The sequence below is a fragment of the Centropristis striata genome, chromosome 16 (assembly GCF_030273125.1).
Source record: "Centropristis striata isolate RG_2023a ecotype Rhode Island chromosome 16, C.striata_1.0, whole genome shotgun sequence".
NCBI classification, from domain to species: domain Eukaryota; kingdom Metazoa; phylum Chordata; class Actinopteri; order Perciformes; family Serranidae; genus Centropristis; species Centropristis striata.
The window spans coordinates 26,039,186-26,111,274 of NC_081532.1; the positions used below are offsets into that span (position 1 = coordinate 26,039,186).

Consider the following 72,089-nt stretch of genomic DNA (forward strand, 5'->3'; position numbering starts at 1 on the left):
CCCCTCCAACGTCTCAAGGACTGTGGATTGGCAGACATAGACTTTGAGGGCTGTGAGGTAGCAGATGAGTGTAAACAGCGGCTGGCTAACCTTGTGCTTACTTACAAGGATGTCTTCTCCAAAGATAAGCTGGACTGTGGGGAAGCAAAGGGTTTTGTCCATCGAATCCACCTCACCGATGATCGTCCCTTCCAGCTGCCCTATCGCCGTGTCCCTCCAGCACACTATCACAAACTGAGAGAGGTGCTGTCTGAGATGGAGATGAAAGGCATCATCAGTAAGTCAGTCAGTGAGTATGCCTCCCCACTGGTCCTGGTGTGGAAGAAGTCAGGAGAAATGAGGATCTGCACCGACTTTCGCTGGCTTAATGCCAAGACAGTCAAGGATGCACACCCGCTGCCTCACCAGGCTGACTGCCTTGCTGCCCTTGGGGGGAATGCCTTTTTCAGCACCATGGATCTTACATCGGGCTTCTACAACATCCCCCTTCATGAGTCTGACAGACGATACACAGCCTTTACAACACCCTTAGGCTTGTATGAGTATAATAGGCTTCCCCAGGGGCTATGCAACAGTCCTGCATCCTTTATGCGGATGATGATGAGTGTCTTCGGAGACCTGAACTTCTCTAGCCTCCTCTGCTACCTGGATGACCTGCTCGTTTTTGCTCCATCAGAGGAGGAAGCCCTAAGTCGGCTGGAGACCGTCTTCTCCCGTCTCCGAGCCAACAACCTGAAGCTATCTCAAAAGAAGTGCCACTTCCTTCGCAGGTCTGTGCGGTTCCTGGGCCATGTGGTGGACAGCCATGGGGTCTTAGTCGACAGGGAGAAAGTGGAGGTCATCTCGGCTTTCAGGAAGGAAGACCTAATGGACGTTGACGGCTGCACTCCATCTCAGCGAAAGGTCAAGTCTTTCCTTGGGATGGCACTGTACTACCAGCATTTCATTCCTGGCTGCTCTTCTATCGCAAAGCCTCTTTATGCTCTGACTGCGGGGAAGAAGAGGAGCATTAAAGGAGCCTCTGGTCGGCGGAGAGCCGGTACCTTCCGAAAACTGACTCCTCAGGATTGGACTCCTGCCTGCGATGATGCGTTTGAGCTTTTGAAGTGTGCTCTCCTCAACAGTGTAGTGCTGGCACACCCAGACTTTGATAGGCCTTTCATCCTCTCCACCGATGCCTCCCTTGATGGTCTGGGTGCTGTCCTGTCCCAGGTGCCTGCTGATGAGGAAATAGCAAGGCCCATCGCATTTGCAAGCAAGTCTCTCAGTCGCAGCCAACTCAACTATCCTGCTCACAGACTTGAGTTCTTGGCCCTCAAGTGGGCGGTCTGTGATAAGTTCAGCCATTGGCTCAAGGGCCACAGATTCACAGTTTGGTCGGACAACAATCCTCTCACATATATCCTGACCAAGCCCAAGCTTGATGCCTGTGAGCAGCGGTGGGTCTCAAAGCTGGCTCCATATTCATTTGAGATCAAACATATTCCCGGCAGGTTGAATGTGGTTGCGGATGCTCTCAGCAGGGAACCATTTGTGAAGCCTCTGAGGCAGCGGTTGCTGCATGAGCCTTACTCTAAGCTGCTGGACCAGGTCTGTAATGTCAGTGATGGATGTGTGCAGGACTCCTTCCGCCTCACTTGCCAGCCTCAGGCACTGGGGTCCCCACCTCCTTCCACTACACTTGATGTCTCAATGTCTGAGGATGAAGTCTCCTCCATCCTGTCCTCTTTTGACGAGTGGGATTCTGTCCCCAGGCAGCGTGCAGCATCTCTTGCCAACCATCTCACCTCCTTGGAACCCCCTGGCCAGGATGCATTGCCATCTTTGTCTCTTGCAGACCTGCAGTCTCACCAACAACAAGACCCAGTCATCTCAAGGGCTGCTCACTATGTGGACAGGAAACGTAGGCCCTCCAGGCGTGAACGCTGCAATGAAAGTAATCAAGCTCTGAGAGTCCTTAAGCAGTGGGATAAACTGACACTCATGAACGGCATCCTCTATAGGGTCACAAAGGACCCCCTGACGAAGCAGAAAAGATTCCAGTTCATTGTACCTGAGACCCTGAAGGAAGAGGCATTGTCTGGTGTTCATGACCATGCTGGTCATCAGGGTCAGCCCCGCACGCTTTCCCTGGCTCGTCAGCGGTTCTTCTGGTGTGATATGGAAGGAGATGTTCGTGATCATGTGAGGAACTGCCACAGATGTATTCTTAGCAAGACCCCTGAGCCTTCGGCAAGAGCCCCAATGGAGAGCATTAAGACATCTGCCCCTCTGGAGCTTGTGAGTGTTGACTTTTGGTCTGCTGAAGACAGTAACAACAAGTCTGTGGATGTTCTCGTCATCACTGATCACTTCACTAAGCTGGCACATGCTTTTCCCTGTCAGGATCAGACTGCCAAGAGAGTGGCTAAGAAACTGTGGGAAAACTTTTTCTGTGTTTATGGCTTCCCTCAGCGCCTCCATTCCGACCAAGGAGCCACATTTGAAAGTGAGCTGGTTGCTGAGCTGCTGGAGTTGTCGGGGGTCAACAATTCCCATACCTCACCTTACCATCCAATGGGTAATGGCGGCACAGAAAGGTTTAATCGCACCCTGGGTAACATGTTGAGATCTCTGCCCCCACGTTCAAAACAGAAATGGCCGCAAATGATCCAGACTATGACCTTTGTTTACAACTGTACCGTTCATGAGACCACCGGGTTTGCGCCTTTCTATTTGATGTTTGGGAGGGTCCCCAGGCTACCAGTTGATCTTCTCTTTAAGAATGTGCTGCATGATGGGACTGTCTGTGACTATAATGCTTATGTGACCTCCCTTTTGGACGACCTGCACTGTGCCATGGCACTGGCTCAGAAGAACTGCACCGCTGAGCAGAAACATCAGTGTGACCAGTACAACAAACGGGTCAAAGGTCAACCTCTGTCTCTTGGTGACAAGGTGCTATTGGCAAACAAAGGTGTCAAGGGGAAGCATAAGCTTTCTGACAAGTGGATGCCTGTTGTTTACACAGTGGTAGCCTCAAAACCTGCCTTGCACATCTATAGGATCAGGGATCGCGAAGGAAGGGAGCGTGTTGTCCATCGGAACCTGCTGCTTCAGGTTAGCTTCCTGCCCCTCGATGAGGCTTTGGACGATGAAACTGCCCATGTGTCCATACCTGCTGCTAGCTTGGCCAATGCTCCTGTCACAACTGAATGGCATGATAATGAGGCGTCTGTGTCAGAGACTGCGCCTGAAACACCTGAGCCGTCCCTTGCTGGTTCCCTCTCGAGCGCTGCTGACTGTGATGATAGCCGCACTGCCTCATGGGTCTGTGAGCAGTCCTCCATTAATGGATCAGCTGGTTCAGAGTGTCCCCTGTCTCCCTCTGTGGTTGTTTCCCTTGCATCTGATGGTCCTGCCACCCCCGCAGATTCCTCAATCACACTCCCCGCTTCCCTGCCACGGCCCCTGACTGCCCATTCAGATCCACTTCAGGCTCCAACTGCTGGTGGACTTTTCACTTCTCGGTTTGGCAGAGCTATTAGACCAGTGTGTCGTTTGATTGAGTCCATGGTACAACTAGAGTCTTTTCTGGGGGTTGAACCGAGCCCCACTGCTGTTATTCATGTGTGAACAGTAAATGTAGTTGAAGTAACATGCTAGTAGCATGTGTATTTTTTAATTTTTTTGTATTTTTTTTTTTAGCAGAGAACATGTTTGGGTCACTCTGTGTACTGTGCTGATTTGCTGCTGTATGATGGTATTTCTTTTAATGTGTCCACATGGTGTGGCCGTAATATGTGTGGTGTATAAGGCATCTCACTTTGTCTATGGAGTGTTATGAGTTCTTGCTAGGCGCCGAGCAGTGCTCTAATTCTCTTATCCTTTAAGTAGGAAGCTCATGTTGCTGGTCCATTGCACTTTGTTTTGGTTGTGTCTTCTTTACGGCCAATGTGTTTTTGTGATTGTGGATTGTTTTGCTATCCAGAATTTTGTGTAATTCTAGGGGGGAGAGTGTAACAAGGCTAATATATAATATAAAATTGTACAGAAATATTGCAAATAAGATAGTTATTTAGTTTTCATTTCTTGTATTATAATTTCCCAAAATCTGTATATATAGTTCTTACCTGACATGTTATCCTCTTTAGTCTGCTTGTGCTTGTGTTTCATTAAGCTCCTGTAATCCACGTCATTTTTGTGTGTCCGTTTACTGTATATATAGTGGATCCTCGCGCGTACCTCTGCCCGTTTGTAACTGTTGATGGCAGAGGTAAGCTGCGTTTCTTTCCTGTGTATGTCCGTTAATTGACCGTTATGCTTAAATGTTGTTTTAAATGTCAAAATCTGTAATATACTTTTGTACATTTACTTAGGAGCTGAATGAGGGAAGGACTAACTGGAGATTGTTTATTTTAATTGTATCTGTCAGGTATGTTTTGTTCATTTAATACGCCCGTTTGTAACTGTTGATGGCAGAGGAGCTGAATGAGGGAAGGACTAACTGGAGATTGTTTATTTTAATTGTATCTGTCAGGCTGTGAGAATAAACGGAGATCGCCTCCAAAAGGAAAACTGGTCTGAGCGTCAACTTTACACAACGCAGAGTAGCCTCCACCGGTTACACTTATATGGGACAGATTCTGAATTGCATTTCACTTTGGGCCTCCTGGTGCACCATAATAACCTATGCTAATAACTCTGCTACTGTTACTCTGCTGGCTCTGTTAACAACAAATGTACATGGCCATCGGTAGAAAGGAAAGTGTTGTGAAATATACACCCCAAAGCTGTGGGGGAAACTCCATGGATCCAGAGGCAGGAGTTAATCTATAATTCTGCTTATATATGGCACATGTGAAGTTGTTAATTAGAGCCAGGTTAACTTCTGAGAGCTGCTGCTCACGCGTTTACAAGGTTACAGACAACTGAATTGGCGTTTTTAGTGGTAATCAGCCCATAAGCTTAGAAGGTTATCAGCCCACTGAAAGGGCAACACCATTATGTTTACTTAAACAATACAACAATGGCACAGTGAGACAGCCTGTGGCGCCCCGGTGGCTCACACTGGTAGAGCGCTTACCATTAAGGCTGAGTCCTTCCTACGGCGGACCCGGGTTGGAATCCAGTCTGAGGTCCCTTTGCCGCATGTCCTCCCCTCTGTCTCCCCCTTTCTATCTATCACTTTCAATAAAGCAAAAATGCCCAAAAAATTATCTTTAAAAAAAAAAAAAGAATGAGACAGCCTGATGGCTGTAGGAGAGAAGGATCTTTTGTATCTCTCCGTCCTGCCTCCCCAGCAGACTGCAGCATAAAACAACACACTACCACCACAGACTGATAAAACATCTGCAGCATCGCACTACAGATGTCCAGAGATCTGCGCTTCAAGAAGAAAAAGAGGCGGCTCTGCCCCTTTTTGTAGAGAGCGTCTGTGTTTAGGGACCAGTCCAACTTATTATTCAGGAATACACCTAGATACTAATAACTTGGCACCACCTCCGTGTCCACCCCACAGGTATTCACTGGCTGAAGGGAGGTAGTTCTTTTTATCAGATCCCTATATTCATATTCCTGTCCATTCCTGATACACGCCACACTAGCAGTGTCGTCGGAGTACTTCTGGATGTGGCAGGACTCCACTGTGTACAGTGTGAACAGGAATGGAGCCAGAACAGTGCCTTGTGGAGCCCCTGTTCTGCTCATAAATGTCCCAGAAACACAGTTCCCCAACATGACATACTGTGGTCTTTATGCTTTATATGCCATTTCCTTTGCCTCCCCCTTCGCTGTCACACTCAGTAAAGTCACATCCTCCTTTCCGTTGTTCATAATTACTTACAGCCGGGAGAGGATTCCACTTCACATCACATGTTAATATAGCTGCCCAATTAATGGGCTGATAACGACCTTCTGCTGGCCGACCAGCAAGTGACTACTTGCCCATACTTATGGGCAAATAACCACTGATAATACCCATTCAGTCTTCTGATAACATTTTGAACCAGCTGTGCTGCTCCAGACTCGCTCAGCGAAACTGTTTTTTTTTTTCATACAAATGAATGATTATCCACATTACCACTGAAGTGCTAACATTTACTCTAACTTTGAAGGAATGACTGAGCCACCATGTGAGGCTGTAACACCACTAAATAACCCTCCACTATGCAATCCATCCATTATTTCATCCATAAATTATTCCTTTATTTCTCACGTTCAACAGTTAATCAATGCAAGAAGATACAGAGACAAGCTGGGACAACATTTTACCACTGATTTCCCTGTGCACGCATTTTCACCTCACTACCAAGGCAGTGCAGAGAGGCAGTCTATCTCAGGTGAAGTGTCATTAAGGCTGGTACCCATTTTTCATAATCCAGTGGAGCTCCAGAGATCAATACTTATGTGTGGAGTAGATTGTGTGTGTGTGTGTGTGTGTGTGTGTGTGTGTGTGTGTGTGTGTTGAATGGAGCCTGCTAGTGGCTCTCTAATGCAATTTAATGCAAGCTGACCACAGTAATGACTAGGAGAAATGGAAGCCAAACATTCCAGGGAATCAGAGGCTCTTTTATCCAAATACTATGAATTAAGGAGGAAAACACACTTCATTTAGTCCACAACTGCTGTTGATTTAAAACCATTTACAACATTATACCGTCTAGATCCCTTCCTTTGGGAAAGTGCATCATGTTGGTTAGGGTACTTTGTGTTTTTTCTTCAACTATGAAATCCTGAAACAATTACCATAAGTAATTAAGTAAGCCCGACGGACAATGGCACATTTAAAAAAACATTTCTCTGTAAAATATGCAATTAGGAAGGCAATTTCTTCCTTTCTGTTTTTCATGTGGCTCTCCTGTTATTTTGATTCAATAATGCACCCCTGCCCTAAACACAAAACTGGATGTGATCAATGTCTCTGATGTCTATGATATTTATTTTATTTATTTATTGGTTTTGTTTGACAGGGACCATGCATAGAATAGCTTCTATACCAGGGTTAGCTAAATAGCTAATTTTCACCTGTAGTCCCTGGGCAGGATGTTCAAGCACAGTAAAAACACAGACAAGATAAAAAGACAACAGGATTAACATTACAAGTAAAAGAAAAAAAAAAAAAAAAACTACGTGAAAAACAAAGATCAATGATCACAAGCTTGATTGTCTTTCAGCCATGTCTTCAAAGACTTTTTAAAACTTTTAAAACTTAAAGAGTCTCTGATATGGAGTGGGATTGAATTCCATTTTCTAGTTGCTTGATATGAAAATGCTGATTGGCCAAAAGTGGTCTTTTTAAATGTAGTGTAACAGTCACCTCTCATTGTAGCCCTAGATACCCTAACATTGTCTCTACAGAATGACACACATTGCTTAAGTGGTGGTGGTGCAAGATCATGGGTCAATTTGTACATCAGGCACATGTCAGAGAACAAAATAAAACTGTCAAATGTTAACAGGCTATGTTTTTTTATAATAGTACAGTGGTGATAATTTCTTGGTTTTTTATCAAACACTTTCACAGCCTGCTTGTATAGAGAGTACAAGGGTTTCAGAGTGGTCACCCCTGCCTGAGACCAGCTTGTAGCACAATAAGACAAATGGCAGAAAATCATTGAATGCATAAACAGTTTAGCAGCATGTAAGGGTAATTGATGTCTAATATGTCTAAAAGTAATCAAACTCGCTCTAACATTTCTGGATATCTTCTTAATATGCTTTTTAAAATTTAGATTGGAATCAATGATTATGCCCAGGTATTTGTAATTGTCAACAATTTTAATCACCTCTCCTTTGACCAAGATGTCAGGTTGTTGCCGTGCATTTCTTTTTTTAGAGAAATACATAGCAACAGTTTTCCTTACATTGAGAGTCAGACAGCTACTAGTTAGCCAATCTGACACTTTATTTAGGACTGCAGTAAGTTTTAAAGCAGCCTGTTCTCTATTTTTGGCATGCGTATAAATTGCTGTATCGTCCGCATACATTTGGATATTGACATCTGGGCAAATCAGAGGCAGGTCATTAATATATAAGCTAAATAAAATTGGTCCTAAAATTGATCCCTGTGGGACTCCAATAGAGCTGTTGGCAAAGGAAGAGCATACATCATTAATTCTGGTGCACTGCTTCCTTGAATCTAAATAAGTCTCCATCCATGTCAGAGCTTTAGTGGAAAAATTAAACTTGGATAACTTTGACAACAGAACATTGTGATTTACGGTGTCAAAAGCTTTTCTGAAATCAAGGAAAACAGCACCAACAACACCCCCATTATCAAGGCTGGATTTAATTTGTTCAATAAAGTAACAGTTTGCGGTCTCAGTTGAATGGTTCTTTCTAAAACCAAATTGCATAGGGTGCAGTGGAAAATGGCCCTGATTTAAATGGTCCATCAACTGGTCGCACACTATCCTTTCACTCACTTTAGAAATGACAGGGAGTATACTGATAGGTCTGTAGTTGGTAACATCAGTTAGATCACCAGCCTTGTAAACAGGTGTTATTGCTGCTGTCTTCCAGGCCATAGGAAAAAAACTATGTTTGAAGGACAGGTTGACCAGATGTGTAATTGGAGTGGAGAGGATATATTTATACTTCTTCACAAATGCACAGTCACAATCAAAAACATCTTTAGCCTTTGAGTTCTTAAGGTGGTCTATGGTTTAACTATAGAGGATTCTGTAACCTCAGATATGTTAAAAAGTGGGAGATTATAATTTGGTGGTGTAATGCACTTCTCTCTGGGTCCAAATCCTTTTGCTAAGTCTTGCACAGAATCAATAAAATAAGTATTAAACTCAGAACAGATTTTGACTTTCTCTTGTGTTAATGTACCCTGTACTTGTAGCTCAAGCCCCTTATCTCTGTTACTATTGTGATCCTTTTTAAGGACCATATTCATGTTTTTCCAAGTTTGCCTGCTATTTCCTTCAGAGTCCTTAATAATGTTAATAAAAAAGTTTGCTTTTGATTTTCTCAGTTCTTTTACAACTTTGTTACGTAATTGTTGAAAGGTTCTCCTATCATGGGCTAGCCCAGACTTAACTGCAGTTTTTAATGCAAAGTCCCTCTGCCTCATTAAGGCCCATACTTGTTCACTGAGCCAGGGCAAGTTTTCCTTTTTCCTAGAGTAAGTGATATTTTTACTGAATTCACTTTTAACTTTGTTAATCATTGTCATTAAGCTCTCAGAGGCGTCATCAACATTATCTGTGGCAAGCAACTCACTCCAAGAAAGTTTTCTGAATTGGTTTTCAAAATCATTGATAAGCCGTTTTGGTATGATGTTAAAGACCTTTTTACTTTCCTGTTGATACTTAAACCTTTGCTTAGTTAGTTTCCTAGAGATCAGTGTCAAATTATGATCTGATATCCCAGTCAGAAAATTAAAAGTTTTAATTATTCTCTCTGCCTTATTACTAAATATTAGATCAATCTGAGTTTGGGACGATGAAGTGATCCTAGTGGGGCCTTGGACTAATTGTGTTAGGTCAAATTGGTTTGTAATATCTTTGAGTTTTTTTCTTTTTGATTTCTCCATCCAGTTTATGTTAAAATCACCAAGTAAAATTAGTTCTTTGTTTCTGTCAAATTCTTTCAAAATATTTCTCAAGTATTCATAAAACTTGCAATTAGATGAAGGTGGTCTATATATACAAATAACAGTAAAAGACATGTTGGCAGATAGGACCATTCGTACTGCTATACATTCCATATCCATACAGTTCAGGTCAACTTCTTTGCATTTAATGTGGTTTTTGACATGCATCAATAGCCCGCCTCCTCTACCAGTCTTTCTATCTTTTCTAAAAACATTATACCCAGGTACAATATATGCTGTGTCAGGTGATGAGTCCGTAAGCCATGATTCGGACAAGCAAAGAAAATCTATATTTGAGTCCATGAGCAGTTTTTCGAGTTGCTCCGTTTTAGAAGCGACACTTCGGATGTTTAAATGCCCCCCGAGTAGTCCTTTCGCAGAACTTTCGCATGGTTTGTTGTTTGAAGTAGCAGAAAGTTGCAATGTTTGTGATTAGGGATTTTACTACACACCGGGAGCACTCCAGTCACATTTGTCAGTGTGACAGGCTTCGAGGAAGATGGATTATTGTCACTTCGCTGGGGCAACTCGAAGTTAGTCAGATCAACAGTACCTTGTTTGATGGACGCAGCGCGCCATGGATCACCATTAACGTTACAGCTGGAGTTGGGCCCTGGGTTTTGGTGGACATCGCCAGCCAGCAGGAGTATGATAACGAGGTAGCTAACCGATCTCCTGAGGCGTTTGAATGGCCTCTCTCTCTCTGTGGATTGTAGTTGCTTTGCAGGAGCAGTCGCTTTTCCGTCGTTCAGTATCGTGGAGTAGGAGAAGAGCAGACTCCGCGTATCACAGGTAAAAACATTGTTTTCATTATGTTGCGGTAGGTATGCTGTTGCCCAACAACAACGTACCGATAAAACCAGGAGGGTAACGATGTAGCTTATGACTATGAATGCCTGGATCAAGTCTGCGATCATTGCCCTTCGTGCAACGTTAGTTTTAAAACAAAAACCGAGCTTATTGTTTGACTGGGGAACAGCGGAGGCAGCACCTGTAGCACCTGCCTTGCTACCTATGCGCACCGCCATTGTTCAAAATCGCCATTGACCAAATTCTCTCACTGGCTGCCTTTAACATTCCATCCACATCACTTAATCCGCATCAGCAGAAGTTTGCTCAGTTGCTGTGATAATCCTGTTGATGAATTTGGATGTAAAATCCTCAAATGTACGTCACTTTGGATAAAATTGTCTGCTAAATGACATTGTAGAATTGTGAAATGTTTCAAATATGTATGTCACTGTTGGATTGGCAAACTGCTTTTTTTTTTTTAAGGTTTGGGTTGTCTTTAACATGTTTTGTACCTGAAGACAAGAGTCTAATCTCCATTCACACAGTCACTCAGATTGTGAGGACGGCCAGCTCTAGGCAAATTTAAATAAGTGCCACACTCTTTTTTATTTCTTAATGATGGATTTAACTGAACTCTGTGGGTTGTCCAGTGAGTTGAATTTTTTTGTAGCCATCTCCTGACTTCTAGTTTTCAATGATCTTTTCTCTGAGTTGCTAGGAGTGTTCTTTTGTCTTCATGTTGCAGTTGTAGCAGGAATAGTGATGAACCAGAGATTGGACCTCCCAGACACACATGTTTTTATACTATAATCACTTGACACACATCAACTGTACTCAGGTGATCTCCATTTTACTAACTGAGACACTGCTGCATTAACTAGCTGGATCTCTGTTGAATTGGTTCAGTTACTTTAAAGGGGATGAATACTTATGCAATCATTTATTTTACCTTCTATATTTTTTAATAAATTGACACTATTTTCTAAAAATCTGTTTTCCCTTTGATATTAAAGATGTTTTTTTTGCAAATTATTTTTTAAAAAGGCCAAATTATATTGACCATGCCCATGGGTGAAACGTCCAAGGGGGGTGAATACTTTTGCAAGCCACTGTAGGGTGAATTCGGGTCATGTGGGACACTTTTGCAATTTTGACTTTGTTATATTTTTCTAAATTTAAAAATATTTTATGTGATTTCAGTCACATGACACCCATGGTAGACCAATAGTAAATGTTTTGATGACTATATTTACTTTAAGCAGGAAATAAAACAGCCAAACCTTAAGTGTCCCACATTACCAAGTGTCCCACATTCACTATTTTTTTTTAAATGTTTGTAGATTTTACAGTGAAAAACTGCTAAACCATGACAGTAAAAGGCCGTAAAATGATAAATGGGTTAATTCAGTTTCAGTAACAATGAAACACCGTAAATGCCAAAACAGTATTTTTTACATTTAAAAAAAAAAAAATTACCCCACTGTAAAAATACTGTAATATATGTACAAGCCATCATTTTTGCATTTATATTACACACCATATCTCTAACATAAATATACTGTAATATTTAATGGTCAAATCTTTAATTCATGCTGCATTTATAAAGTATTTTCAATTTGTCAATTATATGCCAGAACAGCATTTCTTTTGATGGAAAAGCGTTATATTTTTTACGGTAAAATATGGAATAAAATCTTAAACAGGAAATCAACAGTGCTAATATAATTTTACCGTAATATTACAAAAATTTGCACCACATTTATGACAGTAAAGTTCTGGCAACCACAGCTGAGGTTTTTTTTACTGTAAAAACAACAGTTTTTTTTTTTTTTTACTGTGTTGTCTGAAAGCTGGGGATCTGAAGATTAATTTGAAATGCAGCTCAGCACTGTGTGTCAAGTTGTTTTGATCACACCTGATGGGCTCGTTGAATCCACAAGAGCCTCAGCTTTCCAGGCATACCCTGGGGGGGTTTGTGTTTTTGCCCTGTAAAGAGGTATGTAGGGGAGACTTGTGGAAACCCATAGAACCCAATTCAGTCATATTTTGTGACTTTGAAAATGGCCAATGGATTGGTACCAAGCATTGCTAATGTCTAATACTGCTGCGGATGGGTTTACATTGGATCTAATGGAAATACAGATATTAAGCGCTAAATTTGGCTGAATTATATAAAGTATATCACTTAAATTTAAATAAATTGCCGAAGCCAATTGCATTTACAGTTGCAAAATCCCTTGTAACTCTCTAACTTGCTTGAAGAACCACTCTGCTCCACAAAGCAGACAAAATGCCTATTAAAACCTGAGCATAGAAATGAAAAAGGCTATTGCCTTTTTTAAAATCTAAACACACAAAACAAGTACTGAAAAAATAGAAATTAAATACAGCAATCAAGTAAATGTGCTTTGTTAATGCCAACTACTGACATCTGGACAAAAAAAACGAAATGTTTTTGGTATTGAGTAAAGATAATAATAAATAAGCAACATAATAAAAATAAATATAATACAATGTGCAAAACAGCATCATCCAACAGTTTAACTGTCTCTGTGAACTAATCACCATCATCCATCTAACTGTAACTTTTTATTCGTTTTTATTCGTTTTTTCAGGGTAGATTGGCATTGAAGAAGACCAATTATATATATATATATATATATATATATATATATATATATTATATTATATTATATTAGTGTATATAGTGGTATGATCCTTGTCAGTCCTCACATGATTGGTTCACACAGCATGCAGGTGACACCTGTAGTCAGCATCTGCAGTACCCACAGGTACTTTTTCTAATGAGAAAAGTAAGAAAAAACAAACAAAAAAAACCCCTCCCATCGTTGACTTATCAGAGCCGGCTCTTTGAAGCGGCTCGTTTGCGACCGACACATCACTACAAGGAGGTTTGTTTCACTATACAAGCTAAATTCAAGACATGAGAATGGACGTTTTCCCGGTTTCACCATGTAGTGTCACATTTTTCAATACCATATATCCAAAATATTCTGGTTTCTAAAACATAGTGTATAACAAGGCAGAACCTAGACCTCACATGTTTCTTCTAGGTTCACATTACGGGAAGCTCCAGGTTAGCTCATTAAGTTGTAGTAGCAAAGGTCTATTTGACGCTGTAGAGAGTGCTGACAGCTTGGTCATTAAATACTACTTGAATTCTTAATCTACATACAAAATAACCCTATAATCCACAACAGCTGCTAGCCACTGCTTTGACTTGTCATGTGAAGTCCACCAGCTGCACACAGTTCACTGCTGAGGCTGCTTCCATGTAGTTTTGTGTTAAGTAAGTGCACTCTCTTTGGGGAGGGAATGGTCCTTGGAGGATGATAAGTGCAAGCTAAAAAGTCACAAACAAAACTCTGCTACTCTTGCTGAACTCTGCGACATCAGTACACTTTTAACTGCTGCTGTAACTGAGTCAGTGATTGTCATTGTGGGACACAACATGGATAATTAGAGATATGTTTTTAATCAAATTTGTAATGAGGTAAATAAATAATCAAGAACAAGATTTTCTCAACAACAGTTCAGTTGAATGTATATACAGTACACCTTTTGTGCAAAACACGGATTCAAAAGACACTGTAAGCTGTTAACTTCAAGGCACATATAAACTGTTTTACCGTAAAATGATTTTTGCTGAACAAAAGGAAAAGAGTTTCTTCTTGTTTCTTAATGAGTTAAACATACAATAGATGGCAGATGTGCTTTTTTGCTGCTCACTCTGTGACACCCACCATCAAACACAGCTAGCACTAATAATATGACCCCTTAACTGTGATATCAATCTAGAAAAGCAGGTGAAAGCACTGCCGCCTGCCACTTTCTGTGAATATTTAATGTGTGACCTTTACATTTTCTTTTGAAGCAGAGAAAAACCCATTTGCATAAATATATGCCCTCTTTCCATTGCATGAATACAACCATTTGCACCTCTTTAGACTGTTGTGGCAATTAAAAAAATGTGCCAAATTATTGTGATGATTTGATTAAAACAGTCACGGGGAAAGTGTGTTGGATTGCATGGTTTTCAAAAAACGATGCCCTCTGGTGGTGAGTGTGTCTGATTTGTGCCTCTTTTTTCCTCCTTCTCTCTCACAGCTGGTTTCAGTACTGGTATGATGTAGTTCAGCTACAGTGTGGATTTCAATATGTGTTGTGGTTACAGCATACAATGACTTAAAAACCAAAAACGATCGTGCTGGTCTGTGTGCACAGAACTCAAACAGCAGAACCCCAGAAACCAATAACTTATATATCCAATGTTTTATATATAAAAAAAATAATAACGTCCATTTAGTTGTATAAATTACATTTCTTGAAGACACAGGGGTTTCAAATAATATTAACACTGTACAGTGTCCAGTAAAGCATGGATAGTTGTCTGTAAAAATGCTCCTGATGCTCTCCGAAACCATTATGTGCCACAAAAGTCTGCATCCTGAACATTGTTCTTGCAGTAAACTGTGCTGTTGTTCTCCAGGGGGCAGTCTCGGAAGCCAATGCCCCCATTAGGGGTGTAAATAGGCTGAATGCGGAAGTCTCCCTTGAGGAGCTGTTCATTGTTAAGTGAGACTATCTGGAAGCTAGTTTCAGTCATTTCCAGGATGGAATTATCTTTCTTGGTGCCTGCCTCGCAATAGTCATCTTTTCTCCGACCCCGGTTGTATTTCCACTGGGTGGAAGACTTGGATCGGCTCTTCTTGTGCATGTGCCCGCAGAAGATGCTGAGGAGTGCCACCAGCACCACAATCACCGCCCCGCCAATCAGCCCAGCTAGCAAGAAAGGTGACCTGGGTTCCTGCTGTGTGGCCTGCTCAGGGCCGGATGGTTTTTTGTTGTTGTCAGGGCTGAAAGAGGCAGCTGTGGTCATTGCCTCGGTGCACACAGTGTCATCTTTGGGGCGGTAATTATTGAATGCATCCAAGGGAATGACACAGATCCTGTAGGTGGACTTTGGCTCAAGATTAGCCAGTCTGATCCCCCGATGATCCCCACCCACTATCCTCTCCCTGACGGTGTCCCCTGTCAGACTGGGGCCCATCCTGGCCCAGGTCACCTTGTAGGCAGTGACTGGAAAAGCAGCCACCCAGCTGACATGGATAGCCGAGCCATTCAATATGGCAAACGTGACCTGCAAAGTGTCCCTCCTGGGGTCAAGAGGTTGCTTAGTCCTCAACCCCTCCTCTCTGGTTGAAAAGACAGGGTAAAGGGTCGGTAACGTGGGGAAGGGTTGTCTGGAGGAAGAGGAAACAAAGCGAGTGACCAGGGGGGATTCTGGGGAAGATGACAGGGATGGGATTGGAGCAGAGTCTGCTGGTTTAGTGGACAGGGGTGCCGTCACTGTGCTCTGTGGGCACTGGACCAGCTCAGCACTCAGCTCTCTGATCACCATACCCCGGAACTTTTCAGGTTTATGGCACATGAAGCCTCGCACATTGAGTGAGGCTGGCAGAGATTTAAGCCAGGACACCACCCATTTGATGCTGCAGTCACACAGCCAAAGATTGTTTCGAACAGTGAGTTGCCTGAGACTGACAAGGCCGTCAAAGACCCCCTTTGTCAATGACTGCAGCTGGTTGTTAGAAATATCCAACCTCTCCAGCTTGTGCAACCCTGTGAATGCCCTGGCAGGGATCCCATTTATTTGATTTTCCTGAAAGTTCAATTTGACAAGAACGTCCCCTGGGAGGAACGGGGGAGGGTATGTGAGTGAATTGCGAGCAAGGGACAACTCCCTGAGGGTGACCAGGTCCTGAAAAGTCCCTGGTGCAATCCCTTCATCTGTCAACAGGTTACCATCCAACAGGAGCCGCTGCAGGTGGGTGACATTCCTAAATGCTTCTTCTGCGATAACCGCAATCCGGTTCTCGTCCAATCGCAACTCTTTTAAATCATCTGGAAGACCAATAGGCACACTACTCAGGTGGTTTTTGGTGAGAAAAAGCATCTTCAGGCTTACCGCCTCACGGAAGGCCCCTTCCTCCACCCCTACAGTAGAAATGGAGTTATCATCCAAATGCAGCTCCTCCAGCCAGAGAAGCTGAGCCAAAGCTGCTCTGGAGATCGTCTGAATGTTGTTCTCCTGTAGATGGAGAACCCTTACATTTTTGGGCAGGTTAATGGGGAACTCATCCAGCTGGTTGCCGTAGAGAAACACAGTCTGCACAGACGCCACGTGATGGAGCTCCAATGGAAAACCAGCATTATTTATTTGGTTGTTGTGGAGGTAAAGGGTCTTATAACCCTCACCGATTCCCAGAGGCACTGAGGTCAGGCTCCGCTCGTTGCAGTAAACAAAGGTGCGATCACAGCGACACTCTTCGGGACAGTTGGAGGCCCGAGAGAACTGGAGGTGAAGGCCTAACAGTATAGGTATCCATGGCCTTAGAAAGGAGACCCAGTCTTTACTCCATAAACGCCACTGTATCTCCATTTCAACTGGATTAGAAAAGATGTAGACACAAAATCAGAGAAAAAATTATAAAGACATTAGGATTAGAAAAATCCAACAGTCATTGGATTTTGGCTTTTTGCCTAATAATACCACCATGTCCAGTCTGGTGCTGAAAAAAGGTCTTGAGTAATCCCTCGGCAATTAGTTGTCCAAAGCTTCCCAACGTAAGAGCAATGGTCTCATCAAGCAATATGATTCCATCACCAACCACTGTCTATAATTGAGCCGGGGGAAATTAATAAAGTTCATCACATTTTTCTCCTCTCGTCTCTTTTTAGAGCTCTCTTCACGGCACTTGATGCTGACAGAGGGATGTACAACACAGTGGAGGGTTTTCATTGGAGGTCCTCTTCCTCGCTTCCCTTCCTTTCACGTCACACACTGCTGGTTCCACAACGATAAAGCTTCTCTCTCACTTGACATTTGGATCCAGAAACCTGTTGCAAAATAGTAATAATAGGTAAATTAGTCTTTCTTCTCCTCAAAATGCAGGCTTTCCACAAAGGACCAAAGGATTTATTTTCTCTTTCTCTTCAATCCCACAGATGCAAAGCATTGTAAATTGGGAGAACAGAGCAGTGTGCATACAAATGACTTGCAGCGTTGTTACATATTCGTCAGACACACTGCTAGTGGGAAATTATATTTGAAAAGATTCTGAGGGCAGGGAAATGGTGGGAAAATACATTTAAAAAGTCTATAGGAAGATTAGTAATGTGAGCCTTGATCTAAACTGAAAACATACACTAAGCGGCTTCAGACTTCTTTTTTCTTTTACAGTTGATAACCATGAATGTGAACAAACTGACAAAAACAGCATTTAAAAAAACAAAAAACAGACTATATTGAAAGGAGCAAATTGGAGGTAGACCGATATATAGGCCGGCCGATACATCGGGCCGATATTTGCCTTTTTTACTTGTATCTGCATCGGCCGATACGTGCGTGCGTTCACCGATCAATTAGCCCATTTTACTGACCAACAGCAGGCAAGGCTCGGTGCAACATCTGCCATTCTCTGGTGAGCTGCTGCTGATACCGGAAAAAAGAAAAACATCAAATATGTGGATCATCTGAGGCACCACCACCTCCAGGCCTAAAACAACATACACATTGTTTGCTATACAACTGTTAATATGTTTTGTTTGTTTTGTTAAACCTCTGAAGTCCAGGAGATTTTGGTTCAAATTTGACAACTTCCTATGCATTAATGTCTGTCTCTGTTTAGCATCTTTCAGTCTGTCCTTACATCACATGCATGGCTCCTTTTTCTCCACACAAACATGGCTAACAGTCAGATTTTAAGTATAAAGCTGCCAGGAACCGAATATACAAACAAAAGACACAGGTGTCTATGGAAATGGAACATTTATTTAAATGTACCATTTGCCCACACAAAAACAGCAGAAAAAATAATAATCAGTTCTTTTTGCATGTAAAGTAAAAATAGTAATCGTTTTCATTGTAGCAAGAAAATTCACAATTTAAAAATGGTCTAGAAACATAAATGGCACACTGTGAAAGCTCCTATGATTGCACTTTCAACTGGCTTTCTCAGCTTGTCTACATATCATATATAAATAAATAAAAGTTATTACTGTAAATAAAATGTGTATTTTCAATAAATCGATGGACTCCAGAGGGTTAATAAATGTTTCCTTTTTTTGTTTAAATTGAGACTTGTGTAACATTTGTTGTCATTGTGTTGTTTTTATCATGTAAATGGAGGGAGAAAAGGCAATATCGGCTTCAAGAATCGGCCCAAAAAAATCGGCAGCACATATCGGAGAACCGTTAAGACTGATGTCAAAATAATCGGTATCTGCATCGGCCTTAAAAAACTGTATATCGGTCGACCACTAGTGCAAAAGCTTTACGTGAGTTGAGTTTTTGAAGCCATTGTAGGATAGTATCTTGCCCCAGAGCACAAGAAAAGACTCATTGTTGGGGTGAAATATCAAGAGATTAAATAAAGTGTTGGTGTCAGCTGATGTGGCAGATACAGTATTACCACAAGACTTGCTACAAAACCCAATATCTGCTCTTAATTCTTGCTAAATTAGACGCTGCATTCCTCCCTTCCCTTGATTCATGAAGTTTTACCGGCTGGAGGAGAGGACTGCTGGATGGTGATGAACGCAGCCTGTCAGCAGAGATAAGATGAGACAAATTTCTTGCACAGAAACAAAACTAAGATCGATGTGGGCGTCTCACAATGAGGAAAGGTGCTGCTGTGCGCACAAGGTCATAAGATTTAAATAAAGTGGAGGGACTTCCTACAGCATCAGTATTTATTGGCTCATGAACAAAAGCCTCAATATTTAGGTGAATTAAAGAAAAAAGATGATTAAAACTTAGGGCTGGGCAATATATCGATATAAAAAATATATCGATATATGTTTAAATGTGATATGGAATTAGACCATATCACATATATCAATATAGTTCAACTTTTTTTTCTTTCTTTATATATAAATGCTGACCTTACAAGAGTTTGTCACATTCAGTTATTTTGTAATGTTTGTTGTTCTTTTCTCATATAAATATATTTATTTCAGAAAAAGATTGGCCTGTTTTATTTCGTAGGCTCTTTATTTAAGATTTTTTATTTATTTAAATGTGCACTCTATGGAGCTTTGATCAAAAAAAAAAAAAAAAAAAAAGGTACTCCTGTTGTTATACAGTATTTATGTTCACTTAAATACTTAAATAAACAGTTTCAATAAAACTACTTGTAACATGTCATATTTGGCTTTGACTTTGACTGAACATTTGCTCTCTTCTGCTCTCGCACTTTGCAATAAAAATATCTGAATATATATCGTATATCGATATTCAGCCTGAATATATCGGGATATGACTTTTGGTCCATATCGCCCAGCCCTACTAAAGCTCTACTGCTACTACTGCACACATATGTTTACAATGCAATACAGTTAGCAAGTGATGATAATGTATTATTAGTGGTTGTTAGCTGGGTAGTGATGATTAATAAAATGGCACCAGGCAGCAGCAGCCAATTGACAGATTGTATTGAAATGTGGCCAAGGCAGGTCAACAGTTTTGTAATGTTTGTTTGGGGTCAAACAAGGAATCAAACAGAGACCAATTATGGTGTCCCAAACTCACCATTTTTTTTTTTAAATAGCAGGGTATTCGGCATCAATCCTATGACATATATTCATGTGCCTGCAAAACACTAGCCTAGAATAAAGAAGACTGCTGTTGTTGTTTTGCACCTCTGGCCAAGTGGAGAATTAGTGACTAGTTCATTTAGTGGCTTTAAGAGTCCACCTGAGGTTATAATCCACGAGTTTTGTTGCTGTTTTTTTCCTTTTCTGCTTTTAACACCTATTAAAAACGAATGGAGTGATGTAGACTATTAATGACAAAAAGTGTAGCCCATAAAATGATTATTATGAAGTTATTCCTAAACTGGTACAAGTTTGTCTGTTTCTTGCTGTCTGAAACTGTTTATTCTGACAGGAGTAAGTTTATATGGAAAGGCAATTTCCTGTAGGGTGATTGGGACAATAACACAATACCATGCCTTTTCCATGTGTTTATATGATTAATAATGACTCTTTCTGATAATCTTGTGTTGAAATTATAAAATAAAATAGAATTATTTAGGCCCTTCAGTTCTTAAAAAAACATTTAAACTGCATTAAACAAACTTATAGTGCTATTAAAACAACAAGAACAGCATAGATCAGTGAACTGATGGTGTGTGTTTTTTGGAATAAGAAATATATTCTCGGTTCACAAAAAGAAACTTAATTAACAGGGATCCTGCATTAAATTCCCGTTTTCTTACCTTCAGGAGAGCAGTAAGTCTCTGAGCTGCTCATCCAGTCCGTCAGCTCGTCTCTCCGCAGAGCGCTGCGCTCACACCGGGCACAAAGTCCGCATTATGCCCGCTGCTCCGCTACCAGCTCCGCCGCGGCTCAGGACTGGTCTTAGTGGTTTTTTTGATGGTGGAGAACTGGAGCATTCTGCTGAATGAGCGAAGCAGCCAGGAAGAGAGAAAGTTGAGGTGAGCAGCGGTCTGCTCCGCGTCTCCCCGCCTCCCTCAAACACACCACGGCAGCCTGAGAGTCCCGGCCGGCCGGCCGCGCTCCTCCGGAGAAGCCGCTCAAGTTGCTCCGCTGCCCTCAGAGGAGGAGAAGAAGACATGAAGCACAGAGGAGGAGAGAGAGAGAAGATCTCAACCTGAGCGACCCCGCTCCACCGATAGCAAACCTCAATATCAATATCCCATAGTCTGAGGATCCTTCCAGAGATGGTCCGGTCCTCCTGGAGCCCAGACACACACACACACACACACACACACACACACACACACACACTCTCTCTCTCACTCTCTCTCTCTCTCTCTCTCTCTCTCTCTCTCTCTCTCTCTCTCTCTTTTCATGGAGGTGTGTTAATACCGTTTTTCCAGTCTAGTTAACCAATTAAAATGTATTGAATCTAACAACATAAGAACCTACGTCATTGTGCATTCCCATGTATCGTAACGTTTCATATGTACATGCTTGTGCAAACTTACAACATGGAAGGTATAGAATAGATCAACCCCTCAGGGTCGCCAGCAAAAAGCGGCTGTGCCCCCCCCCCACTCTGTTCCTTAACCCTTTGATGCAAAGTGACCTGACTGAGTTTTTATTTCCTATATATTTGCAATAAATTAATTTCATCATTCAGTATTCCAGGTTTTCCTCAAACCACTTGTTTTTGATCATCATACATCCTAATTTTTTTGTTTTCATTTCAATTCAATTTTTGAATAAAACCCTGTTTTGTATCACTACGCTTCTAATGCACAACATGAGTCAAAAATTTCATTATGGGGTATTGTGGGGAGGAAAAATGTATTCAATGAATAAGGCTGTAACATAACAACATGTGGAAAAAGTGAAGCACTGTGAATACCTTCCAGATACACTGACAAAATGATACATAAACATGTTAAATATATTAAATATATGAGTTTGGCCCCTCTTACAGCTAAAGTAACTATTTGAAACTAATTATTATTATTATTATTATTATTATTATTATAATAATTATTATTATTATTATAATTATTATTATAGTATTAGGTAATTTCCTTTTAAATCAAGTTTGGATGAATGGGTCATTTTTTGACCCATGTGTGTAAAATTGATGTAATAAATTTAAAGACTATTTTCTTCATAAAGTATGAAAGGAAAAAGATAGATATTCAAAGAATACTTGGGCTATTCAATCATAAAATAAAATTGATTTAAAAAGATAGAGCAAAGAAACACACAGCCAGCCTGAAATAACATGGGAAATGAATGCGGGTCATTTTAGACCCATGTTGTGCATCAAAGGGTTAAAAAGCCAAGCAGAAATTGTCTGCTAAATATCCTTTGTAGTTTGTCACTGTTTAGGATTAGCAATGTAAGTCAAGTGAAATGATAAAGGTAGTGGAATTAGATAATGACACAAGGCCTCTCTATAACAGCTATTCTCAACCCCAATTGGGGTCGCGAGATGATTTCTGGGGGTCACCAAATCATTTTGGAAGTCAGCTCTGTCTCCACTGTGTTAATGTGTTTTAGTCTTTTTGGTCATTTAATGTCTGTTTTTGGTCCTTTTGTGTAATTTTGTGTTTCCTTTGGTCATTTTGTGTCTTTTTTTGGTCATTTTGTGTCTTTTTTTGGTCATTTTATGTCCTTTTTTTGGTCATTTTGTGTCTTTTCTGGTCATTTTGTGTCTTTTTTTGGTCATTGTGTGTCTTTTTTTGGTCATTTTATGTCTTGTTTCGTCAATTTGTGTCTTATTTTTGGTCATTTTGTGTCTTTTTTGGTCATTTTGTTTGCTTTTTTGGGTCATTTTGTGTCTTTTTTTAGACATTTTGTGTCTTTTTTTTTGGTCATTTTGTGGTCAACTTGTGTCTTGTTTGGTCATTTTGTGTCCTTTTTTTGGTCTTTTTTTTTGGAGTTTGTATGATCTGAACTGTGCGTGTGAGATTGTGTTCAGTGAGCGGGGGTCGCGGACAACATGCATGTTAAATTTGGGGTCGCGTCTCAAAAAGGTTGAGAACTATTGCTCTATAAGACCAGGGGCCTCATGTATCAACGCTGCGTACGCAAAAAAATCGCCGATCGCCGACCGTTTCCCCTTTGGTTCAACATGGAGATGTTAATGCTGCAGGTGTACAGCGATCCATGACCACAGATCCCTCTCTCCGGAGAAAAAACGTGTGTTGGAAATCCTTCAGAATAAGTCAGGTGTGGTGCATATTTGATCCCGTATGTGATGTTTAATTGGGACAACAAATTGAGTGTGGCTTATAAACTGATGCGTAAAAATGATTTTGGCACGCCTTACCGTTTACCAACCAGAGCTTAGTACAACTTGTCTCAACAGATCTACCTTGTCTGAGACGTGCATTTGAGTCCCTCTTGTGTGCCCCGGTGTGACACCCTCTAGTGCCACCTCCAGGTCGAACTAGAAGAGGCAAAAGCTCTGCAAAGACTACGGCTGTATCCCAAAGTCAAGGATCTTTCCTTGGTAGGATCCTTCTTTCAGAGTCAGGTCCTCCAGAGACGAAGCCAGAGTTCTTCCTTTCACTGTAATAACATATGGTAATAATGCACAAATAGAACAGCCTTCAGTGTGCAGGTGTGCGTTATTGTGTTATTGTGACATCTTGTTGCTGATCCCACACCTGAGGCACTAAAAAGCTCATTTCCTGCCTCCACCACGGAGATCACCACGTCCACCTCGCTGCAGTGGCAGTAAGTTGATTTGTCGTTGTTTTGTCGATAATCATCGGGCATGCCAGCGATTTATAGTCATTTGCATGTCATTTGCGTATTCATTTTGGGGAGGGGCCGGGGCGTGGCTGGTGGCTCGTGCATGTGCGCTCAGTTCCACGCTGGTTGGGATGTATGAAGGAAAGGTGCTGAACCTGGCGTAAGAACAGTTTGATACATGTGGAGGTGAGTTTGCGTACGTACTTCTCTAGTTTTGGGAGTACGCCATCTTTCAGTATGGAAGCTACGCACTCTTTGATACATGAGGCCCCAGGTGTTAAGATGAGGAGGAAAACACCTAATGACATAAATGATGTGGATCTTGGTATATTTAAAGCAACTATAACAAAGCTGAGCATGGGCCCCTGGGGCGCTAGTGATACACACTGCCATGCCCAGCCCATCGGCACTATAAACTAATTTTATGTATGTTAATAAGTTAGCAAATGCTTTTCAGATGGTCCAAAGATGATCCAAATGATGCTTTTGTGTTTAAAAAATACACATCTGTTTTGGTTCTGTCCACATGTTGTGGTTTGATATGAAATTCATTACAATGAATAATCACAAGTTATAGTTATGGTGAATTAAAAAGCATATCCTCACTTATTTGTATCACTTGGCTGGAAAATACATGTTTAATGTTCAGACTGTCAGACATTTGTGGCTAATTTACGTTCTAACAATCTAATGTTAGGGCAAAATTGCAACAACAAAAAAACCTCTATTGATTAGCATGAGTGATTGAATTGCATTCAAACCAAAAATCACATTCATCAGTCATCACATTCCACAGATTTTGTTTCATGACTTATTATATAATTTCATACTAATGAAGGACTTTTTTATGCCGCACTCAGAAATCCAGCAGGACAAAATAGAGATGTATCAGGCATCGGGAGTGTGTCTATGTTCCCCTCTTTGTGTGAGACTGGGGAACATAGGACCCTTTTTCCCAAAAAGGGTCCTATGTTCCCCGGTCTGTTACTTTTCCCACCCTTACTGCCAAATTCCATGGCAAATAGTCCTATGTATGTAGGCCTACGGGCTGTTTGATACGCATATGCAAATAGGCCTAGACGAGGAAAGACTAGGTCAGGGGTGGCAAACCTGCAGGTCTTGAGCTAACCCTAAACCTAACCCTTACCCCACAACAGTGGGAGCATAGGACCCCTTTTCAGAAAAAGGGTCCTATGCTTCCCGGTATGTATTGCTACAGGGGAACATAGGACCCTTTTTGGGAAAAATGGGGAACATAGGACCTTTTTTCTAAAAAAGGGTCCTATGTTCTGTCAGGGAACATAGGGATGACCCCACGGCATCTACATCTACCGTTGCTGCTTTGCCAGATGAGACCGACTTTTCCACCTTCAGACACACACACACACACACACACACACACACACGGAAAGTTTGTCTTCAGTTTACACTTTACACCAAGCTGAATTCATAGTCACGTAAAGCATCACTGTATCACTTTAATACCATGTTACAACAACTGCTAACCTTCAGCCATGCTCTCAGTAGATCACTTTCTCTCTCACACACACACACACACATACACACACACACACACACACACACACACACACACACACACACACACACACACAGTCATTGGTTATTCATGTCCTCTATTCAACTGGCTCTGAATGCTCTCTGCCAAACACCACATCTGCTGCTCCCTCTTGCCACTCCAATCTATTAAATTAAAATTCAGGCTAAATGTGTCTGCAGCTCACCATGGTGTCTGTGTCTGTGGCTAGCATGACAATGTTTTTTGTTTTTTTTGTGCCATGTCACTGTAATCCAGCTGCTTGTGTGTGTAAAGTGGCAGTGACCTGGACAGCTGCTGGGAGGGTTTATGAAGTAATGGATTACCTGGATATGTGACCAGATTACAGGGCTGTGTTTACAAAGCAGTAAATTAATCAACCAATCTACTTGTTTAAGTGTTTACCAAAACACAATTAAATTAAGTCATTTTTGTATCAAAATGACAATAAGTACTTGTTTTAGTACTTACTAAATACTAGTGAAGGAGTGCTCAATCCCCCAAACATTTTTGCAGTGTTAACATGTTGTCATTTTATATCAGCAACATTAAAACAACACGGCTAGCTAAAATTAGGCATTGCTACATTTTGTTTCAGTTTATCTTAAATTAACACTGGTCAAATGTATAATTCTATTCCGAATGATATCAGCATGCAACTAACTAACTACTGTGTGTACTTTTTGTTTTTGCTACACCAGGCATTGTACAGTTGATTGTGTTTAATAATTATGGAATTTTCAGAGACTGGATTTTTAAATGTGAATAAATGTGGACAGCTACTCTTTGTTGACAGAGTGGCTGATTGACTACAAATGATAGAAATGGAGACTGTGGACATCAGCCACGCTTTACAGGATTCCCCTTCCATCTGCCTTTAGCTTTAAAGTAACAATGTCAACAGACAAGTTCATGACAAGAACAATGCCAAGGGTACATTAGTGACATTGTCATAGAAGACAATGTTGAAAGAAAATTTTCTAAATAAATAAGAAGACCTGCCGCCGGGCGATTGGGAAGACATCATGATTTATCGTCTATATGCACCACTGGCTACAGTTCATTACTGCAGCTAGTTCTTTTGCTCTTATAAATACTTAATTTTTAGTAACTTTATTCCTGCTGCAAATCAATAGTTTTGTTAGCCTGGCTAAGGCCAGACTATATCACAAATGAGATATAGTCTGCAGACCACCTATTCATTTCTCCGTAGAGGAGGCGTGGTTTACGATCGTCCAGAGCCGTTTTTTGGGCGCTACGAATGTCTATCATAAGAGTCGTACGTAGCTCTTAGCCAATCGTATCAATCCCATTAGCTTAGCCACTAGCGGGGCTAGTTGGTAGATTAGGCTTTTGCCAAATCCTGTTGGAAGCGAGGCTAAAACATCCTTTTTGGTGGTGATAAAGGAGTGTAAAGCCAAACAATGTTCTTCTTTTAAAATAAACTTTGGTTGTAAACTATCTAGAACACTGTCTACAGCTAGATCCAAAGAGAGCTTGGCGTCTGCTGCAGCCATGTTGGATTCGTAAGCAAACTACAAGCTTCCGTCTGTCCAATAGTACGCGTCATCGTCTCGCCGTCCTTCCCCGTTCTGTGATTGGATACCAAGAGCAGGGCTAAGAAACGGCCATGGACATCCTGCTGGCTTGCAGTTTGAAACAAAATCGAGCATGCAAGGCAGCATGGGTAGACCCAGCCAATAGTTTTATGTTATTAGAATGTAAATTGCAGTTTAATAAATATAATGAGCATATTAGTGTCATTATGTGTAACGACCTTGACACAAAACTGGTGGACTCAAATGCATTACTCACAGGCAGTAAAAGGTATAACAAAAATCTTTACTTGGTAAAAATGCAAACAAACAAAAATACATACATGGAGAATCAAAGTACAAATAAAGAAAAGTGCTCACTTGGAGACTCAATTAGCTAACACAGAACTTAAATCAGACCTGACAACATGAAATAACCTGGCTGGGACGTTGATAAGACAAAGCGTACATGGACAGGACGAACTGGCAACAAGACAATCAGAGACAAGGACTTATTTATACATGAAGTAGGGGAAAACAGGTGAAACCAATCAGGACAATCACAATGGCTGGAAATTTGCACAAAGAGAGGAAGTCAGGGTCTGAAACAAGAGGGAGAAGGTAAATACAAAATAAAACAGGAAGTGCACAACGAGACTAGACATGACTGACTTTAACTTAACAGAAAGTTTTCATGACAACGAAGGACTAAACATGAAACTAAACTAAGGCATGACAAAACATGAAACACTTAACATGAACATGGACAAAATGAACATATTGACGAGGCACAACATTATGTGAGTTTTATATTTTGTGCAATTGATTAAAAGTGGAACAATACAATCTGAATCAGGTGAATAGTGATGATGAATAGGATTACTAAATGCTAAAAAGTAGTGAGAGTGGTGCTGAGGATACTAACGCATTATGATATAAATATTAAGATGTGAGCAGCTACTTTAGCAGCGAGTTTTACCATTCCTAAAGAGAAAGAAAAAGAAGAAAATATTAAGAAAAGGAAATATTTTTAATGCGAGGGAGGGCTTTACCTACCTTGGAATTAAGATTACCCGCCCCCCAAATTAATACAGTCGTTAAAGCTATCTTTGACCCGTTGATGAGAGAGGTACAAGATCTGCTTGAAAAATGGACAACAATGCCAATATCAATGATTGGCCGGATCAACATAATTAAGATGACTGTCTTGCCGAAATTCTTATATTTGTTTCAGTCACTCCCATTGCCACTGCCAAAATCATTTTTTAAAGAAATTAATACTGCATTTTGTAGGTTTATCTGGAATAATAGAAAACCCAGACTAAGACTCAGATTATTGTATCTGCCTTATGATAGGGGTGGATTACAGATGCCCAGTTTACAGTATTATTTCTGGGCCGCTCAGCTGCGTAGTACTATGTTTTATTTTGTCACACACTCTCCTCCAGCATGGGTTCATATTGAACAAGCATCAGTATCTAAGCTGCCAATAAGCCTATATTTATATTCAGCAGATTTAAAAACTTTAAAGAAAAAAACAACAAATCCCTTCCTTAAAAACTCTGTTGATATATGGTTTAAGGCTCATAGACATATTGGTGATACTCCCCCCATCTCTCAATTTTCACCTATTTGGGATAATGCGCAGTTCGCCCTGGCAGGGCAGATGGTGGTTTTCAGGCTTGGGCTGACAGGGGGGTGCAAAAAATTGGAGACTTATATGTTCAGGGCACTTTACTAACATTTAAAGACCTTTGTTTGAAATATTCAATTCCAAAAAAACACTTCTTTAAATACTTACAATTGAAGCACTTCATCTCATCAAAGCAGCACCAGGCTACACACGAGCCACCACTGTCCTGCCTTGAGGGCATTGTGTTAAAACACATGAATGGGAAACAACAAATTTCTACATTATATAAAACACTTGTATCACATGATGAGGAATCTAGTCATGATAGAAGGAGGGCATGGAGTTTAGATATTAAGGAAGATATTGAAGAGGCTGAGTGGACATCAGTATGTTTGAAAGCTCAATCGCAAACCATTAATACTCGAATGAAATTGCTACAACACAAGTGGTTAATGAGGACATACATAACCCCTGAGAAACTCAACAAATGGTCACCTGACATTCCAGATACATGTGTGAAATGTATGGCTGAGAAAGGTGCTTTAATTCATTGTGTATGGGAATGTCCTAAGCTGGTAAATTTTTGGAAAAGGGTAGTCCACACTCCAGGAGGCCAGGAGGATGGTTGCATTATCTTGGAGAGAGACTGAAGTATCTTCTACACAATCTTGGATTAGAGAAATGGCAATGTGTGTTACATTAGAAAAGCTAACCTATGTAATTAGGGGTAAAGTGCAAGAATTTGAAGAGGTGTGGACACCCTTAATGGACTTTCTCAAGCAACAGTAGATTATATTTATCTGTAAGCATAATGAGTGTAACAATTTTTTTATTTAAAAAAATATATATTATTATTTGTTGTAATTGTTATTTTATATTCACACACTTTTTTATTTTATTTTAATTTTTATTCATTTTATTTAATTTATTTTTTGTGTATGTGTGTTCAGCGGGGTCTGCCTGCTTTTCATTATGTGGCTAGTGTGGTGAGTGTTGATGTGTTTTGTATGTTCTTATTGAAAATTAATAAAAACATTGTTCAAAAAGAAAAGGAAATATCCTGACTGATGCAATTCATAATGTGGGTAACATTATCAAATGTCAACCTCACTGTTCACCTGATGTGCAGATGGTTTGTTACACAGAATCACGTGAGAAGCCGTCATTGAAAACTGTTTGGAAAAGGGCAGAAACTTTTAAAACTGATTGGCAGGTGATTGGATGAAGCATCTGTCTATCACTAGTTCTACAGCCAGTCAAGAGGAGAGAAAACACCTTCCATGCTGTTCTCTGCTCTGCTTTCAAGAAAGAAATATTCTCCAACTCTGATAGAAGTGATGCTCCTGCAGCATCTATGCTGCTCTCTTGAGGAGCAGCCATTGTTGTTTTGGTTGCCTCTCCATAGGTCCGTCCAATGTCGTCTTAGTCCCTCCCACCAAGGACACAAGGAAACCAGGCAAGGAGAGAAGAAAAGTTTTAGGACACATGAGACGTCCTTTCCTCTGATTCGTCCCATAAAGCGATGTCCGTTTCTAATGATGGCGGCAGTGGATTACAGCTGGATCAGCTGTCAGTCGGCTTCAACAGCTGTTTGTGTCTGCACAGATACACACACACACACACACACACACACACACACAAACAATAATAATAATAATAATAATAATAATAATAATAATAATACGTGTCTCTGCTTAACAAACAGCTGCACATGAATAACAACCTGCATTCTGTATTTATACTGTGAACTGTGTCCTGCTCATTGCGGCACTGGAATGGTATCTATTGATTGATTGATTGATTGATTGATTGATTGATTGATTGATTGATTGATTGATTGCATCTGTATACACAGTGGCTTGCAAAAGTATTCATCCCCCTTGGATATTTCACCCTTTTGTTGCTTTTACACATGAAATCATGGTTGATATAATTTGGCCTTTTTAAAACGAATTTGCAAAAAAAACCTATTTAATGTCAAAGTGAAAACAGATTTTTACTAAATAGTTTCATTTAATTACAAATATATAAGGTAAAGTAAATGATTGCATAAGTATTCATACCCTTTAAAGTAACTGACCTAATTCAACAGAGTTCCTGCTAGTTGATGCCAGCAGTGATCTCCACTCTGCTGCATCAACTAGCAGGAACTTTGTTGAATTAGGTCAGTTACTTTAAAGGGTATGAATACTTATGCAATCATTTATTTTACCTTATACATTTCTAATTAATTCTTAATCTTAATCTGTTTTCACTTTGATATTAAAGTGTATGTCTGTTCACTGATTTGTACAAGTTTTCCTTTTTTCTTCGGCGAGGTACTTTAAAAAAATTGATAGTTTGAGTTGGAAAAAGCAGAACGTGCAGCACTGGAGGGAGGGTAACATTAGCTCTTTTCAAATGGTATGCATTAGCAAGCAGCGTGGTTAAAAAAAAAAAAAACACTGTGCTTTCGCACCTAAATTTGTCAAAAAAAGACGGATGCTGAGTCTGAGTATGTCTGTTCAGATGTTAGGTTTCAAGCTGCCCATGTAGTACCCTCCCCTAACTTTTTCGCTCTGTGCTGGATGATAAATGCCGATAAAAGTCAATTAATTTGGTCAGTGAGAGAAGTTAATTTCTACAGTGGACAGAAAAATTTGTTTACCAAGCAGACTTGTATAAAGACGTAATTGTTTGATTAAATTTGTGGAAATGTAAATTATGTGAGTTTTCTAGTTGCTTTAAAATACAGTTATTGAGACATTACAGGCTCTACCAAGGCCAGTATTCTACTGTTTCCCCTTTGCCTTGCCTGTATACTAGTTGAATGTGTGCACATTTAGTATTTTTAATTCACTGAAGATTAATTTGGAAATGTACAATCATCTAAGGGGACATTTAAGAAAGAAGGAAATGGTGCCATGTCCATTTACAGCTTGTACGTTTAAAACAAATGTTTACTCCTCATACAATGTACACAAATGCAGAAAACATCAGAATGCATCAGACTATGATGGAGCAGTTGTAGTGCAAAATGTTCGAGATGTTTCCCAGGATAGTGACATTGAACATGACTCTGTGGGGCAATCACATGATGATGCAGGCACTAGCACTAAGGGATTAGTAGAGCAGTTATAGTACAATCTGGTTGCTTTCTTTTTGAAGAACTATTCTCCATGCATCACAGGGGACAATACAAGAAATTATTGAGCACATTGATCAGTTGTTTTGTTGTTGTTGCACTGTCGTAACCTGTTGTCAGATAATCTGTAGTCTGAAAATACTGGAAAAACATGACTGGTCTTTCACTGACACACACTGTAACAAAAAAAAACCCTGTTGTATTTACGGTAAAAACAAACAGCAGCTGTGGTTGCCAGAACTTTACCATAATAAATACGGTGCAATTTTTTCTAATATTACGGTAATATGATATTAGCACTGTTGATTTCACATTTAAGATTGCCATTTTATTCTATTTTGTACAGTAAAAAAAAAAGTTGTTCCATCAAATGAAATGCTGCTCTGTCATATAACTGACTAGAAAATACTTTATAAATGCTGCATAAATTAAAGATTTTACCATTAAATATTACAGTATATTAGTTATGATATATGGTGTTTAGTACATTTAACAGTGAGAAAAAGTACTTTTACAAAAAATAAATGCCAAAATTACAATGATGGTTTGTAAATATATTACAGTGTATTTTGTTGCAAACACGGTGCCAGTATTTTACAGCGGAGTAATGTATTTTTTTTTAAAAACAACTGTAAAAAATATTTATTTAACCCATTTATCATTTTACGGTCTTTTACTGTCATGGTTTAGCAGTTTTTCACCGTAAAATCTACAGACATTTTTTACAGTGCACTTGTGAGATTGTCCAGGCAGTTTCAGAGAGTAATGTTTTGCATAAATCTGTTACCTCTGAACGACCACAATCAACAGCTAAGAGGAGAAAATCTTATTGTGAGGAGAATTTTCCGCATGTTAAACCTGTAGAATACCTAATTCAGTCATCACAGTGCACCTACATGCATGTGCCTATTCTCCCATCTATACAACAGTTCAAAAACCTTATGTACTTGAGAAAGTCAAAGAAACAACATTTTACTCTATCCCTTTTTATGTGTGTAAGTTTTATCTCCCTCCTTTCTTTTGCTGAACCTGAAGTCTGTAACAAGATGTCTTTCCTCACCCCACCTCGCTTCTCTGTGAATCTTTTCTTTATTCGAAATCAGATTGCATCATTCCTTACATTTGAGCTACCATGCCTTTTAAGATTCTTTCTCGGGCGACTCCTGGGCTCATATTGTTTTCATCATTTTCCTCAGCAGGCATCAAAGGGGCTTCCCTGCTGAGATCTTAAACAGTCAGTGAAGATCACTCTCAGTCAAAGCTTCCATTTACACTCACTGACTTTTTATTCTCTTTACAATTTTTGGGTGGAAAATCAACTCCGTTTACTTTAGCATTAGGTTCACCTCTGTGTATGGATATTTATATTTAACTGTTAGCTGACAGTTTAGCATCATATGGAAAGCATTAGAGTATACATTGAAGCACTCTAAACAGGCCTAGTGGACAAAGTACATGTGTGCTTTTCTTTAATATCTGTGTCATGTTGATCAACAAAGCCAGTTCCTCAATTTTCAGACCCAAATCAGAATTTAATTTGATGCTTAAAGTTTCTCATTGTCTCATGACTGTCAGTATTGCATGTCTCACATTTTTCCACCTAGATACGGTATCCCCGACTCACACGAAGATACCAGATTCACCTAAATTAGTCTCCTAAAGTTACTAAATTATCAATTTGGATCTCTGGAATTAACTTAATAATTATAATCAAATTACTGTATTAACATTTATCAAAGGTTGAAGGAATTTGAATTATTTTCATAGAAGAGGTCGGCATCTCACGCTGGTAAGATGATGTTGAGGATCCGTTTTTCCAGGTATTCATAATTATTGGAGTGAGTGCTTCTGGTCGATAGTGGTTTGGTTCTGAAGGGCGGGCTTCCTTCGGTACAGGTATGATGGTGGATGTTTTCCAGAAGGTTAGTATTGCTGCTGTCCTGTAGGACTCCCAAGCATGTTGTGGAGGATGGCACAGAGCTGAATAAGTGAATGACTCTCCATCATCAAGCAACAGCAAGACAGGAAGAGAATGAGGGAAGGTGGAAGTATGAGAAGAGGCTAGTTAGCATATAGCGATCTGCTGGTCTGGAGTGGAGGATCTGGCCAGAAGACAGCCTGTGGGCCGGAGCTCAGACTAGCTTGATCTTGCATCCAGCAGAGCCTTAGCGGTTGGCCACAACCCATCAACAGAAGGAGAGAAAAGGGGAAGAAAGTCAAACTAGAGGCGGGACATATGGAGACTCTGAGGGAAGAGTGGGGAAAGAACTGGAGGAGTTATAATATATTATTTCACTCTGCTTCAATAACTGTCCCTATTTCTGCTCGCATCAGCCATTGACAACATACAAATAAACAAAATTAGATTTTCTTCTGCACTATGACGTGATGTGAGTGGGGAGGCTGGTGCTCATCAGTGGTGAAGAGGTGTTGTGGAGAATGACGGCTTCCTCAATATGATAAAAAACAGCCCTGATACACCATACCTTCCAAGAAAACACATCACCGACATCAATTTGTCCAGGAGGTTCACAGAAGTCAAAGCAAGGGTGCTGGACTTCCTCAGCTCAGTGGAGAGAGTCGATTTGACATGCTTGACGCTTAGAACCCTTAAACATTGAGGGCTACTGAATCACAGCCACACAGGAACACAGAAACATTGCATCACTGAGAGAGGCTGTTGGATGCAAAAGATAACATTGTCGTTACAGACAATGTTTCCAATATGACTGTCACTGACTTGCAGACATGACCCATATACAGTGTTTTGCACATAGTCTGAATTTTTCATTGCAGAAGGCATTCAAATTTCCAACAATTCTTCGACAACTTAGAACAGGGGTCTGAAAACTCAAATTACCTGGGGGCCGCTGGAGGCAGTATCAAAATGACCCAAAAAAGATACACAAAATTACTTTTAAAAAAAAAATACAAAATGATCGAAAAAAAACTAAATTACTTAAATACACAAAATGACCAAAAAAAGACATAAAATGACCAAAAAAGAAAAAAAATGACAGAAAAAAAAATAAATTACTCAAAAAATGACCAAAAAAAGACACAGAATTACCAAAAAAGAAATAATATTAATAAAAATATTTAAAAAAGACACTAAATGACCCAAAAATACACAAAATTACTAAAAAAAAAGACACAAAATTATTTGAAAAAGACACAAAATTATTTAAAAAAGACACAAAATTATTAAAATCGTAATTCATATAAAACTCACATTAAACTTTCATATCAAGGTGGGGGCCACAAAATATTGTCACAAGGGCCGCAATTTGCCGGCGGGCTGCGAGTTTGAGACCCCTGACTTAGAAGTATCAGACATGTTACAACCTTTTTCAGACGCAGCACCATAGCTAGCCACCAGCTAAAGAACAAACAAGAGCTGCTGCAGCTACCAAAACACAGACTGACACAGATGTTGTCACAAGTTGGAGATGATAGAAAGGTTTTTTGAACAGCAACCAGCTGTCTGTGCGAGTTTAGAAAGAGTGAAAAAGAAATCATGTTGAGCGAAGCTGACATAACGTGTACAGAGGAAGTGCTCAAGGAACTTAAATCAATGAAAGATGCCACCTTGGTGATGTCAGAGGAGAGTATGCCAACGCCAACAAGAGATATACCAATTAGAGGGAGACACTGTACATAACATCAGCTGTTGATCCTCAATTCAAGGATCCACCCTTTCTCTCTGAATGGAAGGGCAGTGAGACCTACTTGAGATTGACAGATGCTTTGGTGGCTGCCATTAAGAAGCAAGAGAATGTAAGTAAATAAATTATTACATTAGACCAACTGTTTGTTATACTATCTAGAGTTTCCTGTGCATTCCTGGAACAAGTGTCTCTGCGGAGAGTTTTTTTTACACTGCAGGAGTATGGGCTAAAATTTGTCTCATTAATACCTGTAAATGCACAGAGGGTGATCTACAAATAGTCCTTGATTTGCACACGTGTTTTGCTATCCACAAATACAAATTTCTAAACTGTAACTTGTATTTTTGTGTATTTGTAAATATATTGTGTATTTGTAAATACCCAATTTTCCATTTGTAAAAATAAAAAAAGACATTTGTAAAACTGAAAATTCTGTTTGTGAAGTGTGACTCTGCATTTGTGAATCATCAATCACACACACTGTAATGATCACCTTCTCAATACTGTCACTTTAAATTACTTTTGTTTCTTTTGGTTACCAAGGTAACGTAAGGTCAGAGTTTAGGCTGACTGTACTTTTTCCCGAGCTGGACAGAAATCCTCTGTAACCATCTTTACGTTGTTTTTCTTTTTTTTTACCTTCAAGTCTGGCATATAAATGGTGTTTGAGCTTCCCCTGCATAAAATAAACGTGCAGTGTGACGGTAAAGACTTGTTTTCTGTTTTTATTACAACTTTAACAACCCGTGGAGACCCCCCGGACCTCTACAACACGCATCTCTTTCCTCAAAGATGCATTTTTGAGACGTCCTTGACAAGATCCACAAACAAATAGCTTGTGATTCACAAATGGCCCACCACAGGATTTGTAACTTGTGTGTTGGTTTTTACAAATTAATGTGAATTTGTAAAAAATTTTTTTTTTAAAAAGGCATTTGTGAAACTGAAAATTCTGCTTGTGAAGTGTGATTCAGCATTTGTGGATCGTCAAAAATACGTCATTGAGGAAAGAGGTGCGTGTGTGTGATTGAGACATTCTTGTTGAGAGAATCCACAAACACACAGCTGGTGATTCACAAATGTCCCGCCCTCCTCAACAGTATATGGCAGTGTTGGGGCGATTGTTTGGACTCTGCTTAAGGTGGACTTACTATCGATTTTGCGGTAAAGCCATGGTTCATAAGTAAAACTATTTTTCCTTGCCCTACATTACATTAGCATTGTGAAAATAAAATGAAAACAATAACAACACTATCGTGACTGTGCCCGTTTGGTTAAACGTTTAATTTCCCTGTGCGGCCAGCAGAGCTATAGTCTACAGAAAACAGCCGTACATAGCTCCCCTGCTGCTCCAGGTGTGTCAGTGTAGCATGGAGGGCTGTAGCCACGGCATCTTCTGTGGAGCAGTTTTTCGAAGCACTTCATTACCACAGGGGTGAGTGCACCTGGCCGGTAGTCATTAAGACTGGTAATGTGGGATTTCTTGGGCTGTGGGACTATGATTGAGGATTTCAGGCAGGGAGGGAGCGTGGACTGGGACAGACACTTGTTGAAGATCCTGGTAAAGACTCCAGCCAGCTGGTCTGCGGAGTCCTTCAGCAGCCGTCCAGGTACGCCGCCGGGTCCAGTCGCCTTCCTCAGGTTGACGGTCCACATCGTGTGCCTCACCTCACTCTCCTCAACTGTGAAGAAGGTGGCGCTTTGGATCTCAGGGTGGTGTGCAGCTGCTTCTGGTGGCTCCACCTCAAAGCAGGCAAAGAAAAGATTAAACTTTTCTGCCAGCGATGCACCATCTTCAGCAACTCCGAGGTTAGTCTTGTAGTTGGTGAGCTGCTGGACTCCCTGCCACACCTGCCTGCTGTCGTTGCTGTCCAGGTGGTCCTCAATCCTCCTCCTGTAGTCCAACTTGGCGTTCCTGATGCCTCTCTTCAGGTTGGTTCGGGCCATGCTGTTGAGAGCCCTGTCCACAGACCTGAAGGTGTTGTTCCTTTTCTTCAGTAGCTGCTGGATCTCCTGATTCATCCAGGGCTACCGGTTGGGATATACACCGATGCGTCTGTCCACCGTTACTGTGTCCTTGCAATATTTAATTGCAATGCATTCATTTTACAGAATTTGCAGCGGCCACACTTATGAAATTTTACAGGCCAGTGTGCAACCTGGTTGGTGCGAACTACATCTGAAACTCCGACACAAACTCTCTTGGGCAGTGGTGGAGGAGGTGAGGCGTCAAGTGATGGGTGGCGTCTTTGTGCCTGCCAAAGAATGAGACTCGTGGCAACCTCTGGAAGCTCTTTTCTTTCATTGGCTTTGGGACACTAAATACATCCTTTATTTAACCAGGTAATCTTGTTGAGATTAAAAAAAAAAAAATCTCTTTTCCAAGAGAGACCTGGCCAAGAAAAGCAAGTTCGAACATTTAAACACAGTTATCATAACAATCAAATACAAATACAGCCATCACAACAACACTAGGTAGTTTATAGTCATGGTGGTAGATCAACCATGCATTAACAAGGCCTAACATGATAGTTTGCCAGAACAGGTAGAGGTACCGCCTCCATGAACTCATGTGGTACTTGGATTTTGTAACACATGAATCAAGGAGGTCTACCTCACCCATGAAAGTGTTGTACTTCTTTAAAACGTGTGGCCTACGTATACGTCACAGCGATATTTTTGTAACTTGTTTTATATTAATTTGTTCAGGAAATTTGGTCAGAACAGGTTAAATGTAATAAAGGACACCTTTTTAACGGATTAGAATTGTTAAATGGGTTTTAACTTAGCCAAGTAACAAAAAATAAGCTTTTTGAAATTAACTACTTTTTTAGATTTCTGTTTCCAGGCACACCCACATTCTGGAGAAGTCACTTCTTCTCACAGTCACATGACTGTCACATGACCACCACACCAGGGTGTTGAGTAGGGACTTAGGGACTTAATGAGTTTAGGTCAAGCATAAAGCTGAATATGGGAGATTCTAGAACATTTAAAATGTTTGTGGGTTCTTATGGTTTGTAGCAAAATACACTGCCAGAGAACAGCTCCAGGTCTTGCTCTTCAAAAATGTCCCAGTTGGTCGTACTGAAACAGTCCTGCAGCTGCTAAGTGGCACCGTCAGGCCAAGTTTTCACAGTATTTGTGGTGGTGAGAGCAGTTTTCCTGAAAGGGGCATATGCAGGGAATAAAAACAGGGACAAGTGGTCAGACTGACCCAGATTTGGAAGTGGTCTAGTCCTGTAGCCCATCTTGATGTTGGAGTAGTCCTTGTCCAGTATAATAGCTCCTCTCGTAGTACACTTGACATCTTTGTGGAATTTGGGGAGTACTGTCTTTAACTCTACATGATTAAAGTCCCCTGCAATGATGTGAACAACATCAGGATAACTGCTCTGCTGCCTGCTAAAACTGTCATATAAGAGTCCGTTAGCCGAGTTAGCATTAGCGTCAGGTGGGATATATACAGCAGTAATCATGACAACAGTAAATTTCCTTGGAAGGTAGAAGGGCCTGCATTTAAGAGCAACATATTCCAGGTCTGGGGAGCCGTGACTGTCTATGGTTGCTGTACTGGTACACCAGTTATTGTTAATGTACACAAAGAGCCCCCCTCCTCTGCTCTTACCGGAGTCCGCTGTCCTGTCATGCCGATGTGCTGTGTAGCCGGCTAGCTCTATAGCCGAGTCCAGGATGGATGAGTGAAGCCAGGTCTCTGTGATCAGCAGAAGGCAACCATCCTTCACCATGTTGTAGCAACCTGTAGCCTCAGTTCATCCATCTTGTTGATGATTGATCTAGTGTTCATCAGAAAAAGGCTGGGAAGCGGTGATCTGTTTGGCTGCCTCCATAGCCTAGCTAGCACGCTGGCCCTGCAGCCTAGCTTCTGCTTTCTCTCTTTGCGCCGCCTCCGTCTCCTCGCTGCAGGGATGGTAATCCATGGAGAGCCAGGACTCCTCGCTATGTCCACCAGGATCCTTCTTGTGCGGAGAAACTCAACTGCTACCCTCCGCTCAGAAGAGACTCCTATCTTAAGGAAATTGTGCCAGCCGTAGGTGTAGTTGGCCCAACAGAAAGTACACAGGACGAGTACAAACACGAACATATTCCGCCATGTAAAGCACTGACTTGAATAGCACTGAGCTGCTGCAACTGTGTGCGCCGCCATCTTGCTACTTTTTCCAACAAAAAAACACTACTCTAATTGTCTTTTTACGCTTGTGGTACACCCCATGGAGGGGTAAGTACCACACCTTCCCATCATTTGAATGAAGGTCCTTTAATGGCACCCTCTCTGCATATCCCTTTGCAATTACATCTTTCATGAAAGCCTTGTACTCTCCAGCAAAAGCAGCATCTTTATTGTATCTACTGGCAAGGTATTGTGCTCACTGCTCAGCTATATGATAGTTGTGGGCATTGTGACATCACCATTGCAAAGCGGCAACGTTAACTAATAGTGATTATCTTTCAGTGTAGCTGCACTTGATACCAGCTTCATAAATATGCGGTCCTCTGCTGACATTTAAGGTTATTCCTCACACCATGGGAAATCATGGTGGTACTGGTTTACAAGAAGGTTTTTACAGTTGTTCAATTGAACAAATGGTTCATTTACCACCCATCCTAAAAGTGTTTTCACAGCATAGGGACCATTACCTTGGCTGTTTATGATTTACGAGGGTTTCATATTTTGGGACATCTACTCCAATGAAGAGTTCCACATCCGCATCAGTTTCTTTCACTTGTATTTCCTTCAAGTAAGGCCACCTGCTGAGGTCATTCAGAGAGAAAATGTTCCCCTTTGTCACTGGTATCTGTGTGTGAGTGACTGTTTTATATAGCTCACTAAAGTTTTCCCATCCAAATTTTGCCCACTTGTAGTCAACTTATTTCATAACTATTGACTGGTTTAATTTGACCCATTGTTTGCAAGAGAACTGTAGTCTTCCATCCTGGCACTTTGAGTAGTCTAATAACATTCTCTGTACAAAATGTTGCTGTACTGCTAGGGTCAAGAAATGCATAGATTAGCATTGTTTTGCTGCCTTTGGAAGCTTTTACCTGTATTGTTACTATTGAAAGCTTGCAGTGTGTTCCTCCTCTTTTTCCAAAGAGACAAGAGTTCCACTGATAGATCTTTTTGTCTGTTTGGTTATTATTTTATCATTTGCTTGATTCTCTGCAGGTCTGTAAAAGTGTAGAATACTAGGGTGCTTTCCTTGACAATATCGGCATGTCATTCTTCTTGCACAGGTTTTGCTCGTGTCGCTTGATTAGACAACCAAAACAGATGCCATTTTCTCTCAGCAGATGCACTTTAACATCATGTGGTTGAGCCTTTGACATTTCACATTGATCCAATAAGTGCTTGCCTGTATGATAAATGGAACAACTGTTATTACAAATATTGACCAACAGGTTTTCAGGTTGTTGATTACTCGCTTGATCTACTGTTTTATTATTCATCATTGCAACTGCCACAGCAAAGCTATTACTTTTTCATCTTTGTTTAATTTGTTGTTTGGCGCCTGCTGCCATGTTACCCTTTGGGATGGATCTCTTTGGCGCTGATTCCTGAATGTCACCAAAGAGTGGATCTTGCAGAATGCAAGTTTCTTTTTAAATAAATGCAACAAGGTCAGAGAATCTGGCCCTCTGTTGGAGTTTTTTTCAAAAGCTAATATGCTGTGGTTCTTCGCATTTCTTTAAGCTTATATGGCAGTTTTGATATGAGCGTTATATATGTAACCTGGCCTGTATGGGATGAGCCTTTCCACACCCTGGAACTCTGCATTGTGTTGTTTATGATGATGTAGGGCGGAGGAGGGACCAGTCGGACACAGTGGTCGTTATATTTGTGGCTCTGACCATGTCATGCTTTATTTGTCACAATGACTGGCAGCTCAACCTTTAACAGTACAAGTTAACACTGACGTGAGACAACAGAAAGTCTAAAGGCGGGCTCACAGGCTAAACAACACCTTTGAGCAAACACTGTATACACACATAGAATGGACTTAGAAATAACTAAAAACTCATCAGACTCCTATCATCACATCATTAAACACGGCAGTCTAGCAACATACACAAACAGCCGTTAATATAACAGAATACTTGACATTCATTTACCGTGCACCGTTTACCTTAAAAAGTACAAGTAAACACTGAACGAAAATGGCGACCACGTCAAACAGAGAACCCGAAACACGGTGTGCCACAAGGGACAAAAAGCTAAACCACCCAAGGATATACATGACACCAGAGCGCCATCTCCTGACCACCCGAAGCAACTACCTTACATCTACACAAGATCCAGTTCTTAAGGGTTAAGGGCATAGGCAAGCAATGCATTTCCATCTTCTGATCTAATATTGCTTCAGTTAAGAGCTTTCTCCATGTATGCATTTACAATTTTCATTCTGTCTCCAAAGTGGATTTTAAATACTTTTGTGCAGCATGGCCTCTCTTTGGCTCCATATGAAGGCCGCTCCTCACTAGTTCCCTGGGCTGGCCACTGGGATACTGTTCAAGATAGTAATGTTATCAGCATCATACCATGCTTAAATTAAGGTGTGAATGTTTGATATCCAACTGTTCATATGTTTTGTTTGTTGTGTTAATAAATGTTTCTTTTTTTGTTTAAATTGAGACTTGTGTAACATTTGTTATCATTGTGTCATTTTACTTTTTCACTGAAAACTCCTATGATTGCACTTTCAACTGGCTTTCTCAGCTTGTCTACATATCACATATTAATAAGTAAAAGTTATTACTGTAAATAAAACGTGTATTTTCAATAAATCGATGGACTCCAGAGGGTTAATAAATGTTTCTTTTTTTTGTTTAAATTGAGACTTGTGTGACATTTGTTATCATTGTGTCATTTTTATCATGTAAATGGAGGGAGAAAAGGCAATATCAGCTTCAAGAATCGGCCCCAAAAAATCGGTATCGGCATCGGCCTTAAAAAACCTGTACCGGTCGACCACTACCTCAGATGTATCATTCCTTGGTTGATCCCATCCTCAGTGCACTGGGGCTGCTCTGGAGGGTGTTTTAGGTACAGCTGTATTTAACGGGATAGTTCTGGTTCATCCACAGAGCCATGTTGGATATAACTGTCAAAATATTCATTCATTCCATCTTTTTCTGGTGCTGTAGGCTGACCCTCAGAGCCTTCATGAAAACTGCATCTTAGACCTTGAATTTGGCAGATGCAGCCATATCTGTTTCCCGGTCCATTCTCTCCAACTGAGCTTGTAGTCTGTATTTTTCCATTTCCGCATCATGTTTTGGTTTTAATGCAGACATACATGCTTGTAGTGCAGCTCTCTTAGTGGCTAATTTTAGATGAGCTGATGATATTGATGAAGAAGTCTGTTTTAAACAGGATTGTTTAAATGGATTGTTTTGACTGCTTGGACACATTGGAAATAATATAATAATATAATTCAATACTTATCTGGTGATCTAATGATGAAGTTTCCCCAAAAAACAGTTTGATTACTTTCAATCCTTTTCTCCGTTTTTATTTCCTTTTATTTTGATTATCCATATTCCATCAGCTTTAGTGATCATCTTTAGTTCATCTCATTAATTTAACGTGTTGTTTTACTCACAGGCCTCCTCTACGAATCAGCTGAATTCACATGTTAGAAATAGTTGAAATCATTACGCTGTCACGGGATCACCTGCTTACGCAGCAAAACTAACAGTTGACTCATTTGTTCTTAAAAATAACAAAAGAAACAAAAATGTTCTACTTCTAAAGTGAGGTCAAAGACAGTATCGATACCCCGTACTGAACGTTTCCTCCATGTCTAGTGAAACAAAAAATGCACCCAGTGTAGCATATCCGGTGCCAACAACCACATATGGGTGGTGGTTCAATCCCTGTCCATGGCAGCCTATAGGTCGAAGTGTCCTTGAGCAAGATACTGAACTTAAATAGCTCCCGATGCTGCATTCATTCCCAATGGTGGCAGGTGGCTCCAGTGTGCCCTGGTAGCCTCGGCCACCAGTATGAATGTCTGTGTGAATGAGTGAATGAGCGTAGTGTGTAGTGTAAAGCACTTTGGATAAAAGCGCTATATAAGTGCACTCCATTTAGCAAACGCTTTTATCCAAAGCGACTTACAGGAAAAAAGGGGAACAATCAGGGTATAGTGCAATAAGAGCCATTAGTGCAGCAATATCCCTTTGCAGCTAGTGACAATTCTTTAAGGAGTAGAGTTGTGGTGTGGTGCTAGGAGAGAAGATGCTCTCTGAAGAGCTGAGTCTTCAGGAGGTTTTTAAAGGTAGGGAGGGACGCCCCTGTTCTGGTAGGAACTGGTAGTGTGTTCCACCAACAGGGAACAAGAAATGCAAAAAGTTTGGATTGTCTTGGATGAACAGGTGGCAGAGACAGGCGCTGGTCATTGGAAGAGCGCAATGGTCGTGAAGTAGCATATGCCTGAATCAGGGCGTTCAAGTAGCTGGGTGCAGTACCGGAGACAGCTTTGTAGGCCAGCATTAGAGATTTGAATTTGATGCGGGCCGCAACAGGTAGCCAGTGGAGCTCGATTAACATCTATGGCTAATACAAAAATAATTACTCAGAATATTTCTTTCATATCATATCAGGATTTAGAAAGAAAAGATTTATAGTACCTCAATAAAGAAGCAAATTCTAAGAATATAACTTGTAATCAACACAAAAAATGGCTCTAACATGGAAAGTATATTTTCCCTCTTGCTATAAAGCCACTGTATGGTCAAGCCATGTGGTTAGGTCTCTGGCTGGTGGAATAAGCAGAAATTGACCAAAAACTGGTTATTTTGATTCAGGGTGGAACAACTCAAGAATTAGGTTATGATACAAGTCTTCTTTCTCTGCACCATGAGCTCTAATCCAACTAGCACTTTGATATCTGCATTTGCTAAAGCAGTTACACAAAAGTGTGAATGGGGAATGGTGAGATTAGAGTGAGATCTTAATATTTCAGATAATAGTATAATATAAGTACTCACAGACATTCACACTGGTCAAGATTAAAGTTTTTGCTGATGAATAAAATAAAAATGCAAATAATTGTACAACTTAAAAAACAAATTAACAGACAAATATAGCATAAAGGTATATTGAAGGGAGTCCCTATAAGGCACCCATTATTTTACATCCTTGAAAAAGATGTATATGTATATGGGTGAACCATTCAAGGTAATTCCATATTCCTCATTCATTTAATACTTGACTTAGTCCCAGGGCCAGCCCATGTTAAATGCTCCCCACTATCCTGAGTGCATCCTGATGCTTTATTCTGGGGGCCGTAGGGGCATTTAGCCAGGGCAGATAAATAATGATCACAGAGGGGCTGATTTCCTAATGCTGATGTATGGCTGTGACAGAGTAGGTGCTAGCTGCACAGCTTCCCAGAATCATGTCAATTAATCTCCTCTGTCATGTGATGAACCAGCTGTGAATTTTCCAACACTTCCTCCTCTCAAGCACAGTCCATAAACTGCTGATTACACACACACCCACACAGGGCACGCACACTTCTCTCTCTCCCTCTTTTTGGATAGAAGTCGTTATATGAACTTTATATGAGCTTTTCCAGCAACTTGTTCTTTCACACCCACACAGTTCGAGGCTTTCAGACAGGAGATTGACTAAAGTTAAAGAACAATCATTTTTTTCTATGGCTGTGGAGGGCAACTCTGCCTTTCACAAGAGACACTTGAAAGTTGTCCCTTGAAACAATAATTCAGGTTAATAAAACTACAAACACTGTCTTAATCTCAGCAGTTGTACAAGTCGTACAGCAGAGTACAAAATTAAAACATACAATTTTATTTGTAGAGCCCCCAATTTGAGGGCTGTATAAATAAAATTGACTTGACATGAAAAAAGTTGTCCAGATTTAAATTTTTACATGTTGAGTTTCAACTCTAAACACAAAGTCCACCCCGATGATTGTAAAACGTTTCCTGTGGACCAAACTCTTCCCCCTTCTGCTTGTCACTAGAGAACTACCTCATACAAACCATATGTGATTCATCTGAGGGAGCAGAGCCTCCATTCATTTCATTACTTGGACTGGTGCCACCTCACGAAGAGTTATCTTGCCGGGTCCAACCTGCGACTAAATAATTTGAGCAGAAAGTGATCCATTATCTCATTAATACAGCTTGAATTAACATCAGTCACTGGCTCACTGTAGAAGCCATGTAGCCTGGTGCCGCACTGAGGTGTGAAAAAGACAGATGTGGAGATATGCTGATGGGGTTAAGTACTTGGGGGTGCACATCTCCACTGACCTCACATGGACCTGCAACACGGCCAGCGTCATAAATAAAGCCCACCAACACCTCTACTTCTTGAGGAAGCTGAAGCGTGCTGCTCCTTCAATAGGTGTGTAGTGAGAGCATCCTCACGTCCTGCATCACAGCATGGTATGGAAATGACAGGAAGGTCCTGCAGAGGATGGTCTGATCTGCCCAAAAGTCCTGCATGAATCATGAAGGACCCCCCACCCGCCCAGCAAAGGACTGTTTGTTCCGTAGCATTAGATGGCACTGCGCCCTTCACCACCAGTCAGTAACAGCAACCAATTAATTCCTGTAAGCAGGACTGCAGGAGAGCTGAGCGCAGATGGAAGAAGTCAAAACTTAATGTTCACTTATTCAATATTAAGTGACTCTTCTTAACTCTTCTAAATAAATAAAAAATGAGGATGCAAGAACAGCTTATTTCACAGACCTAATTGGTTCTGTTCAACACTGTCAATCAACTTGTACAACCTGTATGCCCATAAACCTGTCTCTCCTGTTATCTCTGTCAGCTTTGTGATGATCAGTGTGATCAGTTCGTATCATTCTTTGTCAATAAGGTCAGCAGTGTTAGATCTAATAGTGTGCCCCCAGTCATCTCTTTAGACTGCTCCAGATACTTTTGGCTTAATTTGCCCCCATTACAATGCACAATCTCACAGAAACAATTTCTAAGCTGCGCTGTCCTCCTGCAATGTTGATGTTTTACCCTCTAGATTTTTTTTAAGTAGTCTTATCTGTCATTGGTCCCAATATCCTCTCAATTATCAACCTATCCATTGCCTCTGGCTGTGTCCCAGACCACTTTAAGATAGCCTGTATCCAGCCACTCTTAAACAGGTCCAGACTTGATCAAATTGTTGCTGACCAGCTTCTTCAAGTTCTTGAGGGAAACAGTACACTGTAAGACTTTGCTGTAAATTTACAGTCAAATTCTAACAGTAACTTACTGTATTATGATTGTACAGTATATTACTGTGAAAGCAATGCATTGTGGGAGTTATCATGATTGCTTCGGCATTCCAATGGTCAAAATGATATTTTTACAGGAATTTACTGTTTTCAGCTGAGCATGTCGGGAAAATAAAGCCTTTATTTTTGAAAAGAAGAAAGGTTTAATTTTATTTATTTTTTGTCTGGACTGAAATAATCACAATATGTTGTTTTTCCCAGTAACCCTAATATAGAGTTTAAATTGATTAGTTGTAACATAATTTCGAGTTAAACATTTAAACATCGCGCTATTTTTTTTCTTCGTTACGAGACAGTCAGTCAGTAAACGGACCTTCGCTGCGCCAGAACAAGTTCAGTCTGCAGGAGGATTGGAGAGACAACTCGTTGGATTTACGTGGACTACCCTTGGCCGCGTTTCCCAGATTCGCTCTTAGCGCTTAAGAAGCTCTTAAGCGCTAAGAGCGTCTTAGGGACGCTCTTAAGAGCGCTGTGAAAGAAGGAAGTGTTTCCCAGAGTCGTTCTTAGCTTAAGAAGATCTTTCACTAAGAAGGAAGTGTAAGATCGCCCTGACCCACTCTTAACAGCCTTCTTAGCGACCAAACGCTCAGTGCAGCCGCATCAGGGAAAGTTATATCGGACACAAAGGAATACTAAAACCCTGCGTAATGATGAATGTGCGCTCATAGCTGCAGAACACTGACGCAAGAAAAATAATAGCATAAGAAGAAAAATAACGATATAAAAATAAAGAATTGCCCATGTGTTCCTGTAGCTACATAAATAAAATAAATCATCATTACTATCACTCCTTACGTTTTCACACACATTCGGCATCTGCATATGAGTTTACAGTAGCTATAAAAACATCAACAACCCTGTGGTATTTCACAGATATGAGGGAAACTGACAGGTGTAATTGAACTCAGCTGGAACCTCATCAAGAGGGTCTCCACCTGCAAGTTTATATAAAGGCGTTGCCGAAGTCCACGCGTGAGACACCATGGCTGCAATACAGCATATTCTCGCTGCGAACCAACAGCGTCGCCTGCGCGAAGCCAGACGGTTTATATAAACGCTTATGTGCGTCAGCACTTCTCCCCACTCGACGTGCTGTCGGACCGGGCTGTCCAGTCCAAGTACCGGCTTCCTCGTGAGGAGATCCACCGCCTCGTCACGCTCGTGTCACCACACATCCAGAGGGCAACCCCAATTTTGCCCTCAGCCCGGAGGTGCAGCTCCTGGCTGCGCTGCGTTTTTACGCAGTGGGGAGCTTCCTGGAGGTGGTGGGGGACGGCACCGGCCTCAGCAAGGCACCGGTTTCACGGAGTGTGGCAGCCGTGACACCGATCCTCCTGCGCCAATTGCCTGCCAAATGCGGTTTTTTAATGTTATATCTTTTTCCCCCAAATAACACCTCGCGGTGCTGCCAGACCTCGTCCCCTAATGTGGCCATCTCCTCTGCAGTAAACGAGGGTGACCTCTTGCTGCGTTTGCTGCCTGCTTTCTCCATTCTCATGTGTGTGCGTATCCACAGTGGGGTATATATGCGTTAATGGCTTGATTACTACTCGGATACAACTGTTAGCTGTGATCACACACACACACACACACACACGTAGCCTTATTGCACAGGTGTGTGGGGTGACTTAAGCGCTGATAAAGTGGTGGGTGATCGATTTGCCTGGCATCGATTGATTTATATTTCAGCACCACGGTGGTGGACAGCTCCCACTAAGAGCTTCTTAAGAAGCTTCTTTGGCGGGATCTTAAGAAGGCAGTTAAGAACGCATCTGGGAAACACCCCTATCTTAGCGCTCCTTCTTAGCCAAACCCTTCTTAAGAGCCTTCTTAAGTCCTTAAGAACGAGCGAATCTGGGAAACGCGGCCCTTTTCATTTTTATCAGCAGAACCGAGGTGGATTTGTTTTCATCTTTCATCAACTTCCAGGCGGAATCAGTGAAATTGGTAAGTCATGATTAATTCACTTTAAGTCCCGTTCTCAGTTTTGAGCTAACGCACTTGTGCTAACACCGCGTGTCTTACAAGCTAGTGGTTAATTGGGTTGTTAGCTCCGAGCTGTAAGCTTTTGGAGGAGTATGTGTGAATGTAAAATTACATTAAAATTAAATTTATACAGTGGACAGTGAACTCTACCAAAATTAACCGAGCCGAATTTGACACAGATTGAAACACATTATGAATTTAATTAAACTTCTACAATTAAATCGGTAAAACACTTGGTGCATTATTTAATTATATTAATATAAACGGCAGTGATGTGATTTAAAACAGACAGAAAGTAGTCGGCTTGTTTTAATGTGCGGCTGACGGCCGCAGCTTGTAGAAAACGCTGAAAAAAGTTTGTCTGACAGGTAGAAATATTTTTATATTTCTACCTGTCAGACAAACTTTTTTCAGACTTTTGTCAGACAAACTTCTTCTCATGTAGACAGATATAGGAGTTTGGTGGAGCTGAAGTAAAAAAAACGAATAACGAACGATGGACTGTGGGACTATATGACTTGGGGTATTTGATATAAATTCAAATTCATTAAGTAGCACTTTGCTGGTAAATTATATTTCCAGTAAGCACATATCTATGTTTAGGCACAAATGCTGAGTAGAACCCTTTCTTGGTTGAGCTGTGTGATTTAAAAAAAAAACATTCATCATTATTGCTTCGGCATTCCAACGGTCAAAATGATATTTTTACAGGAATTTACTGTTTTCAGCTGAGCATGTCGGGAAAATAAAGCCGTTATTTTTTAAAAGAAGAAAGGTTTTATTTTATTTCTTTTTTGTCTGGGCTGAAATAATCACAATATGTTGTTTTTCCCAGTAACCCTAATATAGAGTTTAAATTGATTAGTTGTAACATAATTTCGAGTTAAACATTTAAACATCGCGCTATTTTTTACAGTCAGTCAGTAAAACGACCTTCGCTGTGCCAGAACAAGTTCAGTCTGCAGGAGGATTGGAGAGACAACTCGTTGGATTTACGATATAGGAGTTTGGTGGAGCTGAAGTAAAAAAACGAATATCGAACGGTGGACTGTGGGACTATATGACTTGGGGTATTTGATATAAATTCAAATTCATTAAGTAGCACTTTGCTGGTAAATTATATTTCCAGTTAGCATATATCTATGTTTAGGCACAAATGCTGAGTAGAGCCCTTTCTTGGTTGAGCTGTGTGATTTTAAAAAAACAAACATTCATCAGTATTGGTAATTGTAAGACAATAGTAAAATTAACTAACAAGGGAGACGAGACAGCAGTCTAGGTTGTGTTTGCAGAATGTTCCCTTGTCAATTTTGCGGCCATGAATGTGGTAATAAATATGCCTTTGTTAGGCATATGAAAATTCACCAAAACACTCCCCACATCAAATTTAAATGCGCTTTCCATGATTGTCATCGTACATTTGGTAAAGTTTTAGCTTTAAAATGCCATGTGTACAGAGATCCCCCAGATAAGAGGGAACCACAACATTTGAGGGAAGGATGCTCTGATAACAGGACTTTGGATTTTCTATTGTCATGCCACTTAGATTTCTGCACTGTCAAATGTGACAGTTTGTCACATTTATTTTCTCATTTGAAGACTCACATTAAAGAGGGCAAACTCGTCTCATGTCCATTCACAAACTGTGGTAAAAATTTTACTGTGATTTCCACATTTTCATCACACATGTCAAGAACACATAAAAGCTGTGCATTTAGGCAGCTTTTGAGTCAGACAACATCAGATGGAGGTGATGGAAGTACAGAATGTATGGAGAATACTACTGAGGAAGCAGGGGGCTCAGATGAGCAAGAAGAGGTTTTGGCATCTAATGCAGACAAAGAGGGGGAACAGGCAGATGTGTTTCCAGAAAGCACAGAAGAACCACTTTTCCTAAAGAATTTGGCTTTGTTCTATCTGAAACTTCAAGCTAAATGTTTGCTCCCATCTACAGTTATACAGAGTATCATTGAAGATTTGCAGGCAGTGCATGATATAAGTCAGTCTCATCTGCTTCAGATGAGACACACTACACTTTTTCAGTGTGAGTCAGTTAGACAGCAAGTTCATTCACACAAGCAGCACATGCATTCTAGTGATGGACCAAAAGACATCTTGGAGGATGTATGGGATGGTAGCAGTGTGGCTGGTAATCTGCTGTTTCAATCAGATGATAAGGCCTTTGGTTTGATATTGTATCAAGATGCATTTGAAGTGGCAAATCCACTAGGCTCTGGTAAAAAGAAGCATAAAGTTCTTGCAGTGTATGCAACGCTTGCAGATGTAGCACCTCATAACAGGTCGAGTGTTGAGCAAATGCAGCTAGTTCTGCTATGTCGGGAGCAGGATTTCAAATACTTTGGCCAGGAAAAAGTATTTAGTACACTTGTTGCAGATATCAAAGATCTTGAGGAAAATGGCATAGCCACACCTGATGGGCAGCTGAAAGGCACATTGTGTGCCATTGCTGGAGATAATCTTGGATCCCACAATATTGGCGGTTTTGTAGAAAATTTTAGCAGGAGCACTTACTTTTGCAGGTATTGTGACATAGATCGTGCAACATTCATTTCCATGCCACTGACAAGGTCTTCCACCAGAACAGTGGAGTCCTATAAAAATAATGTTCAGCAGGTGATTGAAAATGATTCACACTCATACTTTGGTATTAAATGTGATTCCAAATTTAATGAACTTGCTCACTTTCATGTTTGTAATCCAGGTTTACCTCCTTGCTTAGGCCATGACCTTTTTGAAGGCATTGTATCATATGACCTGGCACTGTATCTCAGCCATTTTGTCAAACAGAAGGAGTTCACTTACATGCAATTAAATCAGCGCATTAATCACTTCAGATATCTTGGCAATGATGCAAATAACAAACCATGTGATGTTAATCCTGGAAGTGAGAAGTTAAGTGGCCACGCTGTCCAGAATTGGACTCTTCTCAGACTCCTACCAGTCTTGATAGGGGACAGGATTCATAATCCAGAGGAAAATGAAGTGTGGCAACTCATATTGCAACTCAGACAAATCGTTGAGCTAATATGTGCACCTGCCATCACCACAGGCCAGATAGCCTACTTGAAAGTACTGATAGACGAATACACAGTCAGTAGAAAAGACACAGTCAGTAGAAAAGACACTTTCCCCAGTCACCCTGGAGAAATGCCACTGCATGGATCTGGGAGATCATCCAGGCAACACTCCCGAGTCTCCCAGAAGAAAAAATAAAGTTATTGGTAGAAAAGCTGATACTGCAGGGAGTGGAGAGCAGAGAAGACCTGAAATATGTTCAAGAGGAGGACATGGTGGACTTCATCAGGCCCATCCAGTGTAGGAAGCGCCTCGATTGCTGGAAATCAAAAGGTCATTAACTGTTGTAATTCTCTTGAGGCTGGTCATGTAAATTTTAAAAATGAAAAAGATGGAGTTGGTCAGTGTAACACTTTGTTTTCTTCCTCTTTTTTTCAGATACAGTGAGTGTTGAGACCCCACCCAGGCAGCTGTCCACAAGCACCTCATCTGTTACAAGCCCTTCAAGCTCAAGTCCCATGTCTTCTCCTCAACCATCTCCACACACAAATATCAAGAAAAACTGGCCGGAAACCTTCCAGGTGAACTGGAACAAAATGCCACCTGGGTTGCTTTCTACAGTTACAAGTGGTAAAAGGCCCTCACCATCTGACAGACGGCAGTTTGTGAGAGTGGATGATATGAGAAAACATGAAGCAAACCCCACAAGGGCACAGTGCCTCACAATTACCAGAAACATTACAAGACAATATCCACAATCCTTTGCTGATACCTTGGACGATGGAAAGACAATGATAGGTGGAGGCTATGAATCACTTCTGAGCCAGGTTAAAGTGCGCGTGGAGCATTTGAACAGGAACAACACCCTTGCTCGACATAGAGTTTCAAAGGATGCCACAGGGGCTATACCAGCCCGAGGACCAGCAGACAGCTATGGGTGCACACGATGGCAACCAGAGTTACCAGCTTAGGAAACTGAAGAAAGTCTTGAAGGTCTGAGACAAAATATGACTGATATATATAGACATGAAGGCCTGGCAGGTGCAGAAAGGGGAGAAATACAAAACTTGATGGAAACAACTTATTATCTGCAACGCAAAATGATCAACGCCACACCAGCTGTCCCTCTGGAGGACATAAAAAGTCAGTGGCCCTACTTGTTCCTGCCAAGGAGCATGTGTGCTCACTTTGAGCTCCTCACAGACATTCAGATCCTGAGAGTGATGGAGGCATTTCCTGAAGACCAGGGCAGAATCTTCTTAGAATACTTCAAGGCAAATCCCAGCAATAATGATGTGAAGAAGGTCCTCTCCGTGGAAAAAAGTGCAACATTCCCCTACCTTCTGGATCTACTGATGGCACACTTCAAAGAGAGGAAAGAAGCCCTTATCTTGCATGCAGATGTGAGTATAACTGATCTAGTCAACTTTGCAGATTGAAATGGGATAAATAGAGATGTATGTTTTCAGCATTTCTTTAAAAGTAAGTTAATGTGAACCATTGTTAAAACATTTTGTAATAATTTTAATATAAACTTATTGCAATGTTTCTTTTGTCTGCTATGTAGGTGTCAGTCACAGCAGCAACTGTGAAGGCATCCCTTGCCCTGCCTGACAGCCCTCGCTTGATCATTCTAGGTAAGCACACACAAGTTTTGTGACTATACTTGCACTGTACTAGTGTTTCTCAGAGGATTTTTGAACTATGGACATTTTAAAGTGAAATGCATCAATCTGGTGCACTTTAAGATGAGGCTAGATCTATGAGGAATTTAGGGCTCTTATAAACAATTTTGTGTTAACAAATAAAATGCCCAGCAGATGGCGTTGTCTTGGACAACAATAACTTGACAAACTAAAAAAAGAAAGTAAATATAGACAATCTAAATATCAGTCAAATCCAGTTCCTCATTTATGCCTGGGTGTTTAGCCCTCTGTTTTTGTAAATTCAAAAGGCTTCTTACTGATTGGGTTCCCTGACAACTTTCTGTTTGGTAAATTTTGTTTTTCAGATCCATTGACTTCTGACCAAAGATGGATGGTTAGCATCGAGGGCCAGGTGGTTTGTGAAGGAGCATTTGTGATGGGGCTTGCTGTTGTCTTCACATGCTATTACAATTTCAACCTTCAGTATCAGGATGAGGCAGCCTGCATCCTTGAATTCATAAAGAGGTAAGTTTGAATCCCATATTTAGTCATTAGTCTCAGATGGTTGTGCTTTAGAGTCATTTTTGCATTGCTTTACATGAAGGTCCCACTCAGATGAATCTCAAACGTAGTAGGTAGCTCATCTCAAAATTCTACAATGAGAAAAATATTAATTTCAACAAGATTAATATTATGCATTTGCTTCAAATGACTGATGATGTAAAGCATAATTTCATATTTTTGTGTGTGTCTTTCTGTTTCACCTTGCCATATCTTGTAGAAGCTGTGTAGGAATCAACCCAGAGCGAGGGACAAAGGCACGACAGGGCAAGGTGACAAGCAAGAGAAGTGGGAAAATGGTCCAGAAGAAAGTGACATCCCTGAACCCGCATGTGTGCACGCTCTTGAGGAAGCTTATGGACTTTGAGTGGGACTTTGTGTGAGTTTGATACTAACTCCCTCTGTAGAGTTGACCTGCACACACACACACACACACACACACACACACACACACTCAATTGCATTCATAACTCTATTATGTGGAAGTTATATATGGAGTTATATTTTTATTTTTTATATTTGTATATATATATATTTCGTTCTGTTTAATATGCCAACCTAAACCTAAATATTGAAGGTATTTGGGCAGCATACTGTATAGTTGAACCTTTTCTTTTTATTTAGTGAATACCCAAAGTTGAATTGGTGCAGCTTTTTCATGAACAACAGATTAGTCTACAAAAACATTCAGCATGTCACTCAGTGAGATACTCAACACACACAGTGTCTCTCACTCACTCTCTTGCAGTCATAAAAGCACAGTTCATCCTGGTATTGTTTAATTGTTTGGTATCTGGCCAGCATACTGTATTGTTGAATGTTGAACAGTATTGTTCTGTTTAATGAACCCCCATAGTTCAAGGGGTTGAGGTGTTCTCTATTTGAACAGACATCAGAGAAGTTAAGGTATTTGCTGTCTACGAGATTCAAAGTGTTTTCAGCTCCTAGGTCACTCTGTCACTCAGCTACAGACACATTCACTCTGTCACTCAGCTACAGACACATACACTCTGTCACTCAGCTACAGACACATACACTCTGTCACTCAGCTACAGACACATTCACTCTGTCACTCAGTTACAGACACATTCACTCAGCTACAGACACATTCACTCTGTCACTCAGCTACAGACACATACACTCTGTCACTCAGTTACAGACACATTCACTCTGTCACTCAGCTACAGACACATACACTCTGTCACTCAGTTACAGACACATTCACTCAGCTACAGACACATTCACTCTGTCACTCAGCTACAGACACATACACTCTGTCACTCAGCTACAGACACATTCACTCTGTCACTCAGCTACAGACACATCCACTCTGTCACTCAGCTACAGACACATTCACTCTGTCACTCAGCTACAGACACATTCACTCATTAACTCAGCTATAGACACATTCACTCAGTCACCCAAATACACACACTGTTGCATATTCAAACACTCACACAGTCACTTGCTTAGAAACACACATCCACACATTTTTTTTTTGTAAGGCCTTGAGTATTTGATTATAATAAACAATATGAATATGTACTGCTGTCTTGTTTATTATTCCTTCAGTTACTTCTAGTTTATACAGATGCTTCCTAGATGTTGTTGGAAAGTTAAGCTAAAACAGCTTCCATTAAATTGCTGTATGTTTTCGATTTTTACAGCAAATAACTGTACATTTAATTACAATAAGTTACTGTATTTCTATAATACAGTAGAGCTACTGTAAGTTTTACAGTAACTGACTGGTGAAACTGCTGCCAGTAATTTACTGTATTTGATATGTTACAGCAAAATACTGTAAATTTAATTACAATAAGTTACTGTATTTCTATAATACAGTAGAGCTACTGTAAGTTTTACAGTAACTTACTGGCGAAACTGCTGCCAGTAATTTACTGTATTTTTTTTACAGCAAGTTACTGTACACTATAATTACAATAAGTTACTGTATTTCTATAATACAGTAGAGGTACTGTACGTTTTACAGTAACTTACTGGCGAAACTGCTGCCAGTAATTTTGAATTTTTACAGCAAGTTACTGTACATTGTAATTACAATAAGCTACTGTATTTCTATAATACAGTAGAGGTACCATAAATTTTACAGTAACTTACAGGAGAAACTGCTGCCAGTAATTTACTGTAATTTTACAGTGAAAAGTTTTACAGTGTAGTTTTCCCACGACAGTTTTAGTTTTAATTTCGTTGTGAATTTTTGTTTTCAAATTCAGTTAGTTTTTTGAACAAACTAACTAATTAGTGAGTTTGCTAGTTTAACTTTAGTTTTTAGTTTTTGAAAATGCTTACTTTTAGTTAGTTTTGTTTTTATTATTTATTATTAGTTTTTTGGGGGTTTAGGCTTGTTTACACGAGGACGCTTGCAGGTAAAAACAACAAAATATTTTATCGGAAGTGCCTTTCATTTAGACGGTGACGGCGTTTTGGGGGCTTAAAAACGCAAAAATCTGAAACCACCTTCCAAAGTGGAAAAGTTAAATACGCTCCGCCGTAGCGTGTCCGTCTACACTGCCAAGACGCAAAACTCTGCTCAGATCTGCTCACGTCACGTATGTGTTTATGTCACATACATGCTCCACTACAGGAAAATAAACAAACATGTGGGATTATTTCCATGCGTCGGACCTTCAAGCTGCTCTGGCAGCTCTAATAAACTTACAGGAGTCTTTCCACCAAATGTACAGGATATGTAGAGATAGTATTAGTGAACAGAAAAGGATCTGGAATTACCTCTATCACATTTTGGATGCAGCAATTCGTCGGAGGCGAGCCAGACGGCTGTGAACGAGACCTGGGAGATCTAGTGATGGTGGATAACTTTGTGGAAGGAGTAGCTGATGAAAATGTGTGGCGTGAAAACTTCTGCATGCCCAAAGATGCTCTTATCACTTTAAGTGATGCCGCATACGCGACGCCACTTTTGCGTCTTCTGTTCAGACCGTCCTCGTGTAAACGTAGCCTTAATGGGGAATTTAGTTTGCCTTTATTTCCTTTGTTTATCCATCTTAGCCCCAATAAGGTTATTAACTCTTACAGCTCCGGGTGTTTTGAATTTTGGTTCGAGAGAAGTGCTGCACTTTTTGAAGTCTCTACCAAGATGGCTGACAGGGTGCAGACACACAGTTGGTCCTGAGTGTTTGCTTGAAAAGTAATCCAAAAAGCAAATTGGACCTTGGATTGTGCTATCAATGTATTCTTCTGTTTTCTATTTGGCTAGTTTTCGTTAACTATATTAACCTTGATAAGGATGTCTCAGCTCACTGAACTACAACTGTCCTCACACTCAGACAAAAGGTATGGCTTCAAGGTATATCCTTGCTGTCAACTGTGTGTCTGATCTTTGCTGCCCTCCATTGGTTGTGAGTTTCACCTGCAACCCCCGTACTTCGGGACGTGTATAGAGAAACTTCTCTCAGCAGGGTGGATGCTCCTTGGATGATCAAGTCATATACATCCTTCAGACAATATTTCCTTTATGTATATACATATTCATGTGTGCTATGTATTTGCACCCCATTGAAATCAGTTCACATTCACACCGGTTTTTCATGTGTAGCATGACAAATGCATATTAAGTTACTTGTGATTTAGCTTTCAGCAGCTAAAACAGGTGGGGTGCCAGTCAGGTCTCTCTCCTGGCATATGGGATTGTCAGTCAGTCGGGTTTCTATATTGTTTAGCTTTTACCCATCTCTTTTAAATACAACCCCACACAATTTTATACCTTAAAGCACACAAAGGTAATACTTTTCAGGATATCCCTTTTTATAATAACCAGAACCTCAGAGTAGAGCATGACACAGGATGGATTTTCACTCCCGTCCCATCACTCCCAGAGAGAAAAAATCCCATCCCATCCCACTCCTGTAGAATGACTCCCGCTCCCATCCCGCTCCCACTGAAAATTACTCCCTAGGGAGTCAAGTCAATGGATTTTGTGTTTTTGTTAGAGTAATGTTTTTGTCCATTTATGTCCTAGTTGAATGAACCCAAACATGTTGCAAAAATGTTGCATTTTATTTGGTTTCCTTTAAAGCAACATTTAAGTACAGTATGTTTACCCTGACTGCACTATGCAAGTCAAGGTCCTCAATCAACTTGCATATAAAAAAGGCAAGATATGTAAAAGGCATGTCTTCAAAAATGTACATACCTCAAAGTTCTTAAGATTATACAAATAATGAATAAAAACAATACTGACATATCAGTCTCTCCAGAAACTTAAGCTTAGTGCATATAAAAAGGCATTACCTTTAAATTTCACAATACCTTACAGTTTGATGTAAACAAATAAAAAGTGCACATAGGTTTAAACTTTAAAGTAACCTTTCTTGTTGTTGAGGGAATATAGGATGACAACAGCAGAACAGGCAGATTTTCAATCTATTTAAGATTATGCAAATAAACAAAAACACAACCCTCTTCAGTATGTGTGAATATTTGACCATTTGCAAGACAACACTGTCCAGAAATTTAGGGCTAACTGGGATAACTCCTCGAAGGAAGCGTAAACTTATTAAATGTCTCACCGACAGATCATTGTTCCTCACTTTACTTTGAAGCTCACACTTCCTGGCTTCATCGCCTCCACCTCCCTCCGTTGTTGTTGTTGCGGCCCGGAAGTCAAAGCACTGATGGATGTGTTGTTCTTTTGACTTGTGTTAGCAAGTCAAAATAGTTTTGGCTCAGTGAAAGATGACAACAAAAATGGACGCATCTGTCCTTTTGGTTGTTTAACATGGCTGAAAATCATCATCTATTAATGTCGATCCCGGCTTAATTATTTATTTATTTAATGATAATGTAAGCTCTGCATGTATTTTATATCATGAATTGTATGTTTTGTTATTACTATAGTACTTAAATTGAATGGTTTTCTTGGTTAAAAACCCTCCACAGTGTAGCAATGGGACTGAACCGACCAATCACAAAAATCCCCCAGCTTGGAAGGCACCAGCCAATCAGAAAAAACGTCTCCCTACCAGGCAAACAACCAGGCTGTACACGAGTGTGTACTTTGGGGGGAGCCCAAGAGCACAGGAGAAAACACCAATTTCCATAATTACTATTCCTATGAGGTCTTTTGCTGAAACTTACACAGGAGGAAGTATAGTATATTTTGTGAGGACCACCCAAAATGTCCTCACAACCAGAAATGTCCTCACAGAAAAGCTTGTTTCTTAATACTTGAAAGCAGCCTGGTGGGATCCACCCTTTCTGAAATCCTCCTCACTCCACCTGTCAGCCACTCCCTCCTCATCAGCCAGACTCTCTTCACCTGTTCACCCAGCTGCCTCTGATCACTAATCAAGCACCTATAAAGACTCCTGCCTCACACATACTCACTGCCAGATTGTTCTCAGCTCTTCAATGACAGACTTTCCAGCGATTTTCCTTGGACTGATTTCCTGTTGCCTGCCTCTGATCTACCCGTCTTGCCTGACCCTCACCAGCCTTCTGTTCCTGACCTGGAGTTTCCCTGCCAGTCGAACCAGCTTCGCTGCCAGAGACTTTGTTGTCACATTCAAGCTGTTCAAAGTGTATATTGCTTGCATTGGTCTGTACCTGCCAAGGTTGACATTAAAAGCAATAACCAAGTGTTCCTGGTGTCCTGTGTGCTGCAATGGGGTCCATACAAAACCTGTTACAGTTCCCCTTTTTTCCTGTAAGTCGCTTTGGATAAAAGCATCTGCTAAATGACTAAATGTGAATCTAATGATCCAGACTGTCTGTTGCCAGATTTCTCCTCAGATATAGACCAAATTCTGATACAAAAATATAATTGTTGCACAAACACATGACAAGTCGATAAACGTGATGGATAATTTACCTGTCTTCTTTAAGAAATCAAGCTTGGTGCTCCACCTGGTTATATTGGTTCAACAATAAAGAAGTTATCTCCCCAGCACATTGTTACCTTTAACACCGTACAATTCACTGTCACAGCACACTTCCATCCACATTTAAGATTCTTTCAACAGCCAAAAATTGAACAAGATCATTTCACTTAGATATATTTGCTGCTGTTTTACTTAGTATGACAGAACATGTTGCAAATCAATTGCAAAATGCATATCAGTTTGAGTACTTTTTAAAGTCCAGCTACTTGAATGTGAAACCAGAAAGTGGTATTTTCTAATTTCTTTAGGCTTTTATTTTTGGTTGGTGGACAAAACAAGACATTTGAGGACATTATGTTGGGCTTTGACAAACACTGATCCACATTTTTCACCTTTTTCTGGACCAAACAACTAATCAATTAATCGAGAAGATAATCAACAGCTTAATTGATACTGAAAGTAATCGTTGCAGTAAAACATTCATCCCCAGTCACAAGTGCAAAGAGCATCACATGTATCCACATGTATCTTCCACTTTCATGCTGAATGGCAGTGATACAATTTTTTAACATAGAACTTTACCTCCAACCAGCTTCTTTGTTTGAAGTGCTTCTGGTGAAGCATTAATGGGTACAGGCAACACACATTTTTCAACAGAACAATACATGTGGAGCTCTTTGTTCAGCGGATCCGTTAGAAATAACGCAGGGGGAAATAATACCAACAGAAACAGCCACAGTAAAGTCTGATAAGAGCTGCAGACCAGCACACCTCCAACAGGTAAACAGCTTATATTACTGAACAGTGTAGTGTAATGTAAAATCACTCACAGCCTACCAACTCCACTAAAGTCACGGCTCAGTGTGTCGTAAAAAAAAAAGGTTGTCACTATAGAATACCAGGCAAGCCAATATGGGAAAAAAGTGAAAAATGGTGATAGCAGTTCAGTTCAGTTCAGTTCAGTATCAGTTCAGTTCAGTATTCCAGTTCAGTTCAGTATGCATGTCTGTATATGTGGAAGTTTGTGTGTGTAAGCCTGAGACCCGCCTTTGTCCAGCACCAAACAGTTCGTCTCAGTTCGCTGGAATAACAAAAGCGATAAGCCTGGACGTTGCTAAGGAGATGACCTTCCTTCCTGGGATCCAGGGCAAGGCAGACAGTTCAACAGGTGGTTGTGGGAGTTGAGAGGGGGAGAGGATGGGTTGGTAGTGTCTCACTACATTCCTCAGCAGGGAAGATTAGCAACGGCCTTCGAGCCAAGGCTGTTGTTTTGGGGAAGCCAGATAAGATTGGAATTTGGACTGTGGGTGGAAGTGGCAGCGATTTTCTGCTACTACTCCTGTCGATGGTAAAAATGTCCCTACTGGTCTCCGATTCAATCCCTTTCCAGGGCTGTCACCCTTTCCTGGATGGTATCCACGGTGCGGTTTGTAACCACAGTCTGAGTTCCGACAGCCCTGGCCATTGATTCAATCATCACGGGCAGCTTTATGGGGCCTTTGACAGCTGACACCGTGTCCTGTGTGTCTCGATAAACCAGAGCAAAGCCCAATCCAATCAGCAAAAACCCTGTTATCATGGTTCCGAATGGGTAAAGATCTTCAATGTCCTCCAGAGGCAGAGGTGCCAGGCACAAGACACGCCACCTGCTCCAGGCGTCCATCGTGTAGCCAGCCACAAAAGTCCCCTCGGGGCAGGAGGGCTCCTCTGAGCCACGGCTTCTCGTCGAGAAGATGGTGTCAATTGCGTTAAGAGACCAGTTGATCAAATCCATGGTTTGTAGTTTTTGAGAGCAGTGTAGAGAGAGTCTTCCAAAAGTTAGACAGTGGACGAGACAAGAGGAGCGAAGCAGGGAAAAACACAGTGGGAGGGAGAGAGAAAAAAGAGTGCGACCGCCTCCGTTGAGAGTCAGCAACAGACCGGTACAGTGCCTGCAAAATACTCTAACCAATCTGTTGTCACCTATTACACATTAAGCAGTCTACTATAACTAACAAAACCTAATCACCTGACACAGTATGCAAATAAGGCTGTCAATCAAATGTGGATCGAGCCTGTCAACGAGGCTCTACTTCAGTTTACCGGTGTCTGGAATGTTTGGCAGGGCTGCAGCATGAAGAGATGATGGAGGAGCTTGAAGCACCTTCCTCATTTGACCTGCCGCTGATGCTTTGATGGAGTTATGTGCTGTGGCTGGGTGTTGTGTGTGCTCACTGTTACCCCGGAATTCCACTGGTTGCAATACGACTCGAAACGGGTCCGTCCGCAACGGCTGCGTATCTCCGCAGTCCGTCAACACACACCGGATCCATCTGTGTCCAGCTGTTCATCTGTCCATCATCAAATGGACAAACTTCTATCCCTCATTGGCCCTGAAGTGACCAGACAAAGCACAAACCACAGAGCTGCCACAGAACCTAAGCAGAGACTGGCTGTAGCACTAAGGTTAACCACAAACAAATTAAATCACAGACCACAAGCTGAAGAAACATTTTTTAATTATCACTCAAATATACATGTGGGCTCTCCCCAGTCTGATTGCAGCATCTGTGTGAACGACCCGGTTTGTGGTGGTGATTTGGCTGAAAATGGCTGGAATGTCTTGGAGTGGGGGGAGGCAGCAGTGTTGGAGGAGGAGGAGGTTGAAATTGTGGGGGGTGGGATGTGTGTCCCAGAGTGGGAGGAGGTAAAGGTGGAGTCTGGCCTCTTTCAAGGTTATGTAGTACAATGAGGATGTCATTTTTGCTTGCTGTCGCCTGTCCTTATGCAGTCGGTGCAACATTGGCACAATGCTTTATGCAAAATTGGCAGGACTCATCCAGCTCCCCATCAGGCATGTGTGGTTTTGGGACCGGCTGCTCCAGTAAAGACATCAGCCGGTCCTCAATGCCTGTGTCTGCTCTTTGGCCCCTTCTCATTTGCCGTGGAGCCTGCACTGCAACAGCCGGTCTGGATGTCCTCTCCCTGGGGCTACGGGACCTAGAGGTAGCTGCTGCTGAGGTTGATGGAGCCGAAGATGTGGATGGCTCCTGAAATGAAATGCCAGGGGTGCTGGACCGATCCTCAGACCCTGATAAGGACTGAGGGGTAGCCGACCTTTCCTCCTCATGTTGTGGCTGATTCAAGTTGCTTTTTGAACTATATAAAACCAAAAAAAGTTACACATAGGATGTTATATATTGCATATGAATAGGGGTGCAATTAAGGAAATTGGTGCCGATAGATCGGCCGATTTTGCAGGATCGGTGATCCAGCGATTCTTTTACATCAAATCGATCTTATTTACCTGATAATAAATGATAAATGATGATGATAAAAAGCCCCAATTGGTGAAGCAGTGCTCCCAACTTTGTTGCTAAATTTAGCAACTTTTCAGACCCCCTTAGCAACTATTTGTCAAGAAAGCGACTGCAGAGCGACTCCTTCTTACTCTTCTTAATGAGCCGATAACGAGCCGGAGGCCAGCTTGTTAAGGGGAGCCGCCGTTAGTGGCAGTTAGCTACAGTTAGCTCTGTAGCAGTACAGTGTGTATATGCGGCTGCTACAGGAATTGTTTACTTAGAGATCTCTGTTTACAACAAGCACCAGACTACGCTTTTTAGCTTTTTACTTTTAGTTAAACATTGTTGTATTTTTCAAAGTTTAATTTATCATTAACAATGCATCATTAATGGCTTTGAGATTTGTGTTGATCTCCACCAACGACCGACAAACTCCGTCTGCTTTTCCAGGACCTCTGCTGTAAGAACCCTGGGTCGTGAGGCAGCACGAGAGGCGGAGGGCGTGCGCTCTCCACCACAGCCTGTTGGAGGTGCCTGGCTCGAGCTCTGAGGGGCTGACTCCAGACTGGCTGAAGGCTGAACACCACTGATGCCCGGCTCTGAAACACATTTATTTTTGTATTAGTGACAATCCAGAGCCTTGTTATAATTTTTCATTAAAACTTTAAAATGAACCCAGCATCTGTGAAACTCTTTAAACAGGCTTCTTGTAACAGGTTGTGTATGGACCCAATTGCAGCAGACAGGATACCAGGAACATTTGGTTATTGCTTTTAATGTAAACCTTGGCAGGTACCCAATGCAAGCAATATACACTTTGAGCAGCTTGAATGTAACAACAAAGTCTCTTAACAAAGTCTCTGGCAGCGAAGCTGGTTCGACTGGCAGGGAAACTCCAGGTCAGGGACAGAAGGCTGGTGAGTTTACTGGGGGTCAGGCAAGACGGGTCGATCAGGGGTAGGCAGGGTCGGCAACAGGAAATCAGTCCGAGGGAAATCGCTGGAAAGTCCGTCATTGAAGAGCTGAGAACAATCTGGCAGTGAGTGTGTGTGAGCCAGGAGTCTTTATAGGGGCTTGATTAGTGATCAGAGGCAGCTGGGTGAACAAGTGAAGAGTCTGGCTGATGAGGAGGGAGTGGCTGACAGGTGGAGTGAGGATGCAATGTAGCACTCTCCCTGTCGTTATCTACTGGACATTCCGTGACAGGAATGCCATGGACGGCATACCAGTTCGCACCTAGAGACTCCTTCAAATGTTATTAAATTTCACCTTTATTTATTCAGGCAGGGCCAATTGAGAGCAAGCTTTCATTTCCAGTGGCGCCCTGATTACAGCACAAATACAATTCAACACACAATGAATTCAACAAGAATGTATTTAAAATTATTTAAATGGAATAAACTTCTGTCTCAGCTTTAGTTGGATACGCTGATTCCTTTTACAGGAGCGAAATAAACAAAAGCGAATTTACCTACCTCGGTTTTAACAGCAGGGATATTTCAAGAGCCAGTGGGTTATGTGCACGAGTGGGATAGTTAAGAGATCTGAAGCTCTGTAGGCTCGATAAGTAGAGTGGAAGTTTTTTTTAGTAGTGCCTTGTAAATAAACAATATACAGTGTTGCTCCCTTCTTTGAGCCAGGGAAGTTCAACCCACATTCTGATAGAGATGGCAGTGATGGGTCATGAACCCATCGCCAGTAATAAATCTAATAGCAGAATGATGAATTGTATCAAGTGGTTGAGGAACGGAGGCAGAAGCATGCATATAAATAATGTCACCATACTCTAAAACGGATAGAAATGACTGATGTGAAGCATCAAGTCCGAAACTTTGCACAGGTTAATCTGGGTGGAGGTGCTGCCACCTATAGCAAAAGGAAATTCAGTGCAGATCATTTCAGCTCCCAGGTAGCCCACTAAGCAGAAGTAGCCAAACTTCCACTTCAAGCGCAAAGTATACCCAAAAAACGGACTACAGTATGCCCAATTTCCAAATTGAGTACCAAGAACAAAAGACTGCAGGCACTCTGCACACCTGCAAGAAATGGGGTTAGCGTCATACTCACCTGGGACGACAGGCTGAAGGTCCCCCCCCTGGCGCAGCAGCGGTGGTGGTGGTGGTGACCTAGAAGAAAGAAAAAACATTAAATGACCTGAATAAATAAACTATACTACTATTATTATATAAAGGGAATACACACACACACACAGTTAGCACAAACTGTATTAACCTCCCCATTGGCATCCACTTTCAGATGAGCAGTTGCAGGCGGTGGCAAGGGTTTTACCACAGGCAAAGCTCTCGCAGAGACCTAGAAAAAAATAAATTTCTCAATTATTATACAATTATTGCCGTAATACTGCAGACATGCAAACAAATAATAATTCCAAATAAGTCAAATACTGAATACAATCAATACAAACCTTCTGGCGTGCAGAAGTCCGACAATGTTCCACTTTTGAACGCTAATGGAAGAAAAACAAAATAAACTTTCTGAAGGCATATGTGGGCAAAAGCCCTTGTCAACAATATTGTGCAATTTTGCATGTTGTTATGAGTGTATCAGGAAAAAGGAGGTACTAGACTTCAACCAACAGATACAACTTGCATGCGGTTTACCCTTCTACCTTAGAAAGGGTAGGAAGATGGGATGGAACGGCATCCATCGCAGCCAACACCCAACTGCTGAACCAAACAGGGTTGGGCTGGATGGAACAGTCCAGGAGAGAAGTTGCGTCAGCCTGTCAAATACATGTGCAGAACGACTACTGTGTCAAAATGCCGTCTTCAAATCAACAATCATATCCAAAACAGTCTGGATTAAAACAAAACCGTCATGATTATGGAAATTATAATAATCATTCAAACAGTCTGCCTAATTACATTTGATATATTATACATATACTATATAGGGCTACACGGTGGTGTAGTGGTTAGCGCTTTCGCCTCACAGCAAGAGGTTCGCCGGTTCTCCCCGTGTCAGCGTGGGTTCTCACCGGGTACTTCGGCTTCCTCCACCAGTCCAAAAACATGCACTTAGTTTTAATTGATGACTCTAAATTGCCCGTAGGTGTGAATGAGAGCGTGACTGTCTCTATATGTCAGCCCTGTGATAGTCTGAGACCTGTCCAGGGTGTACCGCCTCTCGCCCAATATCAGATGGGATCAGCTCCAGCCCCCACGACCCGAGTGCAGATAAGCGGTTAAGGATAATGAATGAATTAATGTTATACATATAACTTTATTCAAACTGTAGTCTTTTTAAAACTTTCCCATACGTACTGCCACACAGTGGAACTCTTGACGCAAGAAGTCTTGCTGAAGGACTTCAACGATCAAACGGGGTGCAAAGTCTGACTCACACCTGTAAAGTGGTTGTTAATAACAAAAGAAAAATGTTCTTGCCACACATTATTCTTCAACAGTTCGTACAACTAAATTAACTATAATATTATATCAATAAATACAATAGAATATAAACCTACATTAGGCCATCGCGAGCAGCAGCGTGCAGGAACTTAGCAAAGTGGGCCCCTGCCTCGTCGATGGTCCTGCTGGATGTCAGGTTGTTGCTATGTGCAATGACCAGGACTGTATCAGGAGTCTGAGGAACAACAAAACAGCAAATGAACATAATGCAAGGTTTAATTTGATGTTGATTTTGTGTTATAGAGTTTTGTCACACTTGTTATACATGTCATTCAGTAAAATGTGGACTACAATACTTCATTTTATTCATTAAAACTGCAGACTGAAATTGAAGGTCTACAGAAGCCCAAAAAATTGCTGTCGTTTGTTAGATGTATCCTTGAGTAAAATAATGAAGATGGCTTTGATATTTAATATCCTATCAATTTAGTAAGAATCACAGCCACTGAGGAAAAATGACCAATGCTTAATTAACCTTGATCACTCATACAAATCACTCACTGACAAATTGTGTATATATGACACTGTCCCCAGCTCTAACCAGCCTCAAAACACATGAAAAAATTAGTGTGAGAATATTTTATTTCACACATCACAACACAAGCACTTACCATCTTCCTCTAAGGCCTTAGTGGCCTTTAGGACCTCTACCTCCTGCTGCAGAGCCTTGTGTTTACTCTTCAGACCCTCCAGCTCCCGCTGAACGAATCTGTTTTTTTGGGCCATAGACCTCTTGGTGCGTGCCTGATGCACCAGAAGGTCCATGACCCTAGCATGGACCTGTACACTCTGGCTGTACAGGTCCACCCTCGGGAGCTGTGGGTCGTTGCAAGCATACTGGAATTTAAAAAACAAACACCCCATGTAAAAATGATAGAACAAGCATTTTAGATGAATATGTTGGTTTTTGAGATATGGTTCTATCTATTTATCTTTCTATCCTTAAAACCATCCATCCATCTTCAACAAAAAACACTTACGCTCAGCAGCTGGAGCTGCTGCCGTACAGCCTCCACCTCTGGGTCAGTTGATGACGAAAACAGACCAGGGAACATAGGACCCTTTTTGGGAAAAGCGGGGGAAAAGGGTCCTATGGGTTCCTGACAGAAGAAAGACTCGTGGGCATCGCCGTACAGCAGCTGAACAGTTTTAACTATTTAAAAAAAAAAAAAAATTTCATGTATATTTGAGCAATTCCAGTGCCAAAAAAACAATGTTTGATTTCCACTTTAATGTTGGTTTTCTTAAAACAAGGTGTGTGTGTGTGTTGAAAAACATTAGGCAAATGTCCTGTTGAATAAAAAACAACAACATTATGATGGTTGTGTTGACAAAGGGGAGCGCTCATTTTCCAAGACAGCATGTCTTTTACTTCTACGTGTTATTGACATTTATGTTCTGTTCTTGTTTGATGTTTGCATTTTCACTTTCTGCCTGTTTTGCCATCATAAGAATAATATAATTCTAACCTAAAACGAAAGCTAAGAGAACTCTCAGGCCTGCTCTGGAGATAGTTGCTGAACATGCAGGTTGAGACTCTGTGTTGTTTCTACTCCCCTCAGGTTCTTGAGATCTACAGTACTGTACAGTGCTACCTCCCTCCCACGCTGAGTGCTATTATCAAAGAAAGCCCTGTAGAGCCAGCAGCTGTCAGAACCCTGCACCTCCATATTTACACTCTGCTCAGGATCTTCTAGACACTGCCAGGAGTTTGGTGGATATATATTGCCTGTGAGCTGAATGCTGCATTAATCCCTTGATTCATAATTAAAATAATATTAAGATTTAAGATTAATTTTTTTTGCACACACACACACACACACACACACACACACTGAAACAGTGATCAGTGAATTTGTCCTCTGCATTAAACCCTTCCTTTAACACCAGTGAAAACTAGGGCCGGGACTCGATTTAAAAATGTAAAATTGTATCTAATTAATTAGAGGCTTTTTAATTAATTAATCGAAATTAATCGCATTTCAATCTCATACAAATATTTGACCTGAGAACAGTGAGAAGTAATTTTTTTCACATGGATTTTTAGTATACCATTGAATGACTGAATACATAAGCTTAAGCAACAAAAATATTGTTTATTTTTGTTCAAGTCCAACAGACCAGTGCAATTTTTGCCATTAAGTGTAGCAATAGCATATTTAGAAATATAGTACGTTTCAGAAATGCAGGTAGCCTATAGGTAGGTAGACCTTCTGTAAACTATAATACTTTGGTTTTTTAAGTAAAACACAATCAACGCTAGCTACTAGCTGCTATGTGTTTTAAATTGAGGTGATACTTGAGGCTGGATGTGCTGCGGTGGTATGTGAATTCCAACACAACCATGCTCTTATCGACGCTTCCGTCCGTCATCCACGGGGCCACCAAAGCGTCTCATCAGCTTCTTCCTTCATGTTCACTGTGGTTTATTATAATAAACTGCCATGGTCAGGGATCGAACCACCAACCCTCTAATCGCTCGCTCTACCAACTGAGCCACAGCCACCCTTGAAAACATAACAATAAAAAAGGTTAAAACAAGATAAGCTGAAGCTGTCAGTCAGAAACGTGGCACAGAACAAGATCTAGTAGGTTAAGACAGCATTGTGACATCCCTGACTATTTTTATTTATTCATATGTAAGGCACAGGTTGCTGTTTCATATTATTACATCAAGAATGGTCAAATTAAATCAATTAACCATGCCAACCGACATGTCGAAGTATCCTTGAGCAAGATACTGAACCCCAAATTGCTCCTGATGCTGCGTTCATTGGTGAATGAATTCCCAACTGTTTAGGGTAGCCTCAGACACTGTATGGATGAGTGTGTGAATGGGTGAATGAGCGCAGTCTGTAGTGTAAAGTGATTTGAGTGGTCGCAAAGCGACTAGAAAAGCGCTATATAAGTGCAGGTCCATTTACCATTACCATGCTAGGAACAGTGGGCAGCAGGTTTTTGCCCCCGGGGAGCAGTAAGGGGTTATGTGCCTCAAGGGCTCTACATTCCTGAAGTCCTGGGATTGGCTTTAAGTTTTTTATGGTCTATTTATCTCACAGAATAGGTGCTTCAAAAGAAGACGGAACACTGGGACGACTAGTGAATGATGATCATGTACATCCAAACTGCAAAGTCAAAAGAATAATGGTGAACAGGAGTCCACACTTGTGCCTATTTGCTGTCAAGGAAATTTTTCCAGGAGAGGAGACAACAAGGCTTGCATACTCGCAGCACATCTATATAGTTGAGGGCCACAGCACTTTGACCCACTCCTAGATGCCTGGGAGAACCGGCATGACGAAAGCCACCGAGACAAACCAGGCCATGTTTTTAAGGCTCACCAGCTCGGATGGAGCTATGGAGGAGGCAAAGTCAGCCCAACATTGCTCCCCATGATGGTCATCACCAGTGGGAGGTCCTGGTAAAGAGATATCTACGGTAGACTTCACAAGACACTGATCTCCCAGATAGAGATGAAATGCTGCTGTCATTACTATGTGTAATCAAAGTATTTGTCTCTGCTCACAAAACCGTCTTTCCTGAAAAAAGTAATAAATAAACAGACTTAAACCATTCATGCTCTCTGGCTGAAACTGCCCGTTGTAAGACTGACATATTAGGACATAATAGAACTTTTTAGGACATGTTATGCTCATTTTCAGGTTCAGGGGTGTATTTTGGTTTTCTACTTGACCATGTTTACATAATTTAATGTTCAAAAAAATTCTAATGCTGTCTTTCTTAATATACCTTATTCATCCTCTGTCTGAAATGCTCTGGACAGGATGACAAAGGATTTAGAGGATGTCTTTTTAAACCCCCTTCCCAAAAAATCCCAACAAAGGCCCAGTAACTTCTCTTGAGCATGCAGGTGACTCAGGACAGGAAGCCAAATCTGATCTAGACAGCCCACAAAAGAACTGACTGGGTGGTGTTAAGTCACAGTTTGCTGGTTGGAAGGCACTCCAGATTCCCCAATGTATTTGGAGAAACACTCAAATATATACCCTTTAATTTGTGCCTATTGAAGTGACTTTGAAAAAGCATGAAAATGAATCACATTCAGAAGAATGTATTAGTCTGCAGTCCCTGCTTCACAGTGAGTTCTTAAAAGTTATTTATTGTTGGCCCACACTTGCTTTTGCTCTGGCCCTGAGATTGACGAGCACATTACCCACTCTAAAGCAAACAGCATGGGAATAAACAGCCACACACCCTGCCTGCAGCTCCACACACACCACAGTCCTCTGACTTGCACATGCAGACAGTTATAGAGGTGCCCAGTCTTTGCTTAAAGACTGATTATTGTGTTGTTTACCGAGAATAGCTAGCTGTTGGATTTCTGAAGTCCACAACAACTGTTTGATTCTTTAGTCTAAACATATGTTAAGCTACATATGTTTTATTTCACTGATTTGAGTAAAATAAAACATAAACCAAATTCGACAGCAGACTAAATGAGTCCCTGTGAGATAAATAAATACAGTACAGAATACAGACTGTAAAGTGAGTCTTGTGATTCTGGGCTACATAGATACAATTGAATTGAATTGAATTTAAGTGTTTTTGTAATGTTACATATCGGGCACAATACTTCCTACACTAGCTGTAAAAGTTGGTAAATTAACCAATATAAACAAAATGCTTAGGGGTGGTCTCATCCAATATGTGGGTGACAACCCTCACATTACATTACATATCCTTCCTATACAGTATACGTTAGTGTTCAAGGTCATGTTAATTAACAGTAAAATACTGGCAGCAGGGTTGCCAGTATTTTACTCCCCTAGTTAGTTCCCCTACTGTTTACTTTACAGTATGTTACTTTGATAAAACCACATACTGAATTACAGTACAACCCTGTATCTCCTTGATTTGACAGTAAAATACTGATACTGCAAACATCATCTAACAAATAAAACACAGTTCAATTTACCCTGTGATTTGCTCAAGAAATGCAGGATTAAAATGGATGTTCCAAGAAAGTAAAGACCAGAGTTGGCTGAATGTCTCCTCTAGAAATACAGTAGCTTTCCGCATTTGCTCAGCCTCTCTGCTGTTGATTCTACCATAACTCCCAGAATGCAATGCTATTTACGGTATATTACAGTATTTTATGGGAAACTGCAAACTACCTACAAATATTGCCCAAAATGCATTGATTCTACAGTATAATACCTTTTAATGGAAAACAGTATGTTACTGTCACAATTTGGCTGTTTTTTTTTTACAGCAATTTGTTACAGTGCAGTAGGGCTTGGTTTCTTTTTTTTGGGGGGGGGGGTTAATTTTTATTTGTTTTGTTTGTTTTGTTTTAATTTAAATACAATAATACACAAAAAACAAACAACAAAAGAAAAACATTTTCATTAGCAGCTTATAGGTCCTTCCATTCAGTCAAAATGCAACAATTCTGTCAGTTATCATTACTATAATTACTAGTGGTATCGCCCTCACCCTTTCTGTAATAATTCCATTTCTCCCATTTCCCTTCAAACTGTTCTCCTCAGCCACAGTTCTATAGGAGGGGGGTCTACCTTATACCAGGCCCTTGTAATTGCCTTTCTGCTAGCCACCAATAATACTTTCACCAGGTATTTATCTCCTCCTTGTACCTCCTTTTGTGGAATGTTCCCCAAATATAATACCAAACAAGTCTTTGGTATCTCAGTAGGGCTTGGTTAATGGAAGAGGCCTTCTCACAATGACACCTATACATCATTCTGTTGCACACAGAGCCATAGACTCCCAGCTGTCATTAGCAGGAGTACTTTCTCTCAGGTTTCCTCTGTGCTCCCCAGACTTTTACTGAACCTGGAAACGACTGACAGCAGCT

The 72,089-nt window shown here is 40.9% G+C and overlaps 1 protein-coding gene and 1 pseudogene across 1 annotated transcript; one reads left to right on the forward strand and one right to left on the reverse strand.

Moving 5' to 3' along the window:
• Positions 1 to 13,373: 13,373 nt before the first annotated feature.
• si:dkey-87k14.1 (leucine-rich repeat transmembrane protein FLRT2) lies at positions 13,374 to 21,029 on the reverse strand. The gene is made up of 2 exons (XM_059353880.1): positions 20,677 to 21,029; positions 13,374 to 17,296 (listed from the first exon to the last, which is right to left on the reverse strand). Exon 2 carries the CDS (start codon positions 16,836 to 16,838, stop codon positions 14,820 to 14,822), a length of 2,019 nt encoding a protein of 672 aa, XP_059209863.1. The 5' UTR covers positions 16,839 to 17,296; positions 20,677 to 21,029; the 3' UTR covers positions 13,374 to 14,819.
• Positions 21,030 to 45,664: 24,635 nt separating this feature from the next.
• Positions 45,665 to 54,060, forward strand: LOC131987758 (uncharacterized; annotated as a pseudogene).
• The last annotated feature ends 18,029 nt before the right edge of the window (positions 54,061 to 72,089 follow it).

What these genes read in the sequence shown, in the direction of transcription:
- si:dkey-87k14.1 (XM_059353880.1), bottom strand. Translation starts at nt 16,838, where the DNA reads ATGGAGATACAGTGGCGTTTATGGAGTAAAGACTGGGTCTCCTTTCTA.